Raw genomic sequence first — 56,876 nt, forward strand, 5'->3', positions numbered from 1 at the left:
AAACCACAGTAGAGAGAACCAGAGAAGAATGTTGGCTAGGGAGAGCAGGGGCATAAGGGCTCCACAGAGTAGAGCAAGCTAGTACACATCTTTTGTGAGGAACAAGTGGATTCAGCATGCTGGAGTCACATGTGGTCCAGTAAAGTCCCCAAAAGTCACCAAAATGAGGGTCAGCTATAGTTTTCCCTTTAATCCTGTACGTATTTACTCCCCTTTCTCCTGTCCCATCCCACATTTAAATGTCCCTGCAGCATCACTTTGTGCACATGCACACACACACACACACACACACACACACACACACACCCTTTTCGTCTGAAAATGGACTGGTGAAACAGCTTCCATAATTGTTAATCAAGCCTTCCAAATATAAAGCAAATCCCAGGAAACTCTAAAGACCTCTTTTATTTTTTTATTCTCTCTTTCTTAAATTGCAAAGCATTTTCTCAAAGTATAGTTTCCTGTACTTATGTTTCTTTAAATGTAAAGCCTTTTTGCTTCCTCTTAGCAATTACCAAGACTAATTGATGATTCAGCCCAGCTATCAGGGGCTACTCCCACAGGGCCTCTGGGTCTCTCCATAGAGAATGTGAGCTGACTCCTACTCTCTGTATTTAGAACATTTTGACTTGGGATCAAAATTTCCTTTCATCCAACCACTAATACCTTCACAATTAAATCCTGGCCATTTATAAGTGTCTTAAATAGTCTGTCTTATACCTTGCAATTTACACAGTCATGATCCTCAACTTGATACTGGAATATGGGCTCAATCTTCCTCTTAAAATAGGGTGGTCATATAATTTATTATCCAAAAAGATATGGTTTTGAAAGCAAAAGTATGTGATATTAACAATTATAGTGAGACAATGACATGAACCAAGACCATTCTGATGTGATCACTGTATTTCTAATCAACCTAGGACTTGTGTGATGCTCCCTTAAAAAGGTCAAGATTCTGAACTGGGGAATGCACTAAGTTCTTAGGGTGACAGGGATCAATTATTTAGGTCATTCAGCCCTTCTGACTACATTCAGACTAACTCCAGTTACGTTGGTTACCATACAGAATTACTTATACCTATTTATTAATATACCTGGCTAATTTAATGGAGGTGAGTGGGATCGTCATACATACTGGAATCAGATCAAAGCCCTTTTCTCAAAATAACTAAGTGCTAGAACACTGCTAAATCAGTCCTAGAGCTCTGGCAGTTGCCTTCCCCCCCTCCCCATAACATCTCATAAATAAAGTTTCAAGGCCCTATTGTATTTTTTAAATTCAATCTTGTTGTTTTGAATTAACTCCATTTATCCTCTCAAATATGAGTTCTTTATTCTTCTAATACAAATGTTTATATTTTTCCACCATTTCCCTGTGGGGAAGCCCAGAATACCCCCATACATTTCTTCTAAAAGATCACTATAAGGGTAACAAGACTTTCCTTTTTATGCATCCTGAATACCATGAAATCTCAGGTTTATGAGTGAAAAAGAGGAATAAGTGAAAATAAAAATAATAGTTAGCTTTTATTGAGCACTTACTGTATACTTGGAATTGTCCCCACAAACTATGAAATAGGAACTGTTATTTACAGGGCAACTGGGTGACATTTAGGAAAGATAAGGCACTTGCTTAAAGGCATACAGATAATAAATGCTAAAGGAAAAGTTGAACTCAGTCTTTAATATTCAATCATTAGAAAACATGTATACTTAAAAATGTTTTGAATTAGGAAATATGTATATTTAAAAATGTAAAGCTAGTTAAATGTTTGTAAATTGCTTTGTTTCCTGAAAGATGTTCAATAGCATTAGTATAAGTTATTATTTGTTTTCAGTCATATTATAAATATAGTCAAAGAAGCATGGGCAGGCATAGAAATTATAGACTCTATGAAAATTGTTGCTTTTCTTGTATTTTGGGTTTCTTTCCCCCCAAATAATTATCTGTTGCACAAAAATAGATGTAGAATATAGTTATTCATGTCTAATCAAACCCATGGGATTCTTAATGGAAAAAAACATATATTGAAATTAATAAATAGCACAAACCCTGAGTTTCAACTGCAGCATAATTTTGAAGGCAGAAGAAATATTTCAGAGATAGTAGATGCAGCTATGCGATCCTCAGGTTTTTTTTTTTTTAATTCAGTTTCCAACTATATTCTCCTTAGATTTTTCATTAAGGGTGGGCACCCAATAGTCATGTTAGCTTTTTAACCAATGAAGAAATTAACAGATACAACTTATGTTTGCTAATGAGCTCATTTTAATCTCTCACAAGAGAAAAAAGGTGAATGAAAGGATCCAAGAGTTTTGTGGAGGACATCCAGGCAGATCATGATATTAACTTTTACAGGAAATGTGAAGCTTCCTTTTGTTGTTTCCAGAGGTCACATCTAGACCAGATATTACAGTTTAAAAATGATATAACATGGCCTCATGAATGATTTGAGGTCTGACTTTGTGAACTTCAACTACAAAGTTACATTGAGATTCACAGAATATAAGCTAGATCTAAGTAATTGCTATTTTGGTCATGCATTAAAGAAAAAAAAGGGGGAAATTACATGTGGAAGATTAAAATGAACAGTAGCCTTATAGGGGGTAGTCAATAAAGGCCACCTGGCTATTTAAAATACTGATCACTTCCAATGACCACTGGTTATTCCTCCTCTCTGAATTGTGTACTTTATAAGATGCAAGATATGAGACAACCAGAAATTATGTGGAGAAGTTTCAGAGACTATTCTCAGAGTCTTGAATTTCAAGTGATTTGTTTTACCAGCATCTAGGAGAGGGTTTGGGTGCAACTGATTTTCTTTCGAGTGGTCCCTTTTCCAGTGTAACCTGTAGAACAAGAGCATGAACAAGTTTTATTTGCTTGCCTTACATTATGTAATCCTTAATCCCTTGTTCTAAGCATTTTAGATCTTGGGATCTTAAAAAAGTCTTAATTTAGTTTTATGATGCAAATCACCTGCAGCCCCCTGGCCTGTCATCTATAGAATGAACAGTTTGGATTGATAGCTTACTAGGCTCCATTCCATTTCTGAAATTCATTCATTTTAGGGAGACATACTATATACATATGCAGCAAGAGATGTTATTTATATTGTTTCTGTGGTTATTATCTTGCCCTTGACTTTCTCATATCTTTGAAGATGTGGTATGTGGAGGAGACCAGTAAACCCAGCACTACCAAGGCATCAGCTTCTATAATTTAAAGGAAAACAAATTTTAAAAGCTCACCTTTGCTTAATATGAATTAGCAATTTTCTCCTAGACTCCTAATTTCTTCTGTTTAAAGAGTTTCTCTGTGGAGTTTTTTATATTGCTTCCATATCTAAAGACTCTGTAATATATCCTTTTATGTCCCCAAGTGAAAAAAAAAATAATCCAGGCATAAGGTTACAGGTGAAAATATGCCTCAATATCCTGAAATATTCTCTTTTATACAGTTTCGAGCTTCTCCAAAGACATGTTTGAGAACATAGTAGAATGTACCTCTACGTGCATGGATGAAAAAGTAGGAGCTGCTCACCTAACCTTGCTTGCCAGAGAGGTGAAGAAATAAAGCCATGTTTCTAGACCCATTAGGATGATCTTCCAATTTCTTAGTTTAATCTTAAATGTTATTTCAAAATAAAATATTTAATCTTGGATCTTCCAACTGTTGAGAAAATTTTTAAAGTTTGCGTTGGGCACTTAAGCCTCAATTTAGGACAGATTATGCAAATGGAACATGGAAAGTAATTTTATCCTGGGCCTTTGGGAGTGAAATATGGTGATCTCCATCAAGTTCACGCGCCCCAAAACCCTCTTAGGAGAAAGGGCCAATCTAGTCTATAATCATAGATCCTGAAGAACTCTCTCTTGCTTAGTTAGCTCTTGGTGAATCAAAGACTCTGAAAGTGTATGTGAGACTGTGGACATCATAAGGCAGCAGTCTTTGAAAGAGAAAGTTAAACAAGTTTTTATATACAAGAAAAGAGTGGGATGCAATCTAAATAAGATACCAAAGGAAGGCAATGGAATGAACTCAAACAGATGGAATTATACCTGAGGAAGGAGGATATTCAAGTAGGTATTTCTGTTACATATTTTAGAGGAAAAATAGCTCTGGTGAAACAAATATTTAAATCTTAAAATAGCAAAAAAATTAACCAAAGTTAGTTTAGAAGGCAAGAAAACATTTTTAAATGTGAGATCGTAAGATTTTTTATTTTTGGAGCATTACTTCATAGACAAGTTTTTGTTTGCTTGTTTGTTTTAAGAAGAGATTTGCAGCCATTTTCATAAGGGAAGGCATCAGTGATTGTTTTGGGAAAGGAGAAATGCAAAGAAAATGTCTCTCCCATTTATGGATGCAAACAAGTTATCTGTCCTGGTAAGTTACTACCAATTTTATAGGAGAATGTGGTGTTTTACAAGGAATTATTAAAAATAGTGGGCCTTTGTCTCAGAACTGTGACATTTGATATATGAAATATATTTACTTTCTAATTAAACTTTCTTATCATTTCCAACTGTTATTATAGAGATATTTTGTTCTCAATAAGGGAAATGTTTCAAAGGAAATAATGCAAGTTTGCTTGCCAGCACTATATACTGTCCTTGACATGATACAACAGATATTTAAGATAAAATTATTGGTCTACCATGGCAAAACTGATAATAAAAAAAATCTATCGGGCATTTTTCATAAGAAAAAGAACATAAATCCTTTTCCGATGTTGTCTTGTTTCTTTATTTCTTCTTCTTTTCTTTCTGCCTTTCTTTTGTTGCTTAAATGCTTATAAAGTAGTTTGATAGTTTATCTGTCCGATAAAAGCTTTTCTCACACTTTAATACTTTTCAACTTATTTGTATTGTACTTCTACAGTTACAATGATCAAGTTCTCCTTAAAACAAATTGAACTGCTTTTCTAAATTAATTCAGAACTTCCCTTGCTTAAAATGGATGCCCTTTTCTTTATACTGAAAACTGCTCTAACAGCAGATAACCTTGGAGTCAGGACATTTTCAAGACATATTAACCTCATGGTTATGTTCAATGTTCAACCAAAGCTAAAACCATGAGATAAACATTAAACGTGTCTCATTAAGGTTAAATTTAAAGTTAACCTCTGAGGATCTAATACCTGCAAAGTTTTGTTTATTGTCCAAATAATGTTAAGTATGGGGCAAGTATATTAACTTGGATTGTTTCCCTTGTCTAAACTCATTCTCCGTGAGAAAGTATTTGGGCATAAAGAGACTTATTTTCTTGAAATGACATATTTCAGAATCCTTTGCTCAGTACAAGAAGGATATAGAGTCTTGTTGGCCTAAACATGAACAAATGTAAAATGTTCCCCATGACTTTTTTCAAATCTTATACATCTTATATTCTGTCTCTACCCACAGTGAAAGATGAATATATCTTCAGAAAATAAATAATACTGTTATGAAGTCATTGTGTCTTGGTTTTCTGATCATTTAAGTTATTGCTACATTCAGCAGTAGAAGAATAAGTGGTTTAAAAACCCAACAGCTATGTTATGGTTAATTTTTTTTTCTGGTCAGTGAAGGAATTAGCCAACTATACATTTTTTTTACCAGTAAAATGAAAATACATATACTGCATTGGTTTCCTGACAGCATCGTTAAGGCGGAGTCATATTTCCAAATAATATTGAAGATTGGTGGTATAGTTGCATATAAATAATAATGGGAGTAAAATATCTGGTTTTCTGCTTCAATAGCAAACGATTTTAATTTTGTTAAAAAGATTTAAATTCACTGGCCAATGGGTGGACTTCATAAGGACAAATGGAGTCTATAATATACTGTTTTTAGATTCTGAATAAGAAATAGACTATCTCTATCTCAAACCTTCTCCAGGGCAAATAAGTAGATTTGTTTCAAATTCTAAAACTTATTGTCTTCCCCCCCTTAAATAATATTTCTTATTCATATAATCCTAGGAAGCATTAAATAATTATTGTTATGCAAAAGAAAAGCAAATTTAAAAAATCGTGCAATGGAGACCTTACTGGTATGCAAAACCCCTCCCCCATTCCAAAATACTAGTGAGATGGAAACAGGGAAGGCAGAGGGGCATATGGATTTTTTTTTTAAATAATAAAATAGAATTGTAGTATGGTAAGCTTTTCTTTCTGGAAAATTCTCTCAATACGTGACTTTTCGTACTTTTTGTCTTTTCCGTTTGCCAGCTAGAGCGGTACGGTGCCTGCATGAGCTGTTTCTCCTTCACTGGAGGCTGTTCGGCAATAAATTCGTGAAGAATAATAGCATGTGATCATTCTAGTTAAAGCAGTTATAACTGGTTAAGCGACCTTTCCCTCAAATGACTGTTTTCGTCGCCCTAAAGCAGTCTTCTTCTCCCCATCCCATTCCTCCCTTTCTCTTCAACAATGCCCCAACTTCCTCCCCAAATCCCCAGCTCCCAGCCGCCAGCAATCCTACACCGCAATCCTACAACTCTATTGTCCTCTTAAGCACGGAGGGATCCAGTCTGCCGAGGCAAGAAAGAGTCCATCGATGGGGAGGGAAGGGGAGTGGGGGGTGGGACGGGGAAGCAAATTGGGAAAAAAAAAAAATGCTCCTGCTGTCCAGAAGGAAGACGTAGACGGAGCCGCCAAGCCCCGAGCCCGCCGCGGGCTGCCCGGCCCGAGTTCCCGGCAGGTGGGGAGCTGTCCGGCGCGCAGAGAGTTAAAGGCATCATCGCAGCCATTAGAGGGAAAAGTTGCGGCGCGGCGAGCCCGGCGAAGTCCTCCAGCCCGCCCCCCTTGCCCACTCCCCACTTCCCGAGCTGGCTCGGCGTTTAGGGAGGGCAGTGATCACGCAAGCCGGAGCAGCGGGCTGACGTTGGACGAGCTGCCAGGTAGCTGAGAGCACGCAGCGAAGCAGCTGAGGCACTTCCCCGCGTTGCAAGCCCGAGTGTGGACTCGAAGCCTCTCCGAATCAGAGCCAGCCGGTTTTAACCTTCGCGAATTGCGCTCCCCTCTCCCCAAAGCCAGTCCTCGCGGAACGAGAAGCAGGATGTTTGCAGAGTCGAGCCCTGGGCTCTGAGACTGAGCCTCTGACACATTTACATTCCTTTCTTTTAGGGCTTTTTGGTTGTCGGCTATACTGATGTGACCCCCCTCCCCTTTTTGGAATGATGGGGATCTTTTTGGCGTATGTTGGATTTGTTTTCTTTTCCGTTTTATATGTACAACAAGGGCTCTCTTCTCAAGGTAAGTCTGTGCTCATTGGCAAATATACATTTGCTTGAGGAGGGTGTGTGTGTGTGTGTGTGTGTGTGTGTGTGTGTGTGTGTACATTCAAAGAACGGCCAAGCAGATGTAGTAACAGTGGAATAGTGTTCTGTTTGGCATTTTTCTTTAAAGTTTATTAAATAGTAGGCAAGCTAGATTTGAGAGCAAATCTAGTTGGTGCCTGACAATGAAGTGGGTTCCTCTGCAAACGCAAACACAGGGGTGTGTGTGTGTGTGTGTGTGTGTGTGTGTGTGTGTGTGCCTTGTATCTGTGTGCATGCAATGGGTAACCACTCATGCATACATAATCAGCGCAAACAAACAGAGCTGGGGATGGGGGGCTTTCCATTGCCAGTCCTCAGTGTAGGCAGAATTGGTTTAGAGTTTCCTTTTTCTCGATCCTTGCGACTTCGTTTGCATGTGTGTTTATCAAAGGACAGACTCCTCTGAGGACCCATAAAAAGGCACGACTTGCATTACAAACAGCAGCAGCAGCCTGCTGAATCCAGTTGTTCAGGACTTCGCAGGCTGCAGTGATCATTTCAGCACCACGAACAGATCACATCTCTGCTGCCGGAAGACTGCACCACTTCTGTAAGCAGAAATGCCATCTTCCTCCTTCCAGCTTCAACAGAAAAGTCCTTTTCAGAGCAGAATGTCTTCCTTAACATCTGTTACTTCCTTTAAGTATAAATACAGTTCCATTTCAGTGGAGATCGTTCTGGTATTTCACAAAATTTTGAAAAGAGATACTGATGGTGCCTTTCTTTAAAAAGTGGGGAGACAGTGCATCCACCCAAAATCAGTCCTCCAGCCCCCCAGCCCTCCTTTCCATGAGTCCGTCAGCCACAAATCTCTCTAAGACTACTTTAGGCAAACATCAGTTCTTTGCAAAGTGTCCCTTAAACAAGACAAGAACAATCACCCAAAGCATTCCATGCTGAAGAAATGCCTTTGGGAGAAAAGGAACGTTTCATTTTTGTGAGTTTCAGCTTAACTCTGAATTTTGCAGAGTTGCAGTGTCAAAATTGATAGTGAAAGGACTAAAAAAATATATATGGTGACTTCAAAACAGTCTTTAATCTGAAAATGAGGAGTGAGATTCTTACATGCCATGATGTACAGCAATTTACAGTGTGAGGGCTAGATGAGAACAAATATCAAGGTGAATCTAGAAAGAAATATTCACGGCTTAAAATGTGTGCAACTTGTTTCACGGCCGTGGTCTTAAAATTGCAATTGTTAATCATTGTTTTGATATATCAAGAATGTGCATTTTGACAGGTGATCATGATCCATTCTCTATTACGTGAACATCCAGTTAGTCATAGGTTGTTTAGAAACTTAGAGCAAGAGGCTCTCCTCATAGATCAGCTTGACAGATTTGTCAAAAATGGAGCTCACTGAATCCCTCTATAAGTTTTGTGTTGTGCTGCAGTCTGACAAAGGGTATGTGGGCATCTTGGCTAACAGTGGGGAGTTATTTGGCAAGCATGTTAACCTTTCCATTATCTGGACTTCATCAACAACAAAGTTATTTAGGCATGATCCCAAAAATGAGACAGGAAAGAGGCAAAGGGAAGGGGGTTGGGGAGCCAGACAAAGTCTGAGATGTCACAGAGGAGTTTTGTTGCCCCCTCCCCTTTTTTAAGTCCAAGAAAAAAATGTAGCGAGCTCTCAAGGAAAGAGAAGCTGATGAGAGTGGTGTGCACACTCCAACAAGATGCATTTCTGTTTTGCAGCAAAATTCACCGAGTTTCCACGGAACGTGACTGCGACCGAGGGGCAGAATGTGGAGATGTCCTGCGCTTTCCAGAGTGGCTCTGCCTCGGTGTATCTGGAGATCCAGTGGTGGTTCCTGCGGGGACCCGAGGACCTGGAGCCCGGGGCCGAGGTGGCTGGTGCGCAGGTAGCAGAGTCGCGTCACCCGCAACGCCCCCAGCGTCTGTCCCATTCACCCCCTTAGTCCTCTATGTGTCCAGCTTAGTACCTTATAGAGTACAGGGTGCCCCCGGGGGCCCTCCTGGTTCTGTTAGCAAGTGATGCCAGGAATGCCAGGCAGTGAACAGGAATGTGTCCTGCTGACATCACGTTAAAACCAAAGAGGAGTCTTCCCGGGTTAAAACTGGAAATAACTTTCTTTTTTTAGTACCGGCTATGGTCCAGCTGTCCATACACGACAACTGTGTTGATACATCCCAGGACACTCTCTTTTACTTTCGGGGACGGTGGAGTGGGGAGCGATTATTCTGTGTCTCCATCTCTCTCCTCTCTCTCCTCTCCCCCGCCCCCCCCCGTCACATACACACACACACACACACACACACACACACACACACACACCGTCAGTTCTCACGACTGAGGTAGAAAAGAGATTGGGGAGGAGGAGGAGAGAGAATGAAGGGAAAAGAGGAGGGGTAAGTGGAGGCGGGCAAGGGAGGGAGGGAAAGGGAGAAGAAAGAAGAAAGGCGGGGAGAGAGCTGGGGGGAGGTGGAAAGAGGCGGGGGGAGAAGGAAAGAGAGAAAGGGGTGCGAAGGGAAAGAAAATGGGGAGCGAATCATGGAGGGCGCGGAGGTGACTCCTGAGCACCCCGGAGAGGACGGAGGGGTGGGCTGAGAAGGGGGTGTGTGTAGAGAAACGGAGTAGAGGCTGGGAAAAGAGCGTCCGAGCAGAGATTAAACAATACAGCAGAAGAGGCGGCGGGCTTATAGGAGAGGAAAAAAAAAAAAAAAAGAAAAAGAAAGAAAGAAAGAAAAGAAAAGGGAAGGAAAGAAAAGAAAAGAATTTCTGGCAGAGACCCCAGGGAGGGGACGCAGGCCGGGAAAAGACGCAGAATCCCGTCCCAGCAAACTTCCATTCGCGCCCGCGCCCCCTCGCGTCCGGGACCCACCTCCCCGAGCGCGCAACTCGGCAGCGCCCCCGCGCGGTCCCCTCCCCGCGCCGCGGTGGCCTGGGCCGCGCTCGTCCTCGTCGGTGTGTTTTCTGAATCGCGCCACAGGGGACGGTCTTCCAGCCTCTGCTCGGGGCTCGCCGGCTGGCTCGGTCCGGACGGGGACCTGGGGGTCCCGAGTCTGAGAGTCGTCTCCTTGTCCCGCAGGTGGAGCTGGTGCCCGACCGAGACCCGGACAACGACGGTACCAAGATCAGCGTGAGTATCACAGCGACAGGCGACAGGGGGCGCGTTCCTTTGTCCGCGGCCAGGCAGGCCCAGATGAAAATGAGTGAATTTTAGGTTTTTTAAAAAAAAGCCTTTTAAGGAGTTGTCCCTGAGAAAGGCAATTTCACGAACGTAGAGCGAGAGCCTGTTTGTTCTTTCTTATTTCACAGGGCCCAAAAAAAATTGAGGCAGATTAAAAATAGATACAGTAAAATTATTTGCTTTAATATCGTATATACTTAAGCAATTACTAATGACTTATTTTGCCGGCCAAAGAGTGTGACGGTTTTTTTTTTCCTCACTCTTCTTAGCGTTAAATAGTTGTAAGACTGTAGGGCTGCAATGTTAATTTTCATTCAAAATCAAAGAAATAATTATCCTTTAATAGGAAGTAAAACATAAAGCATCCAAAAGGATATTGAAATTGAATAGAAAATACTGTTTTCAATATGATTCAAAATGTATGCAGTGTATTTCTAATGCCAGTGTTTAAAATCATATAAAGCCAAAGCCAATATAAATATAAAACATAATGGAGGACATTGACCTATTGACAATCTCGAGACATATTTCAACTGTCCTGATTATTACTTTTAATAATTCTATGTGAAATTAGAAATAAAAAGAAAATTGCATTCTTTTACTACACCACAATTGAAACCTCCTAGAATCACTTTATATTGATAGAACTGTCTAACTCATTTATAAATAATAAAGATGTTTCCATCACTAGAAATGAAATAGTTACATAATCAGGAAGTACAAGGGCTGCTTAGCATTATATATACTTAGGAATTTCCTTATAAAACAATGATATATATAAATTATAAAATACAAAATATTGTATATATTATATATAACTTTTATAATATGAAAATAATATTGTATTAAATAAATTAATCCTATTATTTATTTATTTATTCATTCTAGGAATCTAAAACTCCAATGACTTACATTAAAAAAGAAAATTCATTCTGAAGCTGTTACAATAGCAAAAAAGTGGCATAAAGTTGGAGTTATATCACAACCAAAAGTATAAAAGTATATTGCAGTAATAGAATCAAAAGTAAATATAGAATCTAAACATGGAAGCAAATATCAAACAAAAATAAGACAGAAACCCAAAACTACAATTTATCTTCATATACTTACTGTCTTTAGAATATTTCAATGCAATTATTATGATATCACATAATTATTGTTTTCATACAGTGCTAAAAAGACTTACTGGTAAAATTAATTATTGACAATACTTTTCTTAAATATTTCATTTTATATGCATGTATATGCGGCTAGATTGTTTACTGACCATTCAAGTTTCACCCTCCACCCATGCCTATATCTTCCAAGAAGCAGTAAGGAAAGCAGCCTCACACATCCTGAACTAAGGAAGCATGCAGTTAAGGTACATGGTCATGCAGACAGCTACTACATACAGCCCCTAACAGTATTATCTATGCCAAAAGTTAGTACAATCTAGTAAATCAGCCAAAGGTCTCCTGATAAACTGAGGTAGAAAGTAGTTTGTTCCCAGTTTACCTTCAGGGTGACCTTGGTCATGTCATGTGTCTTAAACCAGCGGTTGTTAAGAATTCTCAGGAATTCTTTTAGGGAACATTGATATGAGCTTCACCTCCTTGAGAGGCAGATTTAATGTTTCTGCATTAATCCAAATGAGACCATTTTCTAACAGCTCCCTAGATGATTCTAGTATGCAGTCAGTGCTGAGAATCATGGATCCAAACTCCCGAATCTGTTTACTCTACTGTAAGAAAATAATCATATAAATACTCCAATTATTTCAAACTCAACTGACTGTTTGAAACTATTAATCCTCATTAGTTTTGTAGTATTAGTACAGTTATACATAATTTTGCATACAAATAAACACACACTATGGCTATGGTTCAAACGTTGGAAATTGTATACATCTCTGTATGAAAAAAACAGATAAATGCTTCCCAAGTTTTCTTAATTACTTGGGGCCATTTGAAAGTATATGCCTTCTTAACTTCTTTTCTTTGCTTTTCAAAATCACCCAAGTCCTTAAATCCTCAGTGTCTTATGAAATCCATCATCCTGTCAATCATGGATAATGTATGATATATATAGAATCTAGCTGTTCTGATAAAGATACTTATGGATATATTGTATCCTGTCAATCATGGATAATGTATGATATATATAGAATCTAGCTGTTCTGATAAAGATACTTATGGATATATTGTATACATGTATATCAGACATAATATAAAATTATATATAATCTTACATATTACACTGACACATAATTTTTCTATTAATCTGGCATAAAAATTATTAGAAGAAATAAGAAAGCCAGTTTCTCTCTTGAAAATCAAACCAGTGTCTAAATGAAGGCATCTCTAGCTCCGGTAGCATAAAGACCCTGTCATTGCCAGGGGTATGTACTCTGACCATAAGACCAGGTGATATGAATATGTACCCTGAGTCATGCCACCCCATGACTATTGGCAAACCTGCATCAAACATCTGAGAAGAATACTTAATATTCAAGCCCTGTGTCAGTACCTTTAGTAAGGCACCCCCAATGTGGGGATAAAAACACTCGCTCACTTAAACCCTGTTGTCACCAAGAACATGTTTTTGTGATCTCTCAGAGTTGTTGCCTGCAATGAAGACAAGAGGCTGTACAAACTGTGTCCTTTACCTTATTATGTTTGTGCTTCATCCAACGGAGCTAACCAGGCAGAGGTCAATCCCATGGTTGGAAAATGGCAGACCTGGAACCTAGGATCTGGGGACCACATGGCTAATAGAATCTGGCGCTGGCTGGATTGAACTAATTATCCCTTGATTTTGTGAAGCCAGTTGTTAGTGCAATGGGATAAATACGACCTTCGTATTTGACTGTTGAGAAAATAAATAGCTCTCTGACTGTGGCTCCGAGGCTATTAAGCCCCTTTAATTTTCCAACATTAGCAAGCTTGGGAGCCAGTATGGGAACACAATCATTTGATGTAGCACTTTATTTTTTTTCACCTGCAATTTTTCAGACTGTGAAAGTCCAAGGCAATGACATCTCTCACAAGCTTCAGATTTCCAAAGTGAGGAAAAAGGACGAAGGCTTGTACGAATGCAGGGTGACAGATGCTAATTACGGAGAGCTGCAGGAACACAAAGCCCAGGCCTACTTGAAAGTCAATGCCAACAGCCATGCTAGGAGGATGCAGGCCTTCGAAGCCTCGCCCATGTGGCTGCAGGATATGAAGCCTCGCAAGAATGTCTCAGTGGCCATTCCCAGCAGCATCCACAGCTCTGGCAACCAGCGAATGCACTCCACAGCCAGCCCTCAAGCGGTAGCCAAAATCCCCAAACAAAGTCCACAATCAGGTATGGAAACCCATTTTGAGCCTTTCATTTTACCACTCACAAACCTTCCCACGGGAAGATCGGTCAAGTAGAGTAGACAGATTTATGTTTGATGGTTGTAAAATTGGAGACCTAGTGCAGTTGAAATAATAATGAGATGAAGCCCGTGGAGTTTGAGGCTCGCCTTCACAGAGGACGTGAGTCGCCCCCTTAGTCTCTGGCAGTGCTACATGTCCAGGGGACCTAAGAGCTGGACTTGTTTCCCCTCCTTCTGTATTTACACCTTATAAGAACAGTAAATCATGTCATGTTGGTTGCATTATAAGTGCATGTTCATTTTCTCTACAGATTTATGTATCGATAATGGCCCAAATTAAGAGACTTTCACTTAATCAAAATGTAAATGAAAGGGACAACACATTTTCACCGGCCCATAGCTTTAAGGCAGGATTGTTCTCCAAGGGCTTTTGATTTTGAAGGAGAAACTTCAGCTGCCTGTGATGAAAGTGATAATGATAATGGCAGGAAGTGAGAGGGGATGAAAGGCAGTAAGTGGTGCAGAGATTCGGCAACTCCCGCAAATGTGCCTTCGATGCCAATTTAGGAGCTTAGTCACACATTTCCCAAGTCAGCTGTGCAAGTTAAAGCTGTTCTGAATAGCATTAATTTATGCAATCACTCAGCCAATGGAAACTCATTGAAGTTGTAACCTTGATGTGGGATAAAGGCTTCTTGGAATGAGCAGTCCCCTGCACGACCCTGTGACTGTTCTGTATTTTGTTCAAACCCTTGACGTGATATTACAGGATGAAGGGAGCATAAGAATATTTAATTTATCATTCTTTGAGTTTTTCCCTTTACAGCTTATTATTGGAGAATTATTGATACTATTCTTGGTAATAGCAAATGACATGGCTAACATTCAAGGTCACTTTAGCCATCATATACAAAAACCCGGTCATTTCATTAGGATGATTTCAGATACAGATGTACATATATATTAAATATTTGCTGGTGAACAGCACTTTGAAAATAATATGTGCCAACCTAGGCTTCCTTTTTATTCATCAGGTGCTAATGGATATGATGTGTGGAGAGCTTGACTCAGGGTCCCTTGGAGTTTGCGTGGGTGAACTTGCCTTGGTCATGGCAGTTTCTGCCAGTCTGATGAATAAATAGCTTAGCCCCTTAGCCTCTCTAAGGCTCAGTTTGTGTGGCTTTGTCTCATTTTCTTCTTTATCATCTCTTTTGTTTCCCAAGTTAAAGAAGAAGACCATAGCTAGAATATATGTACATATATATATATTTATGAATGTATATACACATATACATATGTAACATACACACACACGCACGCACGCACCTAGTGGTTAGAATTTTTGTAACCATTATTTGATAAAGATTCAATGTTTTTGGAGACATTGTCCCCCTCCCCTTCATGCAAAAACAAAAGAAGGAAGACACTATATGCAAAATTACAAAGAAGCCTCAGCAGACAGTTTACAACCTTATTAGTGAGACTCCAAATCATGGAAGTGGAATTAGTAGCCTACATAGAATATTCCAAACTAGAGATCATAAATCTGTTCCGTTGAGGAAAATCAAATGGATTCCCTCTTCCAATGGAGGATTTTAAGCCTGGACGGAAATGTTCTATTTCTAAATTATTTACTTTTGGATTCAATAATGGACTCTAAAAATAGCTAACTTATCTTAATATATTTTTCTTAGTATTGTGATTGGAGTTAAATGGTAAAATTCTAAGTATCTTCTAACAGTTTTCAAATAGGAATCACTGCTTATTTTTTCACCACACCACCAGCCTGACTAGTTTTCTCTAAAGCAAAATAGAAGAAGGGATATGCATGCATGGATATATGCATATGGAAGATGGGGTGCTGACTTCATGCACAAGCACCCAGATATGCATCCAAAGCCATCTGCTTGTAGCAAAGATTAACATGGAATATATCCACATCTTTCATTTCTATGTTTTTCTACCAATAGAAATACTGGAAAATATTTTTGATACATTTAGTAACACTTTTTAACTACTTCAGCATCTGGGGTTGCCCACACCCCCATTCTATACTTGTGTAAGTTTCTGAGCTTGCACAATTATTGTATAAAATACAGTATCTGGGATGGATATTTATATAGTAGATTCACTGTAATACCTACATCCTGATTTATAATTTTGCTTTATAATTTTCCAGGTTATATCCAAATAAAGCTGATTTCAATACCCATGCTTCATTTATTCACTCTCCATCCTTCCAAGAGCTTCTACGCCAGGCACAATGACACAAAAATGGGAGACATACTTCCTCTCTTTGTGAGCAGAAAAAATATTTGTAAATTCCATTCATCATGCATCTTTTTTTTTCTTATTCTATTAAAGGCAAGAGATGATGAAGACACAAAAATTAAAACCTTGCTTTTACAGGCCAAGAGCAACAGCAGCCTCTGTGTTTTCACTATAGGAGGCACACTTCATCATTGGTACATATGACACTGTAATGTTAACCTGTGGTACAAAAGGCTGGTTTATCTGGCCTTTTCTCTTCTGATAGGCTTTGACCTTGGTTGACCAAATTATTTAGGCTGAGTTATTCAACTCTTAATTCATAGAATTTTTCTGTCAAAGAATTTCTGTCGCTATACAAGACAAGCATTAAGTGAAAGTAATTCTGTATATACACCTAGATATAATGTTCAAATTGTTGTACAATTAACTAGTTTTCCTAAAACATACATTTACATGCACACGCACACACAAAAAAAGAAAAATGGGAAAAAGTCTATTACCATCTACATATCACAAGATAAAGATAGATTTAACTATCATTTAATGTAGCTAGTCCCATATTTTCCCCCTATTTTTCCAAAAGTTAGTGAGCATGTGATGGGACCCTCTGGCTTTAAACTGTTTATGACAGCTTTTCAATTCACTTGATAATGCACAATTAAAACCGAAATAATAAGGGGTAATGATAAAGCAAACAGACACAAAGCTGGCTTTTGCAACCCTTTGTTTTCTCATTTCCAATTCTTTTGAACTTCAGTTTTGTGCACCCATGATTAACATTGAAGAAATGTCCTGTAGATGTTCTGAGAAGGAAGAATTCCTGATTCTAGTTCCACCTTCACAGAGACACCCAGACTGGAGCGCTCACCCCTCCCCAAACCCCTCACTATACACACCATTGTCTGCTAACTTCTGGTCTCATCCCCCTTCCCAAAGCCAAAGGTGCCCTCTACAGGCCACTGTCCAGTCTGCCATTTGTCCCCCTCTTCCTTCTCTGCTACTGGACCCCTCCCCACGCCTGGGAAAACTGACCAACCGGTCTGAATGCACCAGACACAAACCACCATCCGGCAGGGGGCGCCGGCGCCCACGCCGCCTTCCTAGCACCTCCTTCTCTGCACGCCCCCTCTCCCCCCGCAGTCCAGTCCACAGCCCGGTCCCCTCGCCTCTCCTGTCTTGTCCTGCGCAGTTGCTAGGAACATCAGTCTTCCCGTGTCCTCTTGATTGGCTCTTAGAGTTTGCCCCTCTTTGTTGGCTTCTCCCAACAAAGACCTCTCTTGAATGTAGACTTGTTCCATTCTGAATTCCATGAACTTCTCATCCACTTTTAGGATTTCCACTGCTAACTTTCCCTCAGAAAACTCCTCCACCCCTGCTTCCAATTCTGATTTCTTTCTGAAGAACCAGACTGGGGTTACCTGGGGTCGGCTCCTCAGTGCATGTCGGCATGTGCCTTCTACAGGCACTGTGGCAAGGGAGAGATGGCTGCACTTTAGTTGACTGCATCCTGCATCCATTGAGATGTGGGGCTTTTCCTCCCTGCCCCCCAACCGGGGCTGGCCTGAGACCACTTGGACAGGAAAGTATAAGGTAATGTTATGCAAGTAATGCAATGCCAGGTCCAGACCTAGCCTTTCTGCTGTTGGCTTTTTAGCTTTCTAGCCTTTCTAGCTTCTGCTGTTGGCCTCTCAGCCAGGCACCATCTAAGTGCAGCTACCTTGAGACCATCTTGCTGAGTGGAGTGAAGCCTAAGAGGGCCAGCCTTTAACTTCTGCCTCCACTGCTATTTCAACCAGCACCTCACAGCTGAGCCCAGCTGACATTGACTCCTGAGAAATAATGAAGGGTTGTAGGGTGAGTTGTTTCACAGTGATCCCTAGATTAGGCCCCTAAATGCAAATAACTCAAAACTGAATTTATTTCTTAGCTTCTTCACCAAAAAGAAATGTTCTTCCACCAGTGTTCCCAAATCCTTTTAATAACATGATCACCATCACAGGTCTTGTGGAAACCTTGAAAATGTTCTTATTTCTATTTATTTCGGTTGCCACAATGAATTCGTTATGCAGTCCTACCAATTGTCTCTTTAAAATATCCTTGAACAACTGCATTTTTTCCTGTTCCACCAACAGGGACTTTGTTCTCAAGATAGGCCTTCTACCCTTTCCCCATCTCTTACAACAGCTCCTAATATTCTGCCTGTTTAAATTCTAATGCATTGAACAGATCATGACAGAGCAAGTATGAAATAATTACTGTTTCCAAAACACCATCATAAACTTTCATGGTGTAATTTCCAGCCTTGTTTCTCCTGAGTTCCCAGTCCTCAGGCCCATAATCTTCTTAATTGATATTTCCTCCGTGTTTTCAGATACTGTTTTACCTCTGTGACTTTGCAAATGTGTTTTCTCTTCGTGGGCCCATCCCTCTTTGCTGAGTTCCTACTCAAATGCAAATTCTTTTCCGAAAGCTTCCTCCTTAGTCTCAGAATTGGTTGTTTCCTATTTTGGGGCTCTGAAGCACCTTGTTGACACTTTGATGCCATTGTTGTACCCTGCACTGTAGGATTTTTTCCCCCAGGGGCTTTTCTCCTTTCTTGGCTGGATTCTGCCCGACATTCTGGGAAGCCTCTGTCTCAGGCACGAGGGGATAGTCAGTCATCCAACAAGAAGTTGTAGGCTGCAAATATTACAATTTACATTTGTAATCCTCCAGGTGCTTAGAGCAAGTGGACTTCATGCTTGCTGGAGGAAAGGGAAACAGAGAGAGATAGTAAACCTCTGTTTTTCTCTTTTTTTCCCTTATAATTATATTTGCATAAATAGATAATACTGCCACTATTCCAAAACTGAATGAGACTCTAAACAGTGTTTCTTAAAGTGTAACGGAGACAACCTAAGCCGACTTACCAAGGGAGCTTGTTAAAAGTTCATATTCAAAAATGCCACCCAAGACCTACTGAATGAAAGTCTCTGAACCTAGAACCAGAAAGAGGCATTTTTGTGTGCAGCATATTACAAAATTCATTAGCTCTAAAAAAGTTCTTCTAGGTGAGGAAAGAATTTTGTAGCATTTCCTATGAGATACGCATGCATGTGTCCTGTGCTACAGTTTTTGGAACTGATCTTTTGCCATTATTTATTTTCCGTGGAGAGATGGACTTGTGCAAAGCTGTGCTCTTCACTCCCGTGACCCACAGCTGGCACTTACAGGAGATCTGGCCATGGCTATGGCGTAGTTCTGTTTCTGCGTGTGGAGTCTTTAGTCACTCAGCAGGGATGCGGATTCTCTGAACTCCGAAATATGATGATTGTGTTTTCACCAGGAGGTGAACTTGAACACTGAGAGGCAGCTGCCTGGCAGCTGCTAGATGCCCAGAGGTCCCTGGAGCTCCTTTGCCAATAAATATGGCTGCTTTCCAAAAGTGGCCAGATTTAGTAAGGATGATCTTGCAACAGAATTCAAAGCTGGCGGGGGTTGGGAGAGGGGGAGGCAGCCAAGGGGCTGAGGGTCTTGCAGGAGATTGTTTCCTCATTTAAAATATGAGAAAACGGTGTGCTGCATACAGGTAGATAGCCAAAGATATAATTTAGACCTCAATGTTGATTTTGGTTTAAATGATCCAACTTGGCTGCTTACACAGGTTAAATTAATTTGATCATCGTAATTCTATCAGTTAAGTGGCTTCTATGTAAATCAAGTGTCTATGAATAAGATGAAAAATAGATTTGAGGCAGTGCTTTAGATATACAGGCCAAGGAATCTGCGTCAGCTGTGTTTGAACCAGAATTATGTATATTAAAAGTCCATACTGGCTAAATTCCCTCATAAACCATATTTAACTCATTGAAATTCAGCAACTAGCTGGGTCTAGAAAACCAAGGGCCAGCTATGGGTTGGAAGGGCTTCTCTATGCATGACTGGCCACATTAAGGTTTACCTGTGGTTTCCGGTAGCTCTGTAATTGCAGAGACATAAAGCAGACTGGCCAGTGTTCTAAGCTCTTGGGATTTCAGAAAGCTGCCAGGGGAGCAGCTATCTGGACAGATGACCAAAGGTTTGAGAACTTGCTGGAAAGACTAGTTCTGTTGGCCAAAGTAACACACATTTTAAAAGAGAAAAGGCAGGGGTCCTTCTCCCAAGGAACACCGCTGCCATCTATGGTCTAACACAGGTGCATTCATATCAGCTGCAAGGGGCAGAAATAAATAGGAAGGAATTCCTTAGAGCCTCTGCCTCTCGCCCTGGCAGTCACCAACAGGGGCAGTAGGCACCTCTGTTCCCATCTCCTCATCTGCATCACTCATAGCTGGGCATGTCTTCATATTCTCATTTATTAAATGGAAACTATGGTAAAACCCTCACCGAGTTTTGAGAATTAAATGAAATTAGATATAAAGAGAGCTTGGCATTGATCAAGCCCTCAATAAATGATAACTAGTTGTTATATGAATAGGACTATTGTTGCGTGTGCTTTTTTTTATTACGATGATTATTATTAGGAGCAATGAGGTCCTGAGAGTAAATGGTCTACACCACCTGGCTCTGCCCTGGTGGCATGTGTGTGTTGAGTGTGTGTAGGTGGTGAATTAAAGAAGGAAGACGGAGTCTTCACTCCTAGCTTACGTTTTGTTGTGTATCATTTCAGAACTTCCTTTTTTACTTCTGTCACAGTGCCATTAGTGGATGATAAATTTCCCTCTAGATAACCATCCTAAGTATATTGGCCACCAGCTGTCTTGCCCAAGGTTGTAACTAAATCCTGACTGCAAAGCATAATAAAACTCCAAAGGATTGTTAAGACTTTGAACTGTGTGGCCTGAATAAACAACGTGTATTTGGAAACCACAATTATATACACTGGCTGCTCTCTTCATTAATTTCAAGCTTTCCAGAAATGACCCTCAGAATTTTTAAAATCTTAAAATAATTTTAGATATATCTGAAAACATAAACAAGCGAGACTAGATAAAAGCTTTAAAAAGAGAAAAAAAAAATAAAATGGATTTAGATAAACCAATAAACCCCAGGTTGTTTGTTGAGTGAGCTGTGTACAGAATATCTCTGAACCTCAGGAGTCATTTATGAAACTGAGATATTAACACATATGTCCTAAGGCCCACTTCCAGCAGTGACATGATATAGTTTAACTATCAGCGTAAACCTGGTAGTGGTTGGTTCCTCTTTCTTTACCTACCAGATATTGAAGCATATTATTAAATAACTATGATTAAAAAGATAGTAAAGGAACATAAACATGAATAGAGATGAAAGAAGAAGCCTGGGGAACTCTAAAATTACATAAAACAATATTTATGATGAACTAAAAAATACAAGAGTTAAGAAAGGAATTATTTAATTAATAAGTAACAGAAAAACATTGCCATAATTTATGATGTCTATTCAAATGAACTCAAATTAATCAAAGAGCCAAGCAGAAAAGCAAAATCAGATATAAGAAGATTAGCATAAAATCAGACACCTGAGGCTCTGAAGATTTAAAATTACAAAATACACAAGTGAAAATAACATTTTACTGTAAGTAATTTAAAACATGTGTTTAATTAAGTCAAATGTAAAAAACGATGCTGCAGACAAGGAAATAGGTGTATCTGATACTTTGGTAAAGAAGAAAATGTCAGTTTTACATATGCTATGATTATGCGCTCCATTCCAAATGACTTAGAGACAACAAAATACCCTTACACCAATTCTCTATTTGACAGCAATACCCAAATAGAAAATGTTTGCGACATCATAATAATTCTCAACAGTAACAACAACAACAAAAGATATAAAATTCTAGTTTTCTTTTTAAAGACAATAACAAGCTTTCTAAATATGAAGACCATTAGAACACTTTGTTCACAGAGTTTAGGTTTGAATAAATGAATAAATATGCTGTGTCTTTGGGTGGACAATCTCAATTTTTAAAATGTCATGGTTTTCAAAAGTATTTGTAGACTTGATGAAGTCTCAGTCAAATCCCTAGTCTTTTTTTTCCAAATCTGACACATATAATCTTGGCAAAGATTTTTAGAATCAACCTGTATCATCAAGGTTACAGTATGACTCAAGCATTTTGGTATATGATTACCTGCATGGTGAATTGGTACTTTCCTTCTTGAGGAAAATTTATCTGGAAAGATCAGTCACAGAGCTGTGGACTGTGTGGCCCACTTGTGCTTGAAGTCATATTCCTGGGAGGAGATTCCAGAAAGATCAGTGGTGAAGCAGGCCCAGACCCATGCTTATTACAGAGGTCTTCCCTAAACCAGAAGTCCCCAAATGAGCAAGAGTAAGGAAGTTACTTAATGAATGTGTTAAAATGTCAAAACCATACAGTGACTATTACACAGCTTCTAAAATAAAGTTTTAATGAAACTAGTTGAATTCAATACATAATATAATATGAAAAATACCAGATACAGAACATTAAAGTAAAAAAGATAGAATACAAAACTTTAAATCAATCTGAGATACTTACATAGAAAAATAATAAGAAATATATGAAAATGTACATCAGAAGTCAAGGTGTGTGATTTTTTTCTAATGGTTATTTTTGAGAGAAAGAGAGAGAGAGAGACAGTGTGAGCAGAGGAGGGGCAGACAAGAAGAGAGAGAGACACAGAATCTGAAGCAGGCTCCAGGCTCCAAGCTTTCATCACAGAACCTGACTCGGTGCTCAAAATCATGAACTTATGAACTGTGAGATCATGACCTGTGCCAAAGTCAGACACTTAACTGACTGAGCCACCCAAGTGCTCCAAGATGTTATGATTTTTAATTGCTTGATTATTGTGTGTGTATAATTAATAATTATACAGTGATAGTTTATTAATTTTGTTATGTTGGGGAAAAACATGCTATTTAAAATTTCACAGATTTGGGGGCATCTAGGTGGCTCAGTTGGTTAAGCATCTGACTTCAGCTCAGGTCATGATCGCCCAGGCCATGAGCCAGAACTTCTCCTTGGGCTCTGTGCTGGCAGCTCAGAGCCTGGACCCTGCTTCAGATTCTGTGTCTCCCTCTCTCTCTCTCTGCCCCTCACTTGCTCATGCTCTGTTTCTCTCTCTCAAAAATGAATAAATGTTAAAAAAAATTTAATAATAACAAAATAAAATAAAACTCCCCAGATTTCAAGATAGTCTGATGACAGCTCATGACAGAAAACAAACAAATAAAATATATTTAACAAATAAAAAAAGGCAAAGTAGAATAATGGTATGCAATTGTGGAGGTCATGACAAATTAAAAATATATACACCCATACATGTGTGTGTACACGCACATATTTATACATATATGCACACGTGTGTGCACATGTATGTCAGAAGTCCTAGCATGGATGTGGTATACTCAGAAATTCTAGTAGTGTCAAGGTTAAGAATACTGCATATTATTTCCTGTGAGCTGGATGGATAATCTGACCATCACATTATTTTTTTTGTTCTTATGAATGTAATGAATTTGATCTTGGTAAATTTATTTTGATTAAACTAATCAAACACATATAAAGTCCATAAATTAAATATCATGGAATCATTTTTCCTCTCAGTAGTGTGACTCATTCAGTCCCCAATTCAGAGGGAGTTCCGAGGGGTGAGCAATGGTGCAGTCACTGAGGCTGTCAAGGAAAATTAGTACCCTGGAGGATTTATAAATGATAATTATGTTTTATTTAACGTGTCTTTTAAAAAGTCTGAGAGAGCATTTTTGCATGAATTTAGAATCCTATATGCATAAAACAAACCCAAGATAGGTTAGACTCTTGGTGTTTGAGTTAAAGCAAATTGTAAAACTAAGAGTTAGGATTCCCTATTCCGTGAAACTGATGACTATGGAGCTATTGAAAAAGTAAAATGCAAGAAATTACATGAGGCAATTTTATTAGCTTCACAGACAAAAGTACTTTAATAACGATTCAGTAATGCAGTCACTATATTTTAAAGTAGAAAGCTCTTAAGCATTGAGCAACGCTTGAGTTTTGATTTTTCTGATTAAATAAATTTATTAATTTTCTCACTTCCTTAGCATTTTAAGTGATTAATTTGGAAAATGCCACATGTAGGAAGCAAACTGTAAGATCACAACTACTAGATAGAAAAAAAAACCTTTAGAATGTTTCAAACAATCTTAAAGGATACATATTTTGAAAATATGAACTACATTTAGATATTTTGGGGGGTTAATGCTGTGTCTAAATATTGTATTTAGCATGTAATTAGAGTTAAATAAATGTTTAAGGATTGAATATTATGTTTTGGTTTATGTATAGTACAAATCACTTAGGATAATACCACTGCTGGGAAGATGCATGGTTTCTTTTCTTTTCATATTTATTTATTTTTGAGAGAGAGCGAGAGAGAAAGAGGAAGAGACAGGGTTTGAGTGGGAGAGGGGCAGAGAGAGAGAGACACAGAATCTGAAGCAGCTCCAGGCTCTGAGCTGTCAGCACAGAGCCCGACGCGGGGCTCCAACAATGAACGGCGAGATCGTAACCTGAGCCAAAGTCTGACACTTAAGCAACTGAGCCCCAGGCACCTCCAGATATGTGATATTTTATGTAATTCAGTCAATCTACAAGAAAACAACCTCAGGCCATTTGTGCATTAATGGAGAGGATTCGAAGATATAGTTGGACCATCCTTCATTACATACCAGGACAACAATATTGGTGTCTTTAAAGTTGTATTTAGTAACAAATTATGTTTAGGACATTTGATGAGCAGTCCCCAGTACCTACATATTTTTCTTGTAGGTAAATGCTTTGATAAAGGAGATATGTATTTTTTTTTAAATCTTGCTTCAAATATCTCTGTTGATTACTTAATTCTGATGGCTAAGGTAATATAATTTGTAAAAAAAATTCTAATGTAGATAATATTGAAGTAGCTGGATTAAAGAAAAGGATAAAACCATTGGCTTAAATTTAGAAAATATCTGGCTAAAGTCTCAAAACATTAAAACGATTAAAAGCACACCAATTTTAACCTAAGAAAATGTTAAAATAGGTGTGTTGCCAGAAGCTATGTAATTGATGTTTTTCTAGGTCCGATTGACATTGGTTCCTCAAATAAATTTTTCCTCAAAAGCAAACATTGCTGTACAATTAAAATGGATTTTTTTCAAATGTTTATTTATTTATTTTGGAGAGAGAGAGAGGTAGAGAGCAAGCAGGGGAGGGACAGACAGAGAGGCAGACAGAATCCCAAGCAGGCTCTATGCCAATATGTGGGCCTCGAACTCACAAACCATGGGCTCATGACCTAAGCCTAAACCAAGAGTCAGACACTTTACCAACTGAGCCACTCAGGCACTCCAAAGTTGATTTATAAATGTAGGATGGGCGCCTGGATGGCTCAGTCGGTAAGCGTCAGACTTTGGCTCAGGTCATGATCTCACAGTTGTGAGTTCAAGCCCCACATTGGGCTCTGTGCTGACAGCTGGGAGCCTGGAGCTTGCTTCAGATTCTGTGTCTCTTCCTCTCTCTACCTCTCTACTGCTCACGATCTGTCTCTCACTCTCTCTCAAAAATAAATAAACATTAAAAAAACTTAAATTATGCAAGTTACTGTATAAATTATGTTGAAATCTTTACTTTTCAATTTATAAAAGAAGATAAGTGAAAATTGAAATCACATTTCTGCAGGTATTTTTCTTTCCCTCTCTTTCCTTGACTTCTGTTTCTTCACTCTGAGTGCCTCAGTTACCACTTCTCTAAAAGTATGAATGTGTTTCTTTAATGAGAATTCTTCCCTGGTGATGTAAGGGGAGGAGTGATCCATAACAAAATGCAGTGAGTGCAGATGGAAAGAAAAATTCTTCATTTCACCAATTAGTGAGTGAGTGCTCAAATCTGAAAATACTGCTTTCTTACCTCTTCACTCAGTAATCAGTAATTCTAGCTGTGGTACACTCTTTTTTTTAAAAAAATATTTATTTATCTAGAGAGAGAGAGAAAGAGAGAGTGCACATTGGGGAGGGGCAGAGAGAGAGGGAGAGAGAGGAGAGCAGGGCAGAGAGAGGGGCAGAGAGAGGGTGGAGGGGCAGACAGAGAGGGAGAGAGAGGATACCAAGCAGGCTCTGCTGTGCCTCAGGAACCATGAGATCAAGACCCGAGTCAAAATCAAGTCCGATGTTTAACTGACTGAGTCTCTCAGGCGCCCCTGTGGTGCTCTTTGTGTCAGCTCCCTCACTCAGGGCAGACAGTCATAGCCTATTCTGAAGCAAAGTCATTCCACCTGGATCCCAGTTGTCTTCATAATTCCCTCTATTACATTCCCCAGCTTGAATGTGCTCATTTAAGTTCTTTGAGAAACGTGGCAGTGGTTCAGCAACATTGTCAGTGCAACAAAACCACAAGTGTGTGCAGTCCCTAACAGGGACTTTGTGATCACTCCAACAAGATGTGGATTAATATCTACCTTTGCATTATGAATAAAGAATATGCTAATTAATAATGAAAACACACATGCAGGAAGCGTATTTAAATTCCCTGGGTAAAGAGTTGCAAGTCTGTCTGCAGCGTCAATTTATATACTGGTGAATGTATTGCTAATAATAAGTCATTCTTATTCATGCATTAAAGGAGTTATTAAATGTACATGGTATTAAAAAATTCACCCTGAAAACATGTTGTTTTCCACTAATTCATATTGTTCTCTATTCCGTTTTGTCAAAGCAGCTCATATTTCCAAATATTTCTAGTAGGCAGAATTGAGAGTCTAGAGTTTTCAGGCATGAGGAAATCACCAGAGGAAATCATGATGAAAATTAGCTTTTGGAGTGAAACAGAACTGGTTTGGAATGTCAAGGGCACTACCCACTGGCTGGGTAAACTCTAGCACACAGCTTCAAGTCCTTAATCAGCAAAAGGTTACCATAACTTCATGGGATCACAAGCAGAGGTCAAGAAATAAGAAATGTTCAAGACATATTAGCTGCTGCCATGCTAATCATCATCTGATCTACACTAACATCAGTCTTACTTGGATGAATGAGTTACAGTGAAAGGGAGTTGTTTTGAGATGCACTATGGCCTTAGCAGGTGGAAGCCACCATCACTTTATATGTGCCTTCTCAAGTCACTGCAGAAGGTAGAAATCCCGAAGTCCTGCCAAGGCAAAGTTCTGGAAAATTCTGTGGTGAATGGCATATCATCTTGTCAGTTAGACCTTGTGTACGTGGGCAAATGCACTTTTCCCCCCCTCAGCTCTAATAAGAGGCCTCAGGACTAGAATAGAGGTGTAAGCAAGAAAGGAAACTTAAGCAGCTGCCCTGCCAACATGCTGGGGCACAATAAAATAGGCAATTTATGTATTAGGTCAAAATGAAGCACATTTCTTCTAAAAAAAATGGATTTCTGGAAGAAATTGGCACTGGGTCCATAAGAATTCTAATAAAAAGATATTCTTTTCAAAAAACTATAGGGTAAAATCATCCTGCTACTTGACCTTTCCCCTTAAATAGTGATTTAGTATGTGCAAACCTGAATAAAAATTGCATTAAAAGCTAGCCCAAATTTTCTCACACAGCCATTTTCATTTCTTAAAGCTGGAATCTGTAATGAAAGAGAAGTATGTCAAAGGGCCTGTCTCTTCTGAGAGCTGTAATGGACACTCATTCTTTATAAACTCAGCCTCCTTACAGACCAAAACCAAAAAGGATTTGACGATCGCTTCCTTTTTTATTGGAGCATTTTCATTTTTAAGTTTGTTCAGATGATAAACCTTGCAAGTGTTCACTTTTACAAAATAAAGACTCTGGAGTAAGACCATGGAGCCACACGGCAGGAGAGAAATTGTTTTCTTTCTCTTTTCTTGTTCCTTTTAATTCCAGTGGATATTCAAACAAGAAAGAGAAGAAAATTATGCCCAAATTTATAGACAGATGCCCTGAAGTGTTATTGTTCTTCATAGCTAAGCCAATGAAAAGTGGTACTCACATAGGAAATAATCCATCAGAAAATATTCACAACCAAGAAAAAGTGGGTATTTGAAGAGCTGGTAAAATTGAGATGGAATAAATTGTCTAGACCGCTGTCTCAATGCTCCACCTGGTTCTTTGAATTCAATACCCATATCCTCTTCTAAAGCTTTTTCCTGGCAGACAAGAGCTCCTGTGGTCTTTCCCTCTCAGTAACCCGTGACGGCACTTTGAGAATCAACTTTAACCTTTTTGGTCATAGGCTATCAAATTGACTTAAAAATCTTGGAAAAAAGAAGTTCTTAGAAAGAGGAGGGCATATAAGAATAATGGAGACATCCTTTACTCAAATATTTACGTTAATTTGGACAATCCGTAAGCTTTCAAAGTCTATAAAACGAAAAGGTTAAAATATTATGTCATGTGATGGTTGGTACACTATAAGGAGGAAAACAAACTTTACTTATTATTAAAAAACCTGATGATGTTCTTATATCCAATATTCATCAATCCAGAGTTGGGGAAAAGAAACTTTAGATCAATTTTTTTTCTCTGAAGTATATTACGGTTAGTGCATTTTCTCTGAAAAGATTAAACTCAAATAATAGCTTCACATCTTGATTTAACAGATGTGGAGACAAAGGGGCAAGGTTGTGGCCTCAGAGAATTTCTGAAAAAAAGTGTGTCCTTTAAAAAAAAATTTTTGATGTTTTATTTTATTTTTGAGAGGGAGAGACAAAGACAGAGCATGAGTGGGAGAAGGGCAGAGAGAGAGGGAGACACAGAATCTGAAGCAGGCGCCAGGCACTGAGCTGTCAGCACAGAGCCCCACGCGGGGCTCAAACCCATGAACTGGGAGATCATGACCTGAGCTGAAGTTGATTGAGCCACCCAAGCTCCCAGTCCTTTTGGTTTGTTTGTTTTTAATGTTTATTTATTTAAAGAGAGAGCGAGAGCATGTGCATGCATTCACATGCACAGGGGAGGGGCAGAGAGAAAGAATCCCATGCAGGCTCCATGCTGTCAGCACAGAGCCTGAGTTGTGGCTTGATCCTGCAGACCACTGTCAGATCATGACCTGAGCTGAAATCCAGAGTTAGACTCTTAATAACTAATTGAGCCATCCAGGCACCTCTGTCTTTCTAAGTTGGTCTGATTTGCCTCGCTCTTCCTTCATTTCTGTACTTTGCTACCTATCATCCATGTATCTTAGGGTGAGTTATTCCATGTTGCTGAGTTACATTTTCTTGATCTGTTTACTATACAGAACTGTCTAGAGGGTGAACTAAGACAATGTATGCAAATTCCCTGACACATAGTCAATGCTCAATGCATTGTAGTCGTTTTTTGGGAATTGGTGTGAACAAGAGCGATTGTTAAATATATCCAGTGCCTTCCAGCCTCCTGACTCAGGGTGCAGGGAAGGAACGGCGGTACAGATGGAATAATTTAAAAAGGAAAGTGCTAACGGGGAGCTAACTTCTTCCATCTGGCAGACACATGAGAGGGTAAGGCACACTTAGCCTGGTAAGGTCTGGGAAGTTGTAGTGAGTTAAATGAGGCAGGAAGATGCAGGCCTGAACTGAACCATACAGTGATTCTCACGAGGTAGTACAACTGCACAGCATCTCTACCGGCTGTGGAGAATGCCAAGGTCTCACTACTGTGCCCTGTTATTTTTTAATTTTGTTTCTCTTAAAGCCATAGATGGATTTTTTTTTGTTCTTTGATATAATAATACAGTGAAGACAAAATATTTGAAGCCTTTTCTTTTTTCTTTCTTTTTCCCTCTTTTCCTATTTCTCCTCAGCCAAACTCTCAATTGTCGCAGTCAGCCTCTTGAGAAATGCTTCCTTGTCCACATCTCAGTGAAGGTGATGCGACACTGGGTATTGCTCAGTATAAAAAGCTGAAAATTGGAAGCTAGGTGTCGGCACTCCTTAGACTTCTAAGAAGATTTCTTAGACTTTTCCATTTGCAAAAATGGAGAAAATATCTTTCCTGTCTTACAAAGGCATGGGGAATTACACCGGAGAGAGCACTATGAAAATCTTTAAGCATAAAAACAAATGAAAGTCGTCATTATTAAATAGAAGTGAAAGGACATTATGAAATGGCATTCTGAATCAGAGAGAAATCTTTAGGTTTTATGAGCCTTCTCTTCATCTGGGCATGCTCTCCTGTGCATTTTCTTTGCACAATTTAGATAATAGTATCTCTCTTCTTTACAGGGTAATATGTGTCAGGCGCAAAAGTTTTAAAACTCTCATGCCATTGTGTCAGACATTGAGAGTCATAAAAAATTGCTAAAGTTTTGTCCCTTGCCTTTAATGAGCTTGCAACGTAATCCCGTAAGATAAGATGTGAATATAATGAATTCTTACATGAGTCAATGTAAGCCATGTTAAGGTCATTGGAGAGGCAAAGCCCATACGCTGTGAAGTTCAGAGGGGAGGGAGATAACACCCAGCTGGTGTGAACACACAAAGTGGATGCGGGTGTTTTAAAGGGAAGAGTTGCTTAAATTTATAGTCCTCTGAGGCAATAGCAAGTTAACCTGCTTCTGGGCATAAGGCAGAAGACTCCAAAGAAAGCAAAATAAGCAATCCAACACAAGATCACACTAATGTAAATAATAATAATAATAATAATAATAATACACAAACAGTTGTTATGCTCAATTTCAAAAACATAGAACAAATACGCATCTTGTTTGGAATCTTAGAAATAAGAAAGAGCAAAGGAAATTAGAACTCAGGGCTCCTGACTGCAGCCCAGGCTCTCATTATTTCACAAAAGTAAAATGTTTCTATCAGTGAAGATAAGAATAAAGCATGATGAGCGGTCAAAGTTTGCTTTTTACAAAACAACAATAACAACAACAAAATTAACACTCTACAGAAAAGAGCAACCTTGTTTGATAATAATGTACACTCAGAATAGTGTACATCTGAATGGAAAGGATATGATGAGTACTTGTTAAAATTACACAGGACAAAGGCAACATTTAGGAGTCCTGGGATTATGAAGATAAGGAGTACGTATCTCTTCATTCAAGATGTAAAACAGAAAGAAGAGAAAGACAGTGATTTGATAAAATTTCTGTAGAATCTAATGTACAGGGGGAAAAAGTTTTATAATTGTTTTGACAGCAATAATTTCATTTAGTAAAAATACACTAGGAAATGCATGTCCCTAGAGCAGACGAATGATTACGAGCCAAAAAACGAACACATGAAAAAAACAGTACTGCATTACAACAGCGCATTGCATATCTGATGGCAGTTCAAAATTTTAGGAGCGTTAAACTACTCTTGACGGTAGCAATTGAGTTTCTTTCCAGGTATACAACTTGTGTGAATCTTGTTTTAACTTGCACATGCTGGACAGAGTATGGTTGGAAATGTTGGGTCAAAATGACTTCATATCTTTGTGGAAAGAGTGGGCTCTGACAGCTCCTCTGAAGGGTTGATTATTTGAGAAAGCAGCAACATAGTATACACACATTGAGCAGGTGTGAGCCAACCTGCAGTGCCCGTGCTGAAAAGTAAACCATTTCACAAAATATCTTTTTTTGAAGAGTGAATTGTTTTACTTAGTTTTATTGCTCTTAGCATTTTTTAAACCTTTATTCAAAATCCGACATACTTTGTATCAGGTCAAGTGCAGTTAACTATTTAAGAAGCCCCATATAATCATTTCATTTCTTTCTTTCCTTTTTTTTTATTAAATGAATCTTTGTCAAAAAATTTCTCTTCAAAAGATAACAAGAATGTATATTTAGTTTTAGAAAGCTCTGATCTAGTGGTTCTACATAGATTGACTGTATTTCCCTTACATGATCTTTGTGCTTAGAACTGCCCGTGACCTAAAATATCACTTTTGCATAGATTGACTGTATTTCCCTTGCACGATCTTTGTGCTTAGAACCGCCCATGACCTAAAATATCACTTTTGCATTTTTGAACCTTCTTCCCCTGAATGAAGGCACTCTCCAGAGCCTCACCATTAACCCCAGGGTCATCAGTCATTAGGTTTCTGTGAGGAGATACTGTGTTAAATATATACCTCACTTGCCAAATAACACAATCAATGGCAGCACGAAAGTAACCTAACCACAAACAGTAATATTAGCCTACTAAATGACCACTTTAGAACCCCCAAATACTTGTTCTACAGTGACCTTTTGAGAGCATGTGTTTTTGCCTCAGTTTTTATCATTGCCAATGTGGACCTGAACATGCTTTGGCAGAAATTATTCAAAAGAGTGTATTTCCCTACCCTTACCCCTTCAAACCATTTCAACCTTTCTCCAATAAAAAAAGAAAGAAAGATCAAAAGATGAAAGAAAATACTTTGAGCTTCATCACACTTTTGTCTGCTTACAAATAAAAGTATTTCATACATAATTAGCTAGAAGCTTAGTGGATAAAATGCATGAAGAAGAAAATGCAAATATGCAATTTAGGTCTCCCTTTTACCTTGTCCCCAAGCTCTTTCAAAAATGGCCAACTCTTGATAGCACCAACTTTTCCTCAGAGTTCCAGGATAAATAATTGAGAAAGATCTTTCTCTAGGACAAAATGTCCCTGACACACCCATCCCAGAACACATTCCCCCTGCTCTTGAGAAACCTGCTGCCCCCGGCATTGGTTATACTCCTGTGGTGGTGTGCTTACGCGGTAGTAAAATAGGTCACGTGTGGTTTTGGTACCAATAGAGGAATAACCGAATGACTGTAGGGAATGATCCTTAAAGAATTCCTTGAGGGAAGAGTATTTGGATTTGTTCCTCTCAGTGTTCCCAACCATGGGATGGCATTGTTTGAAAACAGACAAAACAAACAAGACCAACTTCCCGGGACTGAAATACTTTGTATGTGTTGTTATTTGCAGTGCATGCCAAGACATTCATGAGCACCAGAGCCAAGCTGGCGAGCTAATTATATATATATATGTATGTGTTTAAAACAGCCTAATAAGGAGCATTGGAAATCTTCAAGATGAGCGAATATCTTATAACTTCTTCCGCAGGTGCAAGGATGATAGCTACAAGCCATGGACTTTCTGTCCTGCTTCTTGTTTGTGGCTTTGTGAAGGGTGCTTTGCTTTAATCTAAAGTGCTGACTTTTTTCCAATATCACTTTCTCTTCTTAAAGCAAAGAGCAAATCGCCTGTAAAATCTACGGAGCGGACAGCAAAGTTGACCCTAAACTCCAAGCACCACTCTGCACCCACTGTTCTCTAATTACCTACCCAAGGAGCGCCTGCTTCTGGAAGCATAAACGAAGAGGCTATCACACGCTTTGTTCCTAACATTTTCTTGAGCGAATCACTGATCTTTTATTTCAAGAAAATTAGTGTGAAGTGATAGGACGTTTTCTAATAGCAAGATCTATTTTTTGTTTTTGTTTTTGTTTTTCCTTTTCTTTCGGCTGCTTAAAGCATCATCTCTCTGACTGCTCAGGGGTTGGCCTGAACGTCATCAATATAGTAAATATTTCCTATGGCTACCACTGATTTCCTACTAAAAGACACATTATCTGCAGGACGCAAACAGAAATCAAACAGCTACAGAACGTAAGCTATCATCAAACAAAACCCCTGTTTTGGGGCAACAACAAAATCATCAAAGCTGCGCATCAACAAGGAGAACGTTATTTTAAACAAGACACGATAAAAGAAAGATTTTTTTTAATTTTTTTCTTGGATTTTTCCCTACTTTTTCTTGATTGTAGTTCTTGTTCAATGGTGGCAAGTGCTGATTATGGCCAATCCCTGTCAATCCTGGGAGGTTTATATAAATACATTTTGAGTGTTCTATATTTCAATGTATTTTAATTCATTTTGCAATCCTGTATATGCAAACTTGACAAATTCTGTAAATTGCTTATAGTATGTGTGATATAACTTCAAAGTAGATAGACTATGACCCTCATGCAAGCTGATTTTTATCATTATATATATAAATATATACATATAGAGATCTCTATGTTGGGTCACCAACCAATGTTTTTTTAGATAACGCATTTGTTTTTCACTTATAATTCATATATTGTGTGAATTTTGTAATGCACTGTTTCACTTCCACAGGTCTGACAGCTGCAGGTGGCTCTGTTGCCCTCTGCTTCCTTCTGGAAAATGCATATTCAAAATTGTATTGGTCTCTGATAAATGAATTAATTTTCTTGTGTGTATGCTGTGTTGAAATTTGCTATGTTCCTTTATATATGGTGTTTATTGAGGTTCGAGGGTCTCTTGACTCTGAAGAATGTACACTCTCTGGTTTTGACAGCTATCCCCACATGATTATCATCATTATTGTTTTCAAAAAGCAATTTTGCTTCTAGACAATTTGCCTTGGAAGTGAATGCAGAGAAAGTGAAGTGGTCACCATGATTCCCTAAATTCATGGAAGAACACTTCTTGCTGTGGCTAAAAATGCTGCTTCCTTTGACCTCTATGAATTTTTGTAGATTTGTCATTCTGTTCTTTGCTGCTAATTATAGTTTAATGTCTCCTAATTAAACATTAAAGTTCGGTTGTTAGCTAAATATAAGATGCAAAAGATGACTGCAAATCTCCAGCTAAAGAAGATAAATGTGCTCAAGTTTTCACGGGTTAAGTGAATTATAATTTTAAATATTTCCTTCTCATTTCTGGCTTAACAATAGTTCAGATTATTTCATTTGGAAACTTTCCTACTCCGACAAAGAATGACAGGCAGAACCACTAATGTGTTCCGTATACACTATGGAACAGATACAGGTTGAGATGGAAATGACCTACGTTTTCCTTCCAGAGAGATGCTTCCATTTCCTTTCGTAACAAAACCAGAAGATCATCTCTGTAGGACCAACAGCTCACAGGCTAAGGTCCTAAACTGAAGCTTGAAGGCAATGAATACCTCTGCTTTTCAAAGGTAAATGAATTGATTTTCCTGCAATTCAATTACAAGCAATGTGCATATTTTCATATTATCTTAACATTATCTTTGAGAAATAACATTTCAGGCTAAGACTTTTATTGACATTTTTCTTGTCCATTTGGTTTATTATTTCAGTCTCATGAGAAAAATAAATAAAGGATTTGATTGTGCTATTTTATTAACCTAGAAATTTATTTTCTTTCAAAATTTAATACTTCATATGCATAAATTAATTGTAAGGTAAATATTAATTGAGTCTATCTGGCCTCTAAAGATCACATACATTCAAGCATAATTTAGCATACTGATCTAATTCAGTCAGGCTGGGAAAATCCACCATGTAATATTTTTACCCAAAGTTCAGGTCATGAGATTGGTCAACTCTAAAGCAAGACAGATGTGTATCTGTTATCAACGATGTTTACCATGCTCGCTCGTAATAAAGGGTACATGCTGGCTTGGGAAGAATTCTCACTCGATTCATTGTGTCAGTGTCCAAGGTAATGAAGCCTTCTTTGTTATTGCGTTACCCAGTGTCTGACTCACTGGTCTCTGTGAGAAAGAATATGACACACTCTCTATATCTCCAAACTCAAAAAGTTAACATGTAACCTTAAATATTGGAACAGAAGCCTTAAAAATTAAAAAAATTTCTCTAGTCGTTTCACCTTGCATTGCTCTGGGACTGTTATTCATAGGTAACCATGACTCTAGAAATAAAGATTGAAAAATAAGTTATATATTGCAAAATAAGTTATATGACTCTCTCAACCTTGACTTCTAAGGTTATGCAACATTCTTCAGAAAAGAAAGTCATAAAAAGTTGAAATTGCTTACCTGACTTCCAATAAAATTCTTTAGTTCTTTCTTAAAGACTTACAAATTGCTTACAAATGAAACAATACAAATGAAAACGCTTGAGGATAAAATAGGGTAACAAAAATCATCTAAGGCAGGAGCTCTTATTCTGAGTTAGTGAACAAGCTGGGTGGAGTCTATGGACCCACTAAAATTATATGTATATTTTTGCATATGTGTATTTGGTTTTCTTTTAAGCTTTCCTTTAAATTCCAGTTGGTTAACATATGGTGTAATATTAGTTTCAGGTATAGAATTTAGTGATTCAACACTTCTGTAAATTACCTGGTGCTCATCACAAGTGCTTTCCTTAATCTCCATCACCTGTTTGCCCCCCCCACCCTTCCCCTCACCCACCAACTCTCTGGTACCCAACAGTGTGTTCTCCATAGTTAAGAGTTGATTTTTTATTTGTCTCTCTCTCTCTCTCTCTCTCTCTCTCTCTCTCCCCCCTTTCCCCCTTTGGTCACTGGTTTTGTTTTTCAAATTCCACATATGAGTGAAATCATATGGTATTTGTCCTTCTCTGACAGATTTGCTTTTAGCATAATACACTCTATTTCCATCTATGTTGTTGCAAATGGCAAGGTTTCATTCTTTTTAAGGGTTGAGTGATATTCCATTGTATATATATACCATTTCTTCTTCATCCATTCATCAGTCAATGGACATTTGCTCTCTTTCCATAATTTGGCTATTGTAGATAAAGCTGCTACAAAATCAGAATACAGTATCCCTTTGAATTAGTGTTCTTATATTATTTAAGTAAAACCTGGTAATTCAACTGCTGAATCTGTGAGTAGTTCTATTTTTAACTTATTGAGGAACTGCCATACTGTTTTCCACAGTGGCTGTACCAGTTTGCATTCCTACCAACAGTGAAAGAGGGCTCCTCTTTTTCTAAATCCTCACCAACACCTGTTGTTTCTTGTGTCCTAGATTTTAGCCTTTCTGACAGGCTTGAAGTGATACACATGTATTTGTTTTATGGATATGGTCCCTTGCATGCATTGATTCTGAAAGTGATCGGATTATGGTTTGCTGGACCCAAAGAAGAATGCTTAGATATATCTGATCACCTAAAAGGACCTGATTATTATTTTAAACTAATTTACCTTCAAGTCCTTGGAAGCAAGACATGTGTAGGGAAAGAGTATGTGTGTGTGTGTATGTATGTGTATGTGTGTGTATGTATTTGTACACATATATACATATACATAAAAGAAAACATATATTTTTAAATCCAGAAAAAATTTTCTTTACATTTATCATTTACTGCATGGAATAACAGATATGAGATAATGTGTGTTGATTTTTTAGAGCAAAGCTAACAGTTTAAAATATAATTTTATATTTTATGCACAAACACCATTCAAACAAGCAGTCTTGGTTTTGAGCTTATATAAAAAACAAAATATTAAATATAACTTGGTAGTAGTTCCTATAAGAAAAAGATAATTGCCAAAGGTGAATGTAATCTGAGGTAATTCATAAACTGTGGTAATTGCATCTTTCAGTTAAGATTATGCAGCTACAAAATATAATTGCACATAATTCCAAATATGAAGCCTAAATAATTTTAATTTTAAAGCTGATCATTAATTAGGTGACAGTCTATTGTTTAGGAAGTGTTACAGATTTCATGGTTCCAGCTATGGAATAGATAAAGTCCTTTCCTGTCTCTAGAGAGAGATAGACAGGAAACAACCAAAAACAAGGGAATATAGGATAGTGATAAATTCTAAGAAGAAAATCCAGTAGGAAGATATAAGGGAGTGTGAATGGAAGTGATCAGGGCAGGCTGCTCAGAGGAGGCAACATTTAAGCTTGAGTGACAAGAAGCCCATCAGGCGAGGATTTGGGGGATGCTTCCTGGGAGAGAGAACAACTTATACAAAATTCCTTAGGGGAAGTCCATCCAGGCTGGCTCATGCATTAGAAAGAGGCAAGGGTATACTGAATGAGGGGAGATTGGCAGGAGATAAGATCAGGCAAGGGAGAGCCAGAGAAATGAAACAAGGGCAGAAGAATACAACAGTTGTGAAAATTCCAATGAGAGCTGTTATTCTGAGATCCAGACACAGGCTGTGTCTGGATTTCTTACTGTATATAGTTTAGCTTGTAAGCAAGACTCCTTTGGAAACAAAATTGAATCTCTCAAATAGTCAAGTTCTACTTTTGCATGGGAGCTCAGGGGTATATTAGGCTTAAAGGAGTTTAACTACATTTTAATTATAATTTGCAATTTGATAACTTTGAGGAGGGAAAGGAAAAGGTCGAGAGATTATCAGAACTGCTTTTGGTGTAGTACTGAACTAGTTATAATAATTACAAATGTTAATTTGAAATAAAAACATTTTATGTGAACTGAGAGTGCAGACAGGTTGAAATAAAAGAGACTCCTAGACACTTGGTGTAAAAATGTAATTAAAAAGGTAGAGGGATGGGAAAATTCTACATGTACACAGAAAAAAAGTGATCAAAAAATTTAAAAAATAGGATCATTGAGTCCTCCCCAATACAAATCCCAGAAGACAGTGGATTAAAGATGACAGTGGGGAAAATACTGTGACAAAATAATTTTATGCTTATATGATAATAATATATTATTATATACAATATATATATCCATTATTATATATATAAATATATATATATTTCCATTATTAAAGAAATAAACAAAAATCATTCTGAGGGAGGCGAGACCCAGAAAAATCACAAGTATCTACTCTTCTTAAAGCTATGCTTACCTCCTCTATGCTCCAAGAAAAGAATCAAATATGATGTTAAAAATAAATAGGCATAATATAAACTGTCTACTATATGAGCTTTGAAATTGTGTTAAATCTAATATTTTGCTGTATTTTACTGTACATGAAAAGAAAAGTTTCATAAAATGATACTTACCCTTATTGTGTACATGCAGCGCAATGCACTCTAATGTTTTCTATTTTGTTCTGTTTCTTCTTTTTTGTTAACCCTTGTCACAGATCATTAGATTGATTTTTCAACCCCCAAATCTGAAAAAAATCACAGGTCCATTTTATTCCAAAATTTAATACAAATGACAAGCATAAGTAAATGGCAGTAAATAAGATTAAACAATAATTTAATTGAGTTCTAAATTCCCATGTCTTTAAAAACCAGGAAGTCAGCAATGCCCCAAGGAGAAAAATGTATTCTTTCTCCTGTGCCAAAGTGGCATGATTCATATTGGGGTTAAGGGGGTAATAGGGTTATTTTGCATGTCTATGGTCTTTTTGTTCTATTTTGGGTTTGTATCTTTCTCTTTTCCTGGCTTATTATTATCTGAAACCCTTCCTGTGTTTGAGATATCCCTAACCCCTAGTTATATCTGATGAGGTCCTCCAGGGGACATTTCCCTCTTCAAAGCTTTGAGAACTACATTAGAGAGATAGCACACTGGCATATTTGAGGTCTACTTCCATGGCTGTCCCCAGATACCAGAAAAGTGGTAGAAGACATTAGGATAGTGGCATTTAATCACAAGACAAAAGTCATGTATGGTGATAGTAACAAGCAGAAACCCCAGAGAGGTAAATGAGAGTGTCTGACCTAAGTTTTAAAAGAAGGAAATAGAAGAGCAGTCTTCTGGAAGACACACTTGATTTGCATGATCACCTTTTCTTGAAAACGAAGTTTTGAATCACCACTCTAAAATCTTGCTCCTCATCCAAACTCATAGCCAAAGTCAGAATCATAAAATGGATCACTGGTCTCAGCAATAATACTTCATGTGAATTCTGGGAATATTATTTTCAGCACCTCCTAAAGAACTGAGACATTTGGAGAGTAATTATGCACCAAAGAAAGAGAAATATTCCCTCCTGGTGCATTACTGAACAATGACTCAAAACTAGTACTGTATCGTGAGGTTGCTGGCATGTCTAGTGGAAAAAGCAAGAGGCAGGAGATTCACAAAATATTTATCCTTATTCTTACTGGCATGGAGACCATTCAACCCACCTGCAGTTACTTCTCCAGCTCCTAGAAACACAGTTGAAATGTCTAGTTTGAGCAATAGAAGAATAACTCTACATCCGTTCCCTGCCTGGTTAGCTAATATCCATGTTTTTGAAGGACTCTGGAATTTCTCCTCTTTACCAAAATTGTCAATAAGAAACAATGACAGTAAAAGAAGTGACACTACTAAAGTCACGGATAAGGCATTTACTCTTTCTTGGGTAGCACAAAAGACAACCGAGTCTTGAGTCTAGGTTATCATAGGTGTAAGTAGGTGATGATGAGTGCAGTTGGAGCTGCTGGTTCAAACATGGAGCAAATTAGCAGAACTTTTAGCACCTGTCCTACTGTTAATAATTTGATAATTTTCGCTTAATGCAACTAAAATAAAGGGATTGTTTCATTTTACCTAGCAGAGATCAAAGTACCCCTTTGCCAACTTGCCTCAAAGTTACATTGACTCGCCAAGTCTGAGCCACAATTTAGTTTTCCTTACCAGCGTCTCATAAATCCTATTGATCTATCATATTGATGGCATCATATTGATAAGATCTGGAAATCAGGGGAAAAGTGTCATGAAGGTCTTAATAATATATGTACACTCTGCAGGATGAAAGATAAACTCTAAAAACATAGAGCTACAGTAGCTTCAAGTATATCTTTAACCTTTCAAGGAAATACAATTCCAGTTTTTCACAAAAACCTTGAGGGAATAGAAAAATATAGCATGCTCTCTGGCTCCCTTTATGAGACTAACATTACCTTACTAAAAAACCTCACAGCAACAGTGGGAGAAAGGACAATTACAGGTAACCTAACTCATGAATATAGGTGCAAAAATCAACCACAGAATAACAAAACAAATCCATCAGGATGTAATATACCCATAGAACAAACATGGTGTATTTCAGGAATGCACAGTTGGAAACACCAACAATGAGATTCTCAATGGTCTTACGGTCCCCGGAAGCAGACACTGAGAGAGGATCTGAGTCTAATTGATTTATTGGTAAATTGAAGAACCATGAGTTGAAGAGAAGGAAAGAAGACAGAAGAGAAGACAGAGTGTGTTGTCAAGCTAGCTACCATTACAGACAACTGGCTAAGCACCTCTGTAAAACACACTTCAAAGTTATCCCCATCCGAAGGAGACGCTGGAGTATTTAAATGACAACTCCTGCCTGTCACAGGGAGAGGTTGGCTGGCTTTATGGGGAGGAAGGTAAGAGAGTTCATTTCCAGGCACTACAAGTCTGCCTTGCACATGAGCAGAATAGCCTTTTGCAGCTTCCAAGACAATCTTTAGGAAAAGAACTGCAGATATTAGCATGTGAGAAATTTGTTTGAACAAAGCAAATTGGAAGTGCTGGGGCCCATTCCATAGGGATCACAACACTTCCTGCTACAACATTAACAAAAAAAAAAGGTATGCACATATCTCAGTAGATGACAGAAAAGCATCTGATGAAATTCAATGTCCATTCATGATTAAAAAGTTGAAAAGTCCTTCCTCACCCTGGTACCATGCATTTTCAAAACTGTTAGGCAAATACCATACCCAGTTATGGAACATTGAATAATTTTCCTTTATACTCAGAAATGGGGAGCAAAACAATGAAACCCAGTGTTACACATATATTAATTATGTAACTACGGTTTTAGAAACGTTTTAATGATCCATAGTTGGGAGGAACACCAATAATCATTAACAGTAAAATATATGAAGTTGTACTATGTTCACAAAATTATATACTGGATAACAAAGAAAATAGTTCAACAAAAGCTATTTACAACATATGGATGAATTTTAAAGCTATAATGGATACTTGATTGATTAAAGATGTAAGGTATATTCATAGTAAAGATGCTGTTCATACAAAATTCAGGAATAAGTAAAATTGAATCAATGTCTGAAGTGTGCCAGAAAATTTCTTCTACTGTGTAGTAATGTGTCATACCTTATCCTTCCTACTACTAAAAAGAATCCCATAATTCATGGACCTGTTTGGATTTTGGAAACACACCCACTATAGTCTGTTGTGCTGCTCCGCTTTATTGAGTGACCTGAAAGTTTGCTAGGTTTGAGTGCAAACCAGAGGAAAAGAAGGCTTCTTATATGGTCCAGGCCATGATGGAAGTAGCCCCGCCCACTGACCCTTACAGTTCTATCGGTCCAATTGTGCTCAAAGCATCTTGTTAATATATATGGGGTCTACGAAAAATCTTGCTAGAAGAATAACTATAAACATCACTTAATTTTTGTAGGAAAGCCATGCTTTCTGGGGGGAGAATATTCATCCACTTTTAAGAAACCACTTACCACTGTTCCCTGGGAGAGATTAAATAAAGATGAGATACCAGGCAATTATGAAGCCTTCTGGGACTTAGAATTATCCATGAAGTCCAGCAAACCACAACAGTCCACCATCATAAAGAAGTAAGAAAGTGTCTGAGAACATTCTGAAGGTACAAGTAATTGCATAAAAATGCCACACTCTCAGTTTCCATATTCCCACCATAGACATCAATCCTCAATCAACCCACATTAGAGCATCACGAGGAATTAGTGCACCATAAAGGAAAACGTTTAAATTCAACTTATGAATGATTTTGCAACCCTTTTTAAAAAATATCTAGAGGCCATACAAAATTTAAAATATTCAACAGCATCCTTAACAACCAAATTGTATACACATATATTTGTATACATTTAATGTGTATATTAGATAGCATATGATAAAGGCAGCACTCCAAATCACTGAGAAAAACTGATCCTGTCAGCAATCATGGAATAATTGATGAACTATTTGGGAAAATATTCAAGCAAACTAAAATTAAGAAAGAATAAATTGAATGTCTGTATAAAACTTAAACTTCATTTAGGCAAAAATCCAAATTCAAAAGAAGAACTAAGGGAAAAAGTACTTCATTATTATGATAGGCTTAAAATAGCCTTCCTATTTTTGAAAATTGCGTATATCAGAAAGTAAAAGGAAAGCATCTCAGTTTTTAAAAACAAAGGGTAAATAATTAATATTTTTCAAGAAAAGAAATATAAATAGCCAATATACATGAAAATAGTCCATCTCACTTCAAGAAAAAGAAAGCAGTAACAACATGATCAATGTTTTATAAACATATCTGAGTTTGAGAAAAATGAATGTTCTTAAAAGTTTTGTTATAAAACAAGAAAAAACTGGATAAATTATATTCTTAACCCAAGAAGGGAAAAACTATCCTTTAAATGAACCAGGGGATAAGAAGAAATAATAAAGATAAAACATAAAAATACTGAATGATAGAGAAACCTTAAAGAGCAGGTATAAAGGAAAGTGGTTTGAACAAATAATAAAATAGGCAAAATTCTGAGTAAAAGAAAAAAATGGAAGTAAATAAAATATTAAGATGAAAGATAAGACACAAAAAATTACACAGGAATATAAATACACATCTGGTAATCTACAGAAGGTTCAGTGGAATGAGAAGCTCAGAATGGCAGGTGGCAATCTCAGCTTCCAATTCCGTGGAGCCACAGGTATACAATGGAGGCATACACACGTCCTCTGAGAACCAAAATCTCTGAAAGAGCAAAATTTGGAAGGGACAGAAATCAAAATTTATGTGCATGGATAATTATGTATAACAGTATACTCTCGCTTCCGGACCCTTATCTGCTGACTTTGGAAAAATCAGCACCACGTTTCAGATGTTGATTCAAATCATATATTACCTTTCTGGATGTTGAAAGCAGCTGGGGCATAACAGAGTCTCAGCTGTTTTACCAGACCAGCTGCTTCTGGATGACGGGTATGTGGTAACACAAGAGGATTCTATGGACATACATCCTTTGGCATACTTCTGCTGTGGAGTAAATCCTTGATCAGAGGTAGCGTTGGGATGATAGTGCCAGCAGAAATATTACGTAGGAGAAGGAAATTCATATACAGAATTCTTAAATGTTCCTGATATAAAAAATGATCATGCCCTCCATGATGGAGAGAATCCAATGTAATCAACCTCCTACCTACCAGGTCTTCCTGGGAATGGTGCCAGGTCAGGGGCTCGGCACTGGTTTTTATGATAAGCAAGATGGATACTCAGCAGTGTGGCAGCAGTAAACAGCCTTTATGTGGGGAAGCCCCAGTCAGGGAGCCCAGCAAAATGTACTAATATAAGATGACATAGGATAACGTGAGATTGTAATATGGCTAAGAAATAATCACCTCTCTAGATGAAAAACAACATTTGGTAATGTTCAAAATTTTTTTAGAAAACTTTGTAAACTTGAATGAGAGATATTTTCTCAGTAAAATGAACAAAATCTGTCTTAAGCTAAAAACAGAACATATTATTAGAATTTAATCTATAAACACTTTTATTAACCTAAGAAACATAACCAGGATCCCTGTTATTATTGGTTGATATTTGTTATTTGATAATAGTGATTTAAAATCTGGCCAGTGTAAAGTAAAAAAATAAGAAACAAATACTGAAAACAAGAATATCCTCATCATAATTTGGAGATACATACTTATCTACTGAAAAGCACAAGAGGCCAAACTGGCATATTTGCCTAGTAATTGACTATAATATGACAAAAGATAAATATTAATATTTCTCCAAAACAATGGAGGGAGTAAAAACAGCATTTTCCTCATGCCACTTAAAAAACCATGAGAAAAAAAATGCATTCACATTGACAACAAACACACAAATTAAATAAGAATAACAATATGAAAAAAGATGCCAGACTGAAGTGAAGAAAATAAACAAAAATATTGAGGGCACAAAAGAAAATTAATCATGGGAAACCATATTACAGAAAAAGTTTTTATAATGGTGACAGTCCTTCCTAAAGCCACACATTTCTAAACATATCTTAGCTAGGTTTTGTTTTGCTTTGTTTTGTTTTGGAATTTTGCCAAATTATTTTAAGCTTGATCTTGAGAAACAAATGAGAGAAAATAGCCAGGGAAAAAATTTTTTTAAAGTAATGAATAATGAAAGTACAGATACTGAATGTACAAGAATTAAAATAATGTGGTTTGGGCCAAAATAATGGACAGGAAGATAAATAGAATACAAAGAATGTTCTAGAAATACTCATGCATATAAAAAATAATACATGATAAAGATGATATTAACAAGCAACTGAGAAAATGGAATTATTCAGTCAATAGTTACAATTTGATGAATAAGTGGTTGCATAGTCACTATTCACCATGAATTCATGAATATTTTAGATGGATTAGACAATTAAATAAAAAAAGACAGATGAAAACATTCATGAAAAAACTTTTAGCGTAAAGCATTAGAAATAAGCAATTATAAAGGAGATTAACATAAAATATGGAGAAATATAAAATTTCTATAAGAAAGATAATTTTAAGAGGTAACATCTTAAACAGGCAAAAAAGAAACTGATAAGTAGATTATATCCTTAATATTTAAGAACATTATGAATATGAAAACATTAACTCTCCAGTTGGAAAGTTGGAACAGACACAGTTACTAGTATGTGTGTGTATGTATGTAATGTACAAAAAATATATATATATATATAATGTTATACAGAGAAAATTGAAATGAGAACATTTTTTATAAGGCTATACAAATATATTTGAAAATATGAACATGGAAAGAATATAGACATTAAATACTCTTTCCATTAACTCAATACCCTGTAGACATATATATTTCCCAGGTGACTTGTGGCATTTATTATTATGGAGAAAATGTCTGAAGCCCGAGTGAATTTTATTTTGGGCTTGGTCAACTGATTTTTCCCCAGAAGCATTTAAAAAAATTTTTTTAACCTTCCTGTTAAATTTTTGTGAAGACATTTCTTTTCTCTCCTGAATTATCTGCTCAACCATAGTTTGAATATCACTACTGTCTCATTTTTGTTGTTGGAACAAATAATAGAAATTTGAAATCTTTTGTCCAGAAAAACTGCTTCTTGCTTAAAGTCAAATTCATGACAGTTCCCAAAGTGTGCAAGAACCTATACATATCCATACTGCCAAGCTACTAAACACCTGTCTGACAATGAACACTTCACAGATAGTCTTCTTCAACCTGTTCTTAGAGTTCCAATGTAATTTGCCCAGACCCTGGCACATAGTAAGTGAAAAATAAATATTTCCTTCTATTGTTACTTTTGATGACAAGGTGACTATAGAATAGCCCGGATCTCCATTTCTATGTCATCACTATGAGGCTCACTTTTGATACAGTAGTTAATCAACACATAGGGAAGCACAACACAGTGATGAGAAGGGTGATTCAAGTCAACACAATGCTGAAGAAGAACAAAGTTGTAGGACTGACACTGCCTAATGTCAAGAATTATGAAAAAGCTACAACAATCAAGACAGTGTGGTCCTGGAAAAACAGACAAATAGATCAATGGAGCAGAATTGAGAGCCCATGAATAGACACAGAAAAATATAGTTGATGATTTTTCACAAGGCTATTCAATGAAAAAAAGACGGTCTCTTCAGTAAACCATACTGGATCAATGGGGCATCCACCTGAAAAAAAAAGAATGTAGGTGTTGACCTTATGCCTTTCCCAAAAATTAACTCAAAATGCATCTACATATAAGACCTAAGTGTAGAACACAAAACTATGGAACTCCTAGAAGAAGAAAAAATAGAAGACAATCTAGATAACCATATATTTGGCAATGAACTTTAGATACAACATGAAAAGCATACTTCATGAAAGAAAAAATTGATAACTTAAAGCTTACCAAAATTAAAAGCTGTTCTGTGAAAGATTGCTATAAAGGAATACAAACATAAGTCACAGAACAGAAAAGGAAATATTTGTAAAATGCATATCTGACCAAGAAGTCATGTTCAAAACATACAAAGAAATCTTGAAGTTTCAAATTAATGAACAAAATCATTTTATATATGGGCAAATGATCTGAGCAGACACCTCACCAATGAAAAACATACTAATGGCAACTAAATATATGAAAAGATGAATTTCAAAACTGAAACAATGAAATGCCACTACACACCTATTAGAATCACTAAAATTCAAAACACTGACACCACTGAATTCCAGTGAGGATGCGAAGGAACAGATACTCTTATTCATTGCTGGCGGGAATTCAAAATTGTACAGCCCTTTTGGAAGACAGTTTGACAGTTTCTTACACAGCTAAATATAGTTACCATATGATTCAGCGATTATACCCCTCAGTATTTACCCAAATGAGTTGAAAATCTTCCACACAAAAATGATCACATAAATGTGCAGCTTTATCCATAATCGCCCCAAACTGGAAGTGACCAAGGTTCCCTTCAAGAAATGAAAATATAAATGACTGTGGCACATCTGTGCAATGGAATAGAACTCAGTGATGGAAAGAAATTAGTAATCAAGCCATGAAAGGTGTAAAGGAACTTTAACTGTATATTGCTAAAGGAAAGAAAAAGCTACATGCCAGATGATTCCAACTAAATGACATTCTGGAAAGACAAAACAATAGAGAAAGTGAAAGATCAGTGGTTGCCAGGAGAGATGGATGGGTGGAGTGCATGGGAATTTTAGTGCAGGGAAGCTATTGTGTCTGATACTGTAACAGAGGTTAAATGACATTGTGCATTTGTCAAAACACAAAAAACTGTAGAACACAAAAAGTTGTTGTCGGTAATGTATACTATGGACATTAGTTAATACTGTATCAATAGGCGTTCACCAATTGTTACAAATACCGCACTAAGAAGACATGTTAATAATAAGAAAGACTAAATGGAGTCATGAGAAAATATATCTTGGCTCTCTGTACCGTCTGCTAAGTTTCCTGAAAACCTAAAACTTTTCTAAAAAATAAAATCTATTAATTTTAAAAAGGTGACTGAGGTGTTTTAAAATATGTCAACAAAAAAATTAAAATAAAATATGTCAACACAGTTGACTGTCTTTCAAAAAAATCAAGATACTCTAAGTACAAACTGACTCAGTGTGGTTGAGGTCAAACATTTTGGTAGGATTGTAACAATCACTCTACTATTATTTGTATGTCTTTGAAAACACATGCCATTGTTACTAGTTAAGTGAGGAGGTCAGTATCTTCAATAAAAAATTAAGCCAAAAAGCAATGAACTCTTCACCTACCAAGATGCAAAATATATATTAAAAACTTAAACTACTAAAATTTTTATGATGATAATTGTGCAAAGAAAACTATTTTAGAAGCAATGAGTCCCTAAAGCACAACATGTATTTCTACATCATGCACAGTAAGGAATTCATTTGCTGTGAGATTTCATTTTGCCTGCATCTCAAATTCAAAGACTTGAAAATGTGAATAATGAGTCTTTGGGTAAATGCTAGTGATACATGAATTGTAACTTTGCATTTCTAATAGTAGTGTTGACTTTCACCTAGAGCAGAAATGCAATGCTTGCATGTAAATAAAGAGAGAAGAAAGGAGGAAGGAAAGAAAGGCGAGAAAGAAAAGGATGAAACAATGATTTAGTCCTTTATGCAAAGGCCTGAGTTCATTATCTAAGCTTGATGGAGCTCTGAGTATTCTAACTTCCAACCAGCCTTTTGACAGCCCCAAACTTTGGGGAATCACAAAGATAGTCAAACTATTCTGTATTTGACTTGTATTTCAAACTTCTGAGAGTATACAGAAAATGTTAGATGCACCAAGCTCATTTCCACCTCTGCCTTATGCAGATTTTTCTTAAAGCCTCGATTTTGTGTAAGTATTGTTTTAATGACAGTTATGCATGAGGCTGATGTGTCTAAAATAGTTTGTACCCTAAGACAGGAGTGCCTTATTATTTTTCATGAGAGTCTCATTTCATTTTTAAATTGGCAGCAACAGCATATTTTCCCATCTTCCTCAGCACAGACGGTCAGAATGGTCAGGATTGGCACATTATTTAAATGTTTGTTGTGATGCATCCTTGCATTTTATTATCTGTGATTTGAGGGTAGAGAATGAAAGCAATTTGCACAAGCTTCTAAAATGACAACTAACTGTAAAGACATCAAATGTGTTTTACATGAGAATGACACATCTTTCTGTTATACATTAATTTGATCATCCTTCTATTCCTTATTCTTTCAGGGAGTACGAGGATGGAAAAAAAAGGAACTCATAAATTGGAAAGAATGGGCGTTTGGGCATTGGGAAATAAGTTTGCAAAGATAAGGGTATACTCTTGGCATTGGACAACAATAAAGATTGGCCCTGGGGGACCAGTCTTAAAGCATTATAGGAAGAGATTCAATCAAAACCTTTACCAACTAAGTACTAATTATATCGATAGTATGAGAACTTGAAGAGATAACATTATTGCTGCCAGAACTAAATTATCAGCAAAATTAGACTCTGAAATAGGTACTGATCCACTCCTATTCATTTCAGTGGTATTTTCCCCATAGCAGGCAGTAGAAAATGTAGAATGAATAGCTTCATGAACTATTGCTACAAGGCATTAGCCTATCTATACATTGTATAATGTCTACATATTTATTGAAAAACATCTAACAAATTAAGAAATATGTGCATAATTATAATTATATATAAACCATATGCTATAAATAATTTGAAATTTCAAAAAGTCACTTGATTTGTTAAATCCAGTTGGAAACCAGTGAATGCATCTAATGAATGGACCGTGCAACTTTCCTTAAAACTTTTCAAAGTCTCTCAATTGCCAGTAGAGCATCATTACGTAAACAGGCAGTCAGAGATCTCTGGTATCTGAAGTCACCCTTTCATCTCACTCTCATCCCTCAGTGATTCTTCTCAGACACCCTCTAGTCCAGCCAAAGCCTTACTCATCACACCATCATACACAGCAATCCATAAACACATCACTCTAGCCAAAGAGCTATCCATCTCTGGCGATTTCTAAAGTGTGTCTCCCCAAATGGCACCTGTCCATCCTATTGTTTTCAAGAAGCAGCGGGTGCTATTTTTTTCAAGAAGTGGGAATTATAATAGTATCCAGGACGATGATGTCTGCACATTCCTCACCACTAAGAATGCTGTAGCTCTGTGATGATTTCTACTTCCAGAGAAGAGTTCTATGAAAGAAAATAAATAATCATACTGAAAGTCGCCTTTCCACCCCATCTTTAGCATCTTTCTTCCATCTTGTCGCTTTTCCCTGTTTGTTGGCTTGCTCTTGCCCCTGACTACCTTCCCTGCTCTCTGCTCCTCATATTCATTATCTTAAAGTTCAAATTATTCCTCTGGGTTTGAACGTAGGGTGTTATTATTATTGAGTGTGTTCCATTTTACATGTCTCATTTCAAGACCCAGACTTCAGGGAATTTAAATGACATGGCCAAGACAGTGCAGAGGATGGAAATAGACAGGACTTGAAGATACTCTGTTTTCTAAGCTGGTGTCTGTTCTCCCATCCCATGCTGCTTTCTAAAAAACTGATGCCTTTCACCAGAGAAGTAACATGAGGGTGATGAGCCACTTAACCTCCCTGATCCCCAATTTCCTCATCTGTCAGTGGGAATTATGTGTTTTGCCCTGCCTATCCTACATGGCGGCTGTGAGGCACAAATAAGATAATGCATGTGGAGGAGTTTCTGAAGTGCTAATAAAAAATTAAGTGTCACTTTATGATCTTCATGTGGAAGGCAGCTGAAGTGCATTGGGATTAAATCTACTCTCTTACTGCATGGGTCCTTACCAGGCACTGAATCAAGGTTTGGAATAAACTGATGTCTGATTTGCGATTTCCCAATTTCCAATTAAAATGTCCTTTAAGGTACAAAAGAATAAATCAAAAAAATAGAATGGTCTCTAAGGTATCAAAAGAAGTATCAAACTCGCAAAAGATTAATAAGAGTGTTGAAGAATTCTTAGAAACATTTTCCCCAAGACTACAATACCTTAGGATTTGAGTAAAAAAACTAGTTGTGCCTGGATTAAACTGAAATCTCATTAGAAAGTTCCAAAATAACATCTATGAACACTGATGAAGACAAATTCTATTTCTAAAGACCGAGATTGACAGTTGGTGCATTGCCGGAATCTGTGAGGATTTCATATTAACTTTAACATTAATGAATCTGGATTTAGAGCCTCACTCAGAGGTCTGCCTACTCACACAGCAAACTCCAACCCTCTATGCTGCCTGACAGAACAGCAAGGGATGAGGAAAAGAGCTGCGGGTCCTCTGCTGAGCTGTGGCTGCCTGTGGTATAGTTGGAGAACTACATTCTCGAAGCCAGAGGACTTGAGTGAGAGAAGATGGGCAGAGATCCGATGTCCTAGCAACCTGGGAACTGTGGGCTTTCATTTCCAACACCTTCTCTCCAGTGTCAACCAATAAGTCAGGTGTCAGTGAAGGATGATCTCATTTCAGTCCGGCAGAACCACACTAGATCCATCCCCGGACATTTATGCCCGACTTTGTTCATCCAGCAGCTGTGGAATGGAGTGAAAATTCATAAAAGGGTCAGAATGGAAGTCAGAAGGGCTGAGACTAATCCAAGTATCCTGAGAACATACAGTAGCCTTTGACAGAGTTTTATGAGTTCAAATTTTGCACAAAGAAAACTCATGCATAAATAAATCAAAAAACAAATGAACCAATAGTAGAATTTATTAAAGAGGATTCATGTTGGTCACAAAAATCAATCAGATAAAAATGTTACCAGTATATACTATAAAATATAATAATAAAAAATAAAATAAAAATAAAAGTTGTAATATATAAAGTCCAACTATATATAAGCAGTTCTAATAGTATGCTCTCAAGCAAATGACTTCAAACATGGTGAAAATAATTTATCAACTCAATTGTTATATAATTGAACTATTTTTTTTTAAATGTTAAATGTTTATTTATTTTTGAAAGACAGACACAGAGCACAAGTGGAGAGGGGCAGAGAGGGAGACACAGCATCTGAACAGGCTCCAGGCTCTGAGCTGTCTGCACAGAGCCTGACACACGGCTCAAATTTGAGATTATGACCTGAGCTGAGGGAAGTCAGACGTTTAACAGACTGAGGCACCCAGGCACCCCTGAACTATTATCTTAATGTGGAAAAGACATCTAAGGTTTTGTAACATCAAGGACAATTATTGAAAAATGTAAAAACGTGAAATTTTATGAAACATATGATGATAATGATAGCTAATATTATTAGGTGTTCACAATGTGGTAAGCATATTTCTAAGATATTTACATATATTAACTTCTTTCATTCTCATAAACATATGATGTAGGGACTGTTTCTTTCCCCTTTCTTGGATAAGGACACTAAGTTTCAAAGAGGTTAAGTAACTTAAATTACTCAGTGTCACAGAGAGATTATATGGCAGAATCAGAATTTAAAGAAACTCATTCTGGTTTCAAATTCTTATGTTATATTATGTCAACAACAAATACACACACACACACACACACACACATATATACACACACACATATGTATACATATATATATTGCATAATTAATGCTGAAATTATATAAGTCAAAATGTTATTTATTGGTTATTGCTTTGAACTATGATATTACAAGACATTTATAGATCTTTTTGTAACCTAATGATTTTTAATTATAAAAGGAAACAATATACTGCCCCGAAAATGTGAAAGTAAAGTCATTTTATTTTTAAAAAATGGTTACCAAACACCTACACCAATGTAAGTGGTAGAATTAACATATACAGGGGCACCTGGGTGGCTCAGTCGACTGAGCGTCCGGCTTCGGCTCAGGTCATGATCTGGCGGTTCATGGGTTGGAGGACCCTGTCTTCAGATTCTGTGTCTCTTCTCTCTGACCCTCCTCTGCTCATGCTGTCTCTCTCTCTCAAAAATAAATAAAACATTTAAAAAAAGAATTAACATATACAATATCAAAGGCACCATCTGTATAGCTGTATTGCCAAATCAAATTGGATTTTGTGTATGTTAAAGGAGTATGTTGATTCAGCACTGAGCTGTCACCAAGTTGACTCAATTTAGGGAATTCACCTTCTTATTCTTCTTATTTAGGGTTTCTTTATTCCTTTACTCATATATTTTAAATCATCTAAAATAAATACATTTACATGTGTTTTAATTAGCAAAGAGATAATGGTAAATAATACTTTTAAACTAGATAGAGTTAAAAAGGTAATAATGTTCAGAAAAATGAGACCAGTAGGACCTACAAGTACACTATGCAAAACTTACTGAAAAGTATACAATTAAAGTGCTTGAATGTATCATCACTTAGGTAGGTATTTTTAAATTTTATTTTTTAAGTTTATTTACTTATTTAGAGAAAGAAAGCACTCTCACACAGGCATAGGAGGGACAGAGAGAGAGGGAGAGTGAGGAAAGAGAGAATCCCAAGCAACCTCAATGCAGGGTTTGATCCTACAAAACATGGGATCATGACCTCAAGTCAAGAGCTAGACACATAACTGAGCTTGGATATTAACCCTTTATCAGATATATCACTTGCAAATACCTTCTCCCATTCATAGGTTGACTTTTAGTTTTGTTGATTGTTTCCTTTGCTGTGCAGAAGGTTTTTATCTTTATGAAGTCTCAAAGCTTTATTTTTGCTTTTGTTTCCCTTGCCTCAGGAGACATAGCAAGGAAGAAGTTGCTACCGCCCAAGTCAAAGAGGTTACTGCCTGTGTTCTTTAGGATTTTAATGGTTTTCTGTATCACATTTAGGTCTTTCATCCATTTTAAATTTACTTTTGTGTATGGTGTAAGAAAGAACCCAGGTTCATTCTTCTCCATGTTGCTGTCTAGTTTTCTCAACACTATTTGTTGAACAGACTATCTTTTTTCCATTGGATATTCTTTCCTGCTTTGTGGAAGATTAATTGACCATATAGTTTTTAGTTCATTTCTGGGTTTTGTCTCTTAGGTAATTTTAACAAAGGATACATTTTATGAGCATAGATTCAGGCATCCACATTTTGCTGTCAGTCCAGACCCCACATTGACCTCTTGGCTTAGTGATGTTTCTTAACCCCAGTGTCTCAATTTCCACATGCAAACTAGGGATAATGATAGCACTTACATCATAGAGTTGTTGTAAAGACATAATAAATGTGGCGTTCATGTAAAGTTCTTAATTAGCAAAGTATGTGTATATGGTAAGTGTTCAAGATCTGTTAGCTACTATTCCTATTTAAAGAATAAAGTATTTGCCTAACAAGACTCTCTTATAAAACAGTAACTCTTGTAGACAGAGGATAAGGCTGTCATAGATGACATGAAAAGACTAGAGACTTGGTACTCAAATTATATTTATTCAGCATATATCCCCCCTCAAAACAATTGAAGTCATAATCCTGAAAAGACATCTGTGCTCCCAGTTCATTGCAACATTATTTACAATAGCTTAAGTTGCCTTTGACATGATTGGATAAAGAAAATTACACACACACACACACCTGAAGGAAAATTATTAGCCTCAAAATGGAAGGAATTCTTGTTATTTGCAAAAACAAGGATGAACCTCGAGGACAGTATGCTAAGTGAAGTAACCCAGACACAGAAGAACAAATGCTGCATGATTCCACTAATATGAGGAATCTAAAATGGCCAAATTCATAGAAACAGAGGATGCAGTGGTGGTTGCCAGAGGCCAGAGAGTGGGGAAAATGGGAAGTTGTTGTTTAATGGGCACAAATTTACAGTTATACAATATGAATATGTTCTGGAGATCGGCTGTACAACACAGTGCCTATAGTTAACAACACAGTATTGTTAACTTCAGACTGTTAACAGAGTAGATCTCATGGTAAGTATTTTTTACCACACACATAAAAGCAAACAAACAAAAACCAAAACCACAAAGGGACACAAAAAAGCCATGCAAAGTATTGGGTATGTCTATTATCTTGATTGTGATGATGGTATCATGGTTGTTTGTGTTTGTGCAAACATCAAATTGTACATATTACATATGTGCTGTTCTTTGTATATCAACTATACCTCACTAAAGCTGTTTTTAAAAAGAAAATATCTAAAAGAATATGATAAATGAAACTTTGATCCTACTTTATTTCTATTGCAAATTGCTTCTATCAGAACCAGACTAAAATAACCCCTGCTCTTTCTGAAAATGATCACTAGCCACCATAAGGGCACAGTATGCCTTACTCAATTACACTGTCAACTGGAAATTAGCAATTGACCTGTGGATCCCTTTTTAATAAGAACATTCCTGCTGGTATTGATTTATAGGGAGCATTATTTCCTGTTGCAATATGAGTAGTAATAATTTTTCCTTGGAGGCACCTTATGTTTTTAAGAGTTCCTATAACAAATGAGATTTTAACAAGGCAGGAGTGATTTTATGCGATTGGAGGCTGTTTGTTATGCACTGGTGATTTTTTTAATTGAACACAATCTAGAAGACTCCAGTATTACAAATACACATCAGCAATTGCTTAACACGTATCTGAAAACAGAAATGGAACCTGACACGATGGAAACATTGGGCACTTTTAAACTCGTGAGCCATTTAGAACTCCCCAAAACATCTTCAGTTTCCAAAATAATGTTAGAATCTTGCACTTTTCTAGCAAATATTTAATTTTCCTAAAGGTTGATTGTTCTGTGTGGACATGAGCAGGTGTTGAATTCCTTGGCTGATGCCCTGTGTCCTAACACACCTATAATTTTCTGTTCTTACTCAATGGCACTCTTTGGTGTCATTCTGTTTGACTTGATCACTTTGCCCCCTGGTAAGAGACAATCTTATTGAGATGGATGAAAGCATATTTCTATTTAGGAAGACGCCTTGTTAACTTCAAGTTTTCAAAAGAGAATATAAACTCTATCCACAAGTTATCATGTGTAAAGTCATTAAAATTGGTCTTCATTAGGAAATATAAATGAGGTATACTCAAGCTTCCTGCTGGGAGCACACAACCTTGAGCTCTTCCCCAGTATTTGTCACAGCCTTGCTAAAAGAATCCACACTTCAAAGGAACAATTACCATCTTCCTCTGAAGATATTTGCCCTCCATATCTAAGTCAAAGGAAATCTGAGAGCTGGATGCCCGGACCACACTGGCCATGAGAATTCTTGCTATTATTCTAGTTCACTTCAGCACAATAGCATATATATCTAGTGAGTGTCACTATACAAAAGCTATAAACAAATTAATAGAGCTTATGTAAATGTCTTGCCAAGGTTGTTTTTTTGTACAGCATGCCATGATTACTCCTGAGAGGAAGTCTTCATCAGTGCTCATAGAAGAGTACATTTTCAGAAAATTTAGTTAACCTTCAGGAAACTGCATTATATAATTAATGTTTCCTTCCTTTTACTTTGTTGAAAACATGACATGTTGAAAACATGCTATGATTGACCCAGTTCATTCAGTTTTGCCTCACTCGTGGCACCATTGTATGTTCTCGCTTTAGTTTATTTTCTGTCACTTCCACATTTAACATTTATCATTTTCTAGGCCTTTTGTTTTCTTCGAAGGTGCAAAAATCTTGTATGAACTAGATGCAGATGACTGCCCTCAGGAAGACCACTCTGCCCACCCGAAGCTATTTACACTTTAGGGATATCTCCTTCTCAACAATCCAGTTAGCAACCACCGTCTATAGTCTACTGTGCGCTTTCAACGTATTCAAACAACAAGAAGAAATTGGGTTGATCAAACAAGAGGAAATGTTATTCCTGAGCTAAATAGGCAAATGGGAGAAAAAGAGTTTTACAGAGATAAAAATATCTCTTTTGTTTAAATGAATAAAATAATATATATTTATGAAAAACGATCTCTTTCTCATAGCTCCTTAGAAATAAATCACTTCTTAGGGAATTTTTCTTCAAGAAATTTTACATTGGCAGAAACGTTTTGAGATGGAAGATAAATTTAAATCAATCTCAGAAGTCAAGTGAAGACCCCCCCCACACACACACAGCTTTTTTGAGATATAATTGGCATGTAATATTGCATTACCTTTAAGGCATACAATGTGATGATCTGATATACACCTATGTTTCAAAATGATTATCATAATAAGGTAGGTTCACCAAGTTAACATATCTACTATCTTACATAATTACTAGGGGCATGCATGTGTGTGTGTGTGTGTGTGTGTGTGTGTGTGTGTGTG

The 56,876-nt window shown here is 37.3% G+C and overlaps 1 protein-coding gene across 5 annotated transcripts; it reads left to right on the plus strand.

Moving 5' to 3' along the window:
- Window positions 1-6,418: 6,418 nt before the first annotated feature.
- Window positions 6,419-35,677, plus strand: VSTM2A (V-set and transmembrane domain containing 2A). 5 transcript variants are annotated; one of them, XM_029926288.1, is made up of 6 exons: window positions 6,419-6,531; window positions 7,119-7,247; window positions 9,011-9,177; window positions 10,366-10,416; window positions 13,461-13,797; window positions 33,171-35,677. In XM_029926288.1, exons 2-6 carry the CDS (start codon window positions 7,169-7,171, stop codon window positions 33,257-33,259), a joined length of 723 nt encoding a protein of 240 aa, XP_029782148.1. In that variant the 5' UTR covers window positions 6,419-6,531; window positions 7,119-7,168; the 3' UTR covers window positions 33,260-35,677. The 5 variants fall into 5 exon arrangements, with proteins under 5 accessions (XP_029782148.1, XP_029782167.1, XP_029782157.1 ...); XM_029926297.1 differs by lacking the exon at window positions 6,419-6,531 and adding an exon at window positions 6,641-6,892; XM_029926307.1 differs by lacking the exons at window positions 6,419-6,531; window positions 33,171-35,677 and adding an exon at window positions 33,046-33,156 and having other exon boundaries at window positions 6,640-7,247.
- Window positions 35,678-56,876: the final 21,199 nt, after the last annotated feature.

Source organism: Suricata suricatta, chromosome 2 (assembly GCF_006229205.1).
Source record: "Suricata suricatta isolate VVHF042 chromosome 2, meerkat_22Aug2017_6uvM2_HiC, whole genome shotgun sequence".
In the NCBI taxonomy this organism is placed as follows: Eukaryota; Metazoa; Chordata; class Mammalia; order Carnivora; family Herpestidae; genus Suricata; species Suricata suricatta.

Excerpts from the sequence above, each read along its gene's own strand:
- VSTM2A (XM_029926288.1), top strand. The coding sequence starts at position 7,169 with ATGATGGGGATCTTTTTGGCGTATGTTGGATTTGTTTTCTTTTCCGTT. Across the intron at positions 9,178-10,365 it reads CCGAGGTGGCTGGTGCGCAG|GTGGAGCTGGTGCCCGACCG; the intron begins GTAGCAGAGTCG and ends CTTGTCCCGCAG. Across the intron at positions 13,798-33,170 it reads CAAACAAAGTCCACAATCAG|CAAAGAGCAAATCGCCTGTA; the intron begins GTATGGAAACCC and ends CTCTTCTTAAAG.